The sequence below is a fragment of the Diabrotica virgifera genome, chromosome 1 (genome assembly GCF_917563875.1).
Source record: "Diabrotica virgifera virgifera chromosome 1, PGI_DIABVI_V3a".
Lineage (NCBI taxonomy): Eukaryota > Metazoa > Arthropoda > Insecta > Coleoptera > Chrysomelidae > Diabrotica > Diabrotica virgifera.
In genome coordinates, this window is record NC_065443.1 from 291,772,291 (window position 1) to 291,839,001 (window position 66,711).

The 66,711-nt window shown below is 33.0% G+C and overlaps 1 protein-coding gene across 2 annotated transcripts; it reads left to right on the forward strand.

Moving 5' to 3' along the window:
• The first annotated feature begins 780 nt into the window (after nt 1-780).
• On the forward strand, nt 781-39,230 carry LOC126879141 (zinc finger protein 271-like). 2 transcript variants are annotated; one of them, XM_050642133.1, is made up of 2 exons: nt 781-1,340; nt 37,935-39,230. In XM_050642133.1, the coding sequence occupies exons 1-2, from the start codon at nt 881-883 to the stop codon at nt 39,182-39,184; spliced, it is 1,710 nt and encodes a 569-aa protein (XP_050498090.1). In that variant the 5' UTR covers nt 781-880; the 3' UTR covers nt 39,185-39,230. The 2 variants fall into 2 exon arrangements, with proteins under 2 accessions (XP_050498090.1, XP_050498089.1); XM_050642132.1 differs by lacking the exon at nt 37,935-39,230 and adding an exon at nt 13,797-17,102.
• Nucleotides 39,231-66,711: the final 27,481 nt, after the last annotated feature.

Consider the following 66,711-nt stretch of genomic DNA (forward strand, 5'->3'; position numbering starts at 1 on the left):
CCCATTGGGACGTACTTTGAGCTCTATATGCTTAACACCATTCCCCAAAGACCTTCCAGTAGTTGTAACCCCCCCCTTAGGATCATCCTGGTTATGCCGTTGCCCTTCGAACGCCTTAGTATCGATTTTAATAAAGGACACCAGTGCCTTCGAATACCAATAATCGTTATATTCTTACGGTAGTAGATGAGTATTCCAGATTCCCATTTGCTTTTCCATGTAGTGAGATTAGTACCAAAACGGTAATAAAAAATTTAAATAACTTATTCATGATGTTTGGCCACGCTCCCATTTCCTTGCCCCTCTCAAATCGTCAGGCTTTATAAATACACACTGTTTTGCATGTACTTAACGTACCTTATCTTAATCTGACGATGTCGAGCTTTTTAAAAGAATAGATTCCCCTCCCCCTTCACGAACTCCCCTGTATTAAGAGCCAATATATGGTAGAGGTACATTTACATGGTACAAGGTTTTTCCCCATTTGATAATCTGACGCGCTCGACTAACTGCAAAAATCCCCGCTTGGGCTCCCCTACCATTATGTGATTAATATGTATTTGATTTAAAATGAATTCGGGAATTTTTGTATTTGACAACATTATCAATTTCGATCTCTGACGCAGTAATGACGTACAACGATATTTATACTGTACCAACCATACATGTGCTGTGTTTTAAATTGTCAATAAGTCATTTGTCATTGTCATTTGACATGTCTACAACCAAGACAAGGAAAGAGAGAATGAGAGAAGCTCTTTTTTCCTTGTCTTACTACAACAAATAAAAATACAGTAAAAGGTTAAACTGTAAAATTATTTTCAGTTTACTTTAGAATATAATTTCTGCATATTGGAAACAGTAATTGAATTTAATTGAAATGGAGTTAAGTGAAGATTCTATAGAGTTAAAACAAAATATTTTAATATGTGACAAAGATGGAGATGGAGATTCTCTAGTGCACCATGTTAATGTACAAATCAAATCAGAACTGGAAGAATGCACGATTGAAAGTAATAATTATTACACAGAAGATTCTTTATCAGACTCATATTCGAATAATATTAAAATAGAAGAACATATGTTACAATATGATATAAGTAACCCATTCCCTGTCATTACCAAGCAAGAAGTTAAGACAGAAATCAAAGAAGAACTGGATGAACATAACTTACAAGTAAATCATGGGTGTAACACTCTATTTAACAGTACAGATACTGAAAAATTAGACTCAGAGAGAGATGTTAAATTGCAGATAGGAGCTTCAACTGAGATAGATGATGAAAAACGTTGCAGAAGTATGAAAACAGAAAAGTTATTGCCTAGCATTGAAAAAAAAGGTAAGTTTTAGTCTATAGGTTTGTTCCAACTGCCCCTTTTGTATGGTTTTAAAACGATCACGATCCAGTACAGAGGCTGTGGCGAAGATGGGATGTGTTGGTTGGAATGGATTTTGACACTATACTAAGTACTGGTTATTTGTTTGAAGGTTTGAATTCTGGCAATTTGTTTAAAATAGTCCAACAAATAAATAAAGAACAACAATTGGTTTCTTGTCATTTGTCTGTTTGCCACTTTGTTTCCTCTTTCTGTATTTTAATCAGAAATAGTGATTTATTTTTCTTAATTAATTTGAAAAATGTATATTAGTTACCTAGTTGAAACATTGTGCATGAGAATATGTCATACCTATTTATATTTATGAGAATATGTAATTGTTTATCCATCCATGCCAGAACCATCAACCATCTTCACAAAGCACAAACAGTTCGATTATAAATGGAATGAAAACGATACCAAATTATTCTTAGATTTATATGTGTATATAAAATATAAATAATGCAAACTTGGTACTTTAAAAATCAAAAATACCAAAGTACAGATGCTAAAAATACCCCAATATTTAAATGATAATAAAACAGAACAAAGAAATTCCATGTATATAAACACGAAATACACCTGTCAAATTAGAATTATAATTATAGAATATTAAGTATAATGAACGATGGACCAAGAATGAGAAATTCTTAAAAAAAAACAAACAACAAATTAAAAGAAGAATCAATTAAATTGAAGCAAAAATAATCTAATAATTGAAAAAAGTTAATAATTTAATAATAATAAAATGTTAACAATAAATAATATAAATGTACGGCTGAAAGCATGTAACTTTACTTTGAATACTTTGAAATAAAAATAAAACGACCACCTGAACCTGAACTAAAATGAGAATTTTTGGAGGTACTGCATAATGCGCAGGTCAGTCCAAACGGTAATAGCTTTTGACCAGGTACTGAAATACTGATTCAGAAACCGTACGTCGAATGATCCCAAGTTGAGTTGGAACGACAAAGGGACGGTACAATGAACGGTCCATTTTAAGTTGGAACACATTTTATCTATTGCTCAGAAGCGTTACCGTACATTGTACGGTTCTCGACGAGTTGGAACAAACCTTATGTATAATGTATAGAGTTAATGAGTGACTCTAAAACGTACATCAATTTTGCTTCAGTTACTGATTATTGTTTTTATATGGTTTGCATTTGAAAGAGATTACTTTACAAATGGATTACTTTGAATTGGTAAACTTCTTGCCAGTAGTTAAAAAAACGTTTATACTGAATTTGCTCAGCCGAGATTCATTTTGACACATTCAGAATAGGAAACATACAACACAAAAATTCCTACCTCACAGTATTAAGGTGATACAGTAGCGATCAACAGGTAGCAAAAACGCATTCCAAGATTGCGGCTGTAATTTTGAATATTTTTTCGAGATATTTGGCACACGTATTCGTAATATAATAAAGAATGGCGGTACAGAGCCCAATTTGAAAAATATATTAATATGTGGAAATTACTCTGTAATTAAATACAATATTAAAAAAACGAGCCTGTACCACCGTTAAGAAGAACAAAAAAATACACTTTCTTCAAATAAACTTTTTTATCTGATGCCTAGATTTTGTGTCATTTTGGAACTACTAATGAAATAAAAAATTTTAGTAGTTCCAAAATGACACAAAATCTAGGCATTGGATAAAAAAGTTTATTTGAAGAAAGTGAATTTTTTTGTTCTTCTTAATGGCGGTACAGGCTCGTTTTTTTTAATATTATATTTAATTACAGAGTAATTTCCACATATTAATATACAGGGTGAGTCATGAGGAACTGTACATACTCCTACCTCGTATAGAGGCCCCTATGAGGAATAACAAATGACCATTAAAAAGTATCTGCTCCCATTGTTTAATAATATACAGGAAGAGTTTCGCATTTTGACAGAAATCTATATTTGTCATAATTTTTGAACGGTCAGATTGATGTGTCTCTTATTTTGGTCAATCGTTACACTATTACCACCTAATCAACTGATTTATTCAAAAAATCAGGTCCGGCTTTAAAAAATTAGTTCATTTGGGTCTTAGAAAAAATTTCACTCTGTATACTCTTTTTGAAAACTCTAGTATTAATTTTACAAATTAGACAAATAGGCAATTAAAATGACATATTTATTTTTTCCCACGCGATTACTTAATTTTTTATTAAAAAATCAAATTTGTCAAAATCACAATTTTACCATAAAAATAAAAAAATTAAACAACGTTTTTCTTAAAATTAAAAGTTTTACCATTTTTTTTTTTCTATAACATGTCTAGATCTAAAACTCCCCATAACACTTCTCTTTGGACTCTATAGTTTAACATAGACGTGATCAAATAGATAAATTTTAAATTTTTTCACTTAATTTTTGCGATTTAACTTTGCAATTCACGAATCTGCACCTTTTATTTTTAAAAATTCATAACTTTTACGAGAAGAAGACTGAAAGTCTACAACAATTGTTATAGTCTTCACAATGGTAAGAGATATGTGCTGTAAAAATTTCAGAAAAAAAAATTTAAATGGAACGTTGTGGCGAGTTAAACCGTGATTTCAGTTTTTTCTTTGTTCATTTTTAGGTTAAAATTCCCATTTTGACAAATTTGATCTTTTAATAAAAAATTAAGTAATCGTGTGGGGAAAAAATAAATATGCCATTTTAATTGCCTATTTGTCTAATTTGTAAAATTCATATTAGAGTTTTCAAAAAGCGTATACAGGGTGAAATTTTTTCTAAGACCAAAACGAAATAATTTTTTAAATCCGGGCCTGATTTTTTTCTAGTTGGAATAAATCAGTTGATTAATTAAATTTTTGTTAAAAAAAAATTAATTTTTGTAATAAAAGTAAATTTTTTTAAATCTATTGTTCACTTTACCAAACTTTTAATTATTATTCATAGTCAAATTTGATTTTTTTATAAAAAATTAAGTAATCATGTGGGGAAAAAAATAAATATGCCATTTTAATTGCCTATTTGTCTGATTTGTAAAATTGATATTAGAGTTTTCAAAAAGCGTATACAGGGTGAATTTTTTTAAGACCCAAACGAACTAATTTTTGTTAAAAAAAATTAATTTTTGTAATAAAAGTAAATTTTTTTAAATCTATGGTTCACTTTACCAAACTTTTAATTATTATTCATAGTCAAATTTGAATTTTTTATAAAAAATTAAGTAATCATGTGGGGAAAAAATAAATATGCCATTTTAATTGCCTATTTGTCTAATTTGTAAAATTGATATTAGAGTTTTCAAAAAGCGTATACAGGGTGAATTTTTTTTAAGACCCAAACGAACTAATTTTTTAAAGCCGGACCTGATTTTTTTCTAGTTTGAATAAATCAGTTGATTGGGTGGTAACATAAATCAAATATTTGTTAAAAAATTAATTTTTGTAATAAAAGTTAATTTTTTTAAATCTATGGTTTACTTTACCAAACTTTTAATTCATAGTCAAATTTGATTTTTTTATAAAAAAATTAAGTAATCGTGTGGGGAAAAATAAATATGCCATTTTAATTGCCTATTTGTCTAATTTGTAAAATTCATATTAGAGTCTTCAAAAAGCTTATACAGGGTGAAGTTTTTTCTAAGACCCAAACGAACTAATTTTTTAAAGCCAGGCCTGATTTTTTTCTAGTTTGAATAAATCAGTTGATTAGGTGGTAATAGTGTAACGATTGACCAAAATAAGAGATACATTGATCTGACCGTTCAAAAATTATGACAAATATAAATTTCTGTCAAAATGCGAAACTCGCCCTGTATATTATTAAACAAGGGGAGCAGACACTTTTTAATGGTCATTTGTTATTCCCCATAGGAGCCTCTATACAAGGTAGGAGTATGTACAGTTCCTCATGACTCAGCCTGTATTTTTCAAATTGGTTTCTGTACCGCCATTCTTTATTATATTACGAATAAGTGTGCCAAATATCTCGAAAAAATATTCAAAATTACAGCCACAATCTTGGAACGCGTTTTTGCTACCTGTTAATCACTACTGTTTCCTCTTAAGTAACTGCTCAAAGCAACTTAATCTTTCATTAAAAAAAGAAGATGTATTGGAAATAGTGAGTGGAGTATACTAAACTCATAAAATTTTGTGGAATTTATTTCTACAAAATATTTTTATTTTGTACAATAAATAATTTTCTCATTTGTTATCAATACAGTACAATGGTGTAAATACATAATTATTGAGAGGCGTTAGGTTTATGATATTTATGTCTGTTTACTATTAATAATATTGGTTATGAGCAGGTATGTTTGGTTGTGTAGTAATTTCCAGTCACATCTAGCAACCTTACTTCCCAAAAAAAATACTAACGTCACTAGACAGTTGTGGCTCAGATTAGCGAATCGACTCCTGTTTTAAGTATATATTAGGTTAAAAAAAGAGTGTGTACGTTGTATGTAAGTAAGCAGTTTTCTTCTTTGTCACTATTTAAATAGATTTTAAAAATTTATTCAAAGCCACCTATTAAATCATAATTCTGTACCTCTTAACTAGTAGACGGACAGTGCGTCAAATGTATAAGCCAGTGTTGTGACACTATATGTATTTTGCAAAGTAGAAAAGGGAAAATGCAATGTCTATAGACGTTGTGTCACATTACACCAATCAAAATTAGATGTCTACAGATGTTCTGTCCGTCAAAGCAAAGAATACTCCATCCAACAAGAAGCGAAAGCATCAACTATTTCACAATCCAAATTTCTTTGCGCATGTAGGATCCGCCATGTTTCATGTATTATTTCTTATTTCTCAACCTAACCCCTAACAACTGTTTGTTGAACCTAACAAATAATGTGAATGTATTAAATTTGTAAAATTATTGTGTTGTTTAGTCTTTTCTAATTGTAGAAAAAAAGATAATACTATTAAACATATTTATCTATTGTTAAAATAAACTCTCATTGTGATGGCTCCACGCAAATGTGGATTTTCTTGTGTCGTTTGTACTGGGATGCCCCACTAGATCATGAACAAATAATTCTCTTTTCAGTACTGAGAAATCGTAGCAGGTAAACGATCGTAGGGCAATGAGAGAAGTTCCTTTTAAACATTTATGTGATTCATTTTCAAACATTTAGATGATTCCATATACGTACCTATCTATTAAAATTATTCATTCCCCGATTTTTAATAAAGAATAAAAACAATTTAAACATAGCTACAGTAGGAAAAATGAAAGAATACCCATGAACAAACATATAAAACACGCTGTATTTTCCTGTCACCGTGTCACACAAAAATTGGCCAGCGCAAGTACATGTAATAATTATTGTTACATGTACTTGCACTGGACAATTTTCTTTGTGACACGGTGACAGGAAAATACAGCGTGTTTTATATGTTCGTTCATGGGTATTCTTTCATTTTTCCGTCTGTATTTAGTGTTTTATTTAATTTGCAATAGTATTATTTTATTTCCAGTAAACAAACATTTGCTTAATTTTGTTTAGATCATTAAGTATTTGTCTTAGCACCCTATTCAAAATATGTTTTCGTTATAGTACATTTGAAATCTAACAAAATTTAGTGTATGGTTCTAGAAATAAAAGTTATTTTGAATTTATGCAAGGCAGGTCCATAACATCAATTTTTATTTTATGACAGCTGAGGAAAAAACTTATGAGTGGAAGAGAAAGCCTTGCACATAGTGTTTATTAATCTTGAGAAGGTATATCGCAAAGTTACCAGAAACCTATTGGTACTAAGTAGGAAAGGAGTGCCAGCTGAATATGTGAGATTGGCACAAGAGATGTATCAGACAGTAACAATTAGAGAGAGCGAATACAGCTGAAACTGGAAAATTTTGTGTGAAAGTAGAGCTTCATTAGGGTTAGGTTAAGTTCTGTAGTAAACCCGTAGTTATCAATAACTAGAACTAGCGAATAACTAGAAAAGATAATGTTAGGAATGAGTATATACGAAAAAATTGGGTGTGGATCCCATTGGAAACAAAAGAAGCAACAGGTTAAGGTGGCTAGATGCTAGACCTGATGTCTTCTTTCTTTTATATAGGCAGTACTGCCTGTTTTTCTTCAACGGTGCATTTCATTCTGTCCCTAAATTGTCATTCCAGCTTTTCCTTGGGCGTCCTATACTTATTCTGCCTAACGGTGACTTGTCCCTGGCTATGCTTACTATCCTTGATTCAAACATCCTGCTTATATGTTGATTACACTCTTCTTTTTTGTTCTTTACCCAGGTATTTATATTGTCTACCCCACATATGCGTCTGATTTTCTCACTTCTTACCCTGTCCTGTAGTCCTTTTCCAGCAATCCTTCTTAAGATCTTCATTTCGTTGGTCTCCAGATGTTTTTGTGATTTGCTTGTATCTGGTCTTGTTTCAGCCGTATAAGTCATAACTGGCCTAATAACTGACTTATATATTCGGGCCTTTGTTTGCACTCTTACGTGTTTGTTTTTCCAAATTGTGTCGTTTAGGCATCCGGCCGTTCTGCTGGCTTTAATTATTTGTTCTTTTGCCTCTTCTTCGATATTGTTGTCAGCTGGTAGATTAATTCCCAGGTATTAGATGCTACATGTGATGGGATAATTGTTATAATATATCCAGGCGAATTGAATTAAAAACGTTTGTTATAGAAAAAGACAGCAAATACAAAATAAGTGATTGATATGATCGGTCATAGGTAATCTTTCATTTTTCCGACTAAGCATTAAAAATCCATCACGTTTACATAGTTTAAAAAACTTAGTCAAAATCAATATTTTTAACTTAAAACCTTTTTACTTATCAGTACAAAATTTATATATGGGTTATATTAAATTTTACAGAAAAAAATACAATTCGTATTAAATAGATCAACTTAAAAACACTATAGTTTTAATTATTACTGTGTTTTTCAGTGTAACTCAAATTCCCTACTGTTTTGAACGAATTCCTCATTACTTTTCTTAGTGTAGTGTGAAGTATTAAGCCTACCATTCTCCGACCGATATGTCTCTCCCCTGAATATCAAAGTACTTACTCCATAAAAAGACGTGGCTACATGTGAAGCGTGTCCGTGAATATGTTAACAAAAAATTGAACTGCCAACTATGGTGTCCTGGTTTAAAACAGGAGGAGTAATTCAAATTTACTGCGCTGTAATTCTATTTTGTAATTGGTCCAATCTCAGGCAAGTTTACTCCACTGTTATGAAATTTTGACACTAATGACATTTATGGAATTTTGACACTACTGACATTTCAAAGGTTAATGAAATGATTGATATCATTTTCAAAAATGATTGATATTGCTAATTTTCTTTATATCAAGTACAGGGTGAGTCAAAACGCAAGTACTTACATTATTTTCTCAGTAGTTTTATATGGAACATCCTGTATTTTATATCACTATTGAAAAGTACCTTTACCGTACTTTAATTTTTATTATAACATTCCCTATGTCTAAATTTATTAGTTTTCGAGATATTTTCAATAACCAGTAGCGTGGCTACACAGATCACCAGAATTTAATAAACTGGACTCTTTTGAGTTTACGTTGAATGAAGTTTATAAAATGCCTCTGACAACAAGGTATGAGATGAAAATAGAATACAATGTGTATGTAATTCGAAGTGTTAATTTACAAATTCTTCGTACTTCGTAGGGTAAGTAACTCATTCAATGACCGTTTTAGGTGTGCATAAATGTGTTAGGTCATTTTAAGCATCTTATGTAATTAAATATTTAAAATATTTTATTAAAAGATCCGAACAACCTCCATCCTACATATGTGATGACCACTTACCAATCACATCAGATGAAGTGGAAAGGGCAATATCACAACTAAAAGATGGCAAAGCTCCTGGACCTGACAATGCATATGCTGAACTCATAAAACTGTTTAACACCGACGGTACTCAACGCCTAACCAAAATATTTAACGACATATATTTAAGCGGAGTAATACCAAAAACATGGTTGAAGTCGATGTTTGTTGCTTTACCAAAGAAAACAAAGTCCGTATCCTGCAGTGATTTCCGAACCATCAGCTTAATGAGCCATATTTTAAAACTATTTCTAAAAATTATACACCAAAGAATATATAGACTGTGCGAAGAAAAAATCAGCCGAACACAGTTTGGTTTTCGAAATCAGTGGGTACAAGAGAGGCTCTATTTAGTATACAAGTGCTATTTCAACGATGTAGAGGCGTAAATTGCGATATTTATGCATGTTTCATTGATTACCATAAAGCGTTCGATACAGTAAAGCACGACAAGCTGATGGAGATATTAACCAATATTGGAATTAACACCTGTGATTTAAGGATTATCAGCAATCTGTACTGGAATCAAACATCCTCTATCCGGACAGAGACAGGAGAATCCGACGATATCAAAATCAAACGGGGGGTCCGTCAGGGATGTATACTATCCCCTTGCTGTTTAACTCTGCTATCTACTCTGAGAAAATCTTTCAAGAAGCAGTGGATGATGTTGAAGCCGGAATTCGAATTAACGGAGAATGTATCAATAACATAAGATACGCAGACGACACTGTGGTATTCACTGACAGTTCTGAAGCCCTACAGGAGTTAATGAACAGAATCGCGGAGGTCAGTCAGAGATACGGACTTTCACTAAACACTAAAAATGTATGATTATCTCTAAGAACAAACAGCAATTTGGACGACTCAGTGCAAATGGTCAACAAATAGAAAGAGTAAAGACATATGGTACCTTGGTACGAACGTCAATGAAAATTGGGACCATTCTATAGAAATCAAATGTAGGATAGAGAAAGCAAGATCTGCATTTCAAAAAATGGCAAAGTTGTTCAAATGTCATGATTTGTCGATACCCATAAAAGTCAGATTACTACGATGTTATATCTTCCCTATACTGTTGTACGGAGTTAAGTCGTGGACTCTCACAGACGCCACCTGCAAGAAAATTGAGGCTTTTGAGATGTGGCTTTATCGTCGAATCCTGAAGATATCTTATACCGACCACATTACTAATGAGAGTGTTTTGCTGAGAATGCAAAAAGAAAAAGAGCTGTTAATCAAAATAAAAACAGCCAAAATCGAATACCTCGGTCTCATCATGAGGAACAGTGAAAGATATGGACTGCTGCAACTGGTCTTACAGGGAAAAGTAGAGGGAAAGCGAGGACCAGGAAGGCGAAGGATTTCGTGGCTGAAAAATCTATGTACGTGGTTCAACACGACCACTACAAATCTTTTCAGAGCAGCAGTTTGCAAAGTACAGATTGCCATGATGGTCGCCAACATCAGAAACGGATAGGCACTACAAGAAGAAGAAGAAGCTTTTAATTTTTTCAAAAATGTTTTATTTTGTGTTCATATTTTTTTTGTAAAATTTATTACTCATAAATTATTTCTCGTTCTTTATTTGTTACATTGTTACATTTACATACAAAAGTAGTTTTTAATTGTTTTCACAAAATGTTGTATTTTGTGTTGGTGTTTTTTTTTTTTAAATTTGTTACTAATAAATTATTTTCTTTCTGTATTTGCTACATTGATTACCGGATTGATAATCAGTAATCGTAAATAATTGTCGGTTTTTCTAGATTGTCTGAGAATTTTTTATATTTACAAAAACCGAAATAAAAATAATTATAGTTTAAAAAAATATGTATATTGTTTTCAATTCACTTATATTTATTCACCTATATATTTTTTGTATCCCAAACGTTATTATTCTTGAAGCCCAAACACCTATTTGCCGCTCCGCTCATGAAATGCTTTTTTGTTTTGGCCGTCCGGGGAATCACACGATTATAGATAAAATCACCGAAAATCTAGTAACTGTTTTCACAGTGTCAGTATTTATTGTTTTGATGCTATATTAACGTGCAAATATTTAGAATGGTGTTCATTTAAGCAGAGAAGAACAAGTTGAGGGAACTAAGTTTATAGATAATTTAGCAACTTTAAAATATGGTGATGACTTGGCTGAAATAATGGCAGATTTGGCACTTTATCGGCCTGAGGGATTTTTTCGAAAACCATACGTTGTAAAATCAATTAAAAAACTAAGACCCAATCATATGGTGGAAAGGTACATGTTTCGGAGCAAAATTAACTAAAATAGCAGTTAATAATATATTAAGCACGCCTTTATCCAGTGTTGCAACTGAAAGAAGTTTCGGTACTTATGGTTTTTTATCAAATCCTCTAAAAGAAACCAGCTTACTGCTGAACGGGCTGGTAAGGTAACTTTTATTGCTCACAATTGAAAATTGTTAGACGTAGATCAATCCATAACTGAGCAGGCGACTAGTGAAAAACAAAATCCCACAACTTCTCATCAGTACATTGAAATGCAGAATGTAGATGACCAGGATGAGCTAATGATAGAAATAGATTCTGAATATAAGGCCTCATCTTTTTCAGATTAGAAAAATTTATTTTTTTAAAAATATACATATATGTATTTTGTTTTCTGTTGTTTTTGTATTTTTTTTTAAATATAAAGAACACTGTTGTTTCGTCTTATAATTTTTTATATAATTTCATGATTTGTAATACACTATTTCATCTTTAACAATATCTCTAAACGCGTCATAGGCATTCTCTGAAAATTCTCCACGTCGAGAATATTCTTGAGAATAGTCTCGAGAATATTCTCGGATTTTTCATTCTCAAAATTTTTCCAACACTACCTGTATAGAAAATTGTACTGGCTCATTGAAAGACATTCCAAGCTGTCAGTACATAATAAGCTCATGATATATAAACAAGTACTGAAGCTGATTGGATGGACATGTGCTAAGTACTAAAGAAGTACCTACTATAGAAAACAAGCAGGAATCAGCTCAGAGTTGTCATAATTTTTATTTATTTATTTATTGATTTGAAACTTTACAAACACTATAAACTAATAGTAATTACATGTAAAGTAAAGTACTAACTAAGAATATAAACATAAAACTAATAAAATAAGTAACTGAAAAAAAGGAAGAGAGTATTTGTGTTTTATGAAATCCCTTAAACCTAGCGCTGATGTGCAAGCAATGTCCTAAGGTCCCTGATTTTTACATTAAATATGTCTATATCAGTCAGTCTATTGAATACTTCATTACAGATTTTTAACATATTATTTACTGGTGACATGTTTCTATAATAATTTGTAAAAAAAAGATTTCTTAAGTACTCTAATGTAAATAAACTCAATTAAATCACAGTCTGTGTACTTAATATGTACTGTTAACAATTAAGTATATAAACATAATGGCCTGACTGTTTCTTCAAGTGGCAAGTGACTGCAACTGAAATGAATCCAACATTACCCTGTAAGAGAGCATATATGGATATTCCTTGTTTTTCCTTAAGTATAAAAATCTTAAAAATTGTTTTTGAACTTTTTCAATCCTTTCTGAGTTTGAAAATGCAATTGGAGACCAGATGCTTGAAGCATATTCCATATGTGGTCTCACCAGGGCATTATAGAGTTTTATAATTGTGTTTATTCTGAAGTTATTGCTATTTCTAATAACAAAACCCAAGGCACGATAGGCTCTGTTAGTTATTTCACAAAAGTGTGTATTATTGGACTTCATGTTTGTTTAAGATGTAACTCCAAGGTCCTCCATAACACTCACTCTCTCCACTCGATCACCATTAATACAATAATCTTCAATAATGCTATTAAATTTTCGAGTAACTACTGCGCACTTTTTAACGTTAAGAGTCATTTTCGAATTGTTCCAAGTGGAACCATTGAGTAACTGACCTTAAATCATCCTGCAATTTAACTACATCTTTCTCATTAGAGATTGTTTTAAAAAGTTTAAAATCATCGGCATACATTTAACTGTTACAATATTTAATACAGTCTGGCAAGTCATTAATAAATAAAATGAAGAGCAATGGTCCAAGTTTGCCCCTCTGTGGAACTCCCGAGGATGACACAAATTGGTGGGAAAAGCAATTACTTACTTTTATTGTGTTCTTCCTATCTGACAAATAAGATTTTATTGAATTAAAAGATTTTCTTCAGAATCCAAACTGTACCAGTTTATTTAAAAGAATGCAGTGATTGACCTTATCAAATGCTTTTTCGCAATCAGTATAGAGAACGTCCAACTGCTCCCTTGCCTCAATAGCCTTAGTAATATGTTCAGAAAAAACACAGAGATTTGTTACAGTGATAATGATCACAAAAAACGAACGATACAACAAACCCAAATACAATATGACAGTGTATACTAATACATGGGAACAAACATAATTTGGATGACAAAATACTAACAGACGAAGATACAGCATTCTCTAAAAAATTATATAGTAATCATCATCAGCTGAGCTTTTGTCATAGTTTGGTTTTTACCTTGTTTATTTATTCTAGAGTTTTTACATTATGGTAATGATCTGCCGTTTCTGCATGCAAAGTTTTATAGTTTGATTTTTATTTTAGGTGTACGTCAGAACGAGATTAACACGAAATGTGAAGGATCTTTGATAACACCAACACGAGAAAGTTCGTACAAGTGTGAAATATGTTTGAAGGAATTTACTGTGTTAAGATATTTAAAGAAGCATTTGCAAATACACACTGGGGACAAACCTTACAAGTGCAAAATTTGTTCTAAGCAATTTAGTAGAAATGAAAATTTGAAAGTGCATGTAAGGCTACACACCGGCGAAAAGCCTTATAAGTGTGAAATTTGTTTTAAGCAATTTAATAAATCAGATAGTTTGAAAACGCATTTAATAAAACACACTGGCGAAAAACCTTACAAGTGTGAAATTTGTTTGAAACAATTTGGTGAAGCAAAAACTTTGAAGAATCATTTAAGGATACACACAGGAGAAAAGCCTTATAAGTGCGAAATTTGCTTTAAGAAATTTATTCAAGCAGGAAATTGGAAAAAGCATTTAAGAATACACACTGGAGAAAAGCCTTATAAGTGCAAAATTTGTTTTAAACAATTTAGTGAAGCAGTAACTTTGAAGAATCATTTAAGGATACACGCAGGAGAAAAGCCTTATAAGTGCGAAATTTGCTTTAAGAAATTTATTCAAGCAGGAACTTGGAAAAAGCATTTAAAAATACACGCTGGAGAAAAGCCTTATAAGTGCGAAATTTGTTTTAAACAATTTAGTGAATCAGGAATTTTGAAAAGGCATTTAAGAGTGCACACTGGCGAAAAGCCTTACAAGTGTGAAATTTGTTATAAGCAATTTAGTAGAAATGAAAATTTGAAAGTGCATGTAAGGCTACACACCAGCGAAAAGCCTTATAAGTGTGAAATTTGTTTTAAGCAATTTAATAGATCAGATAGTTTGAAAACGCATTTAATAGAACACACTGGCGAAAAACCTTACAAGTGTGAAATTTGTTTTAAACAATTTAGTGAAGCACTAACTTTGAAGAATCATTTAAGGATACACACAGGAGAAATGCCTTATAAGTGCGAAATTTGCTTTAAGAAATTTAGTGAAGCAGGAAATTGGAAAAAGCATTTAAGAATACACACTGGAGAAAAGCCTTATAAGTGCGAAATTTGTTTTAAACAATTTTGTGAATCAGGAATTTTGAAAAAGCATTTAAGAGTGCACACTGGCGAAAAGCCTTACAAGTGTGAAATTTGTTATAAGCAATTTAGTCAAGATGACAATTTGAAAAGGCATTTAAAGATACACACTGACAAAAAGCCTTATCAGTGCGAAATTTGCCTTAAGCAATTTATGGAAGTAAGTTATTTAAAAATTCATTTAAGAGTACACACTGGAGAGAAGCCTTATAATTGTGACATTTGTTCTAAGCAATTTAGTCAAGATTGCAGTTTGAGAAAGCATTTAAGAATACACACTGGAGAAAAACCTTATAAGTGCGAAATTTGTTTTAAACAATTTAGTGAATCAGGAATTTTGAAAAGGCATTTAAGAGTGCACACTGGCGAAAAGCCTTACAAGTGTGAAATTTGTTATAAGCAATTTAGTCAAGATGTCAATTTGAGAATGCATTTAAGAATACACACTGGAGAAAAGCCTTATCAAGTGCGAAATTTGTTTTCAACAATTTAGTAAATCGGGAATTTTGAAAAAGCATTTAAGAGTGCACACTGGCGAAAAGCCTTACAAGTGTGAAATTTGTTATAGGTAATTTAGTCAAGATGACCATTTGAAAAGGCATTTAAAGATACACACTGACAAAAAGCTTTATCAGTGCGAAATTTGCCTTAAGCAATTTATGGAAGCAAGTTGAAAATTCATTTAAGAGGACACACTGGAGAGAAGCCTTATAATTGTGACATTTGTTCTAAGCAATTTAGTCAAGATGGCAGTTTGAGAAAGCATTTAAGAATACACAGTGCCGAAAAGTCGTATAAGTCAAATTTGTTTTCAGCAGTTTAGTTTTCGCGGTGTGCAAGTACTTGGAGGGAATACGAGAAACGATCGTGCGCGAATAGCGGAGAAATCTTGCAACTTTCTTAAATAATTCATTGTCAAATTGACGTATATTTCATGCCCGCTGTCACTGAAGAAGAAAAATTATATATTGCTTCACAATATTGATATGTGCAATTATTATATAAAGGTAAATTTAAATAATTGTATTTTGCTTGCAGTACTGCATTTTAATAACTAATTTTATTTACTACATACAATTGTTTACGTTTTAATAACATAACCTGAATATTATTTTTTTGGACTATGACCTTGACAATTATATAGCAACTAGGACCATATGATTGGCCAATATAATTAAAAGTGCGAATAAAGTTGCAGAGCGTAGAAACCATGTGTCGCTTTTCCAAACTTGCACGGTCCCAATAGCATGTATTCTAAAAATGCATATGAGAGTGCACGTTGGGGAAAACCTTCACACAAGTAATTTAAAAACTGATTTGAGATTTGGTTGCACACTAAGGAAAATTTTTACAAGTGTGAAATTTGTAAAGTAATTCTAAGCTAAATAATGTGTACACTTATTTATGAAATTGGCGATCCCGTGATTGATCAATAATAAAACAATGCAAAAAAATATAAGTTTATTAATTTCCACATTTCCACAAAATATGGACAACGTGACATATCTGCTGTAGAAACAGTTTCCTAAAAGCCGATTTCTCATCACTAAGTTAATCTACAGTTCAACTGAATGAGGTTCTTCCTTGAACTTCGATTATGTTGGAAAATGCAATTCTCATTGAGTCGCGGAGCATTGACAGTTCACGTTCTACGTCTTAATGTTTGTTGGCAATGCAAAAATCCCTAGATTCTAGTAGCTTTCGAGAAATGCCAATAGATGGCAAAAGGTAAAACTCGCCATTGTGTATGGACTTTTTTATGCTGTCTTTGAATAACGTTAAAAAGTACAGTCGGAAAAATGAAAGAATACCCATGAACGAATATATAAAACACGCTGTATTTTCCTGTCACCGTGTCACAGGGAAAATTGCCCAGTGCAAGTGCATTTAACAATAATTATTACATGTACTTGCGCTGGCCAATTTTTTGTGTGACACGGTGACAGGAAAATACAGCGTGTTTTATATGTTCGTTCATGGGTATTCTTTCATTTTTCCTACTGATTTAGAGCCAATAAGTAATTTTCAGTAATAATTGCACAAGAGCTCTAAAATTCTATATTAATTTTAGAGATCGAGTGCAATTTGTTGCGATTATTTCATGAATAAAACTGTTCAAAACCAAAATTTTATTGTAATTTATTTATGTAAGTACAAATTAGAACAATTAAACACACAGTTGTTATAAATATTTTACGGTTGAAAATCATCACTTTTATAATTTTTAAAACATAAATTGTCATTAATGTCACTGAATGTATTTTTTCGTAGCAACGAAGGGCATTCTGACGCAGTGGCGTAGCGATGTGGGAGCGGCAGGGGCGGTCCGCCCCGGGCGGCACTTTTTAGGGGGCGGCAAAATTTAACAATACATAAATATTAAAAAATATTTTATACATATTGGAACCATTTTATATTTTTATCGCAACTACAAATTCAGACCGATTAAAAGGAGCACGGAATTTTTCATTACTTATTTTGTGAAGAATTTAGTCCAGGAACCGAAACTTTTCACCCCGCAATTTTTACAGAATGGCTCGATTTGCTTGAAAATTTGAGAATAAGTAGTGGATAGTCCAAGGATCAAAATTTATATGATGCCGAAAGGCGCTTTTATTATGGGGGTGGTTGCCACCCCATCTCGGGGGTGGAAATTTTTTATTATATTTTGACAGCAAAAGTTGATAAAAACATTCATTATAAGCAAAAAATGTTGTATACATTTTTATGATAAAACTAATAGTTTTCGATTTATTCGCTATCGAAAGTGTTAGTTTTGTATGGAAAAAATCAATGTTCTTCTATAGTATACTCATTTACTATTCACTCAATTTTTGTCGTAGAAAAAAATTTTTTACACCAAGTTCTTAAGAATTAAATAACCTACAATATCATTTTTAAACATTTCTTCTTATCTTTGATGCTAATCTTTCTATTCTGAAGAAAATGGCATTTTTTACAAAACTAAAAAAGTTATTTATTCGCTTTTAACTACAGTTTTTTAAAAACTAATCATTTTAAGCCAGACAAACTTCTAGAATATATTAATAATACACAAATAAAGAAGAATGAATAAGGCCAACGCCTAAAAACACCGCTAACTTGCATTATTATGCTTACAATTGGATTTCTCCTTTTTTTCTCAAAAAAATATGTTGAGTTTTTAACCGTAACTTTTCTATTTTGTATCTTAGAAAGTTTGATATAAAAGAATTTTGTAGGTTTTTACAAGATCTACAAGTTTATTAATATTAGATATTATTAAAATGCTTAGTCACAAAAAGAGGTGACGTTGAAAGGGTTGGTAACGGTGGTTTTTGCATGCTATTACAAGTTTTAATTGTCAATAGCTCACTTAATTTTTGTCATAGAAAAATTTTTTTCATACCAAATTCTTGGGAATTAAATTAGCTATAATTTAATATTTAAACATTTTTTCACATCTCTGATGCTAATCTTTCTATTCGACAATGAGTACTCTAAGACTAACTAATTTGGCTATTTTGTCTATTGAGCAAGATGTGTGTGATGCGATAGAGATTGACGGTGCAATAAAATACTTTGCTCTTAAAAAAAGTAGACGTATAAATTTTTAATTGAACACGGAAATTTTCGGGTATAATATCACAAGAGAGTGAGAATAAATTGAAGATAATGCGACAGTTTTTCGAAAATTTGTTTTCTGGCAATAGACACGAGAGCCCGCAGGGCTCGAGTGGCTATTGCCCAATGACAACAAATTTGAGTAAAAATGAAGCATTATTTTCTTATTTATTCTTACTGTCGTGTGATATTCGTAAGATTATTTTTTCAATACGTATATTATGGATATTTTCTTAAATGTGACAGTTGTCAAAACTAGAAAACTGGTTGCCATTAAACAGAAACAATCTACTTAAAAAATTCTATCGGTAATTTTCTACAGTAGATAATTATTCTCAGTATAATTTTAATCTGATTGGACAGAATTAAACACGTGATCAAATATCTTACTATACGATTGGAAGCTAAAATCATTAAAAAATAATCATTTTAATTCTAACAAATACCCATATTACTTTTCAATAAAAATAAAAATATAACATTATAGTATCGTTTTAGTTCTAATTAAAAATGGATTTTATTTGTCGATCGTCAAGGTGTACCTAATCTTAAGTGATAGGTACCTACCTATGTTATATCAATGTATCTAATTGGTTAAAGTAAAAGAATTTTTGTATTGATAAACGTGATTGTAAAACTCAGATAAACTTTTTTCTCTGTAATTAATGTATGTAATATATAGTATACATTAAATTAAAATACCTAAATAAGTGGGCGGCAAAATTGTCTTCCGCCCCGGGCGGCCGACACTCACGCTACGCCACTGTTCTGACGTAATATACTTGACGACGGGAAATTATCAAAAATTATCAGGTTAATTTAGATTTCTGTAGCTTTCTATTGGTCAGAATCTCCTATGAATGAAATAATAATTATAATTATTATAAATAAATCTAACAAAAATACAAATAATGTTATCGTTATACTTAATATCGTTTAAAATTAAAGTGTGAAATAATTTTTTTTTATTGCCAACCGTCACTAAAGTCATTCATTATTGTACTCATTTGACGCCATTTGCGGCAGTAAAGTAACACTTTATTGTACTGAAAGAAGAATTTTACTTTACCTGCATGCCGCGATTAATCAAAATAAACTGAGATTGAATGTAAGTGGTCGATAGCAGTAATCGATTATTTATTTGAGTGAACTTAAAATTTATTTACTTTAATTATTAAAAATATTGTACAAAATTTACGTTATTGTTAATTAAATTTATGTCAGAAATTGAAATTCTGTAGTATTTTGCAATTATGTATATTCATAAAACATAAATCAAAACTTTACAGATTTAGTAATTAGGTACTTATTCAATATTGATAACAACTATCGATTAAACGTCGATATCGGCCATCATGCAAAAGCTTTCTGTCATCGTCATTACTGTCACACGAAATTTTTATTTCGTCTAAAATTAATAAAATTCTTAAATACAGTGGAACCTCGATAACTCGGATTAATCGGGACCGCGACCGATCCGGGTTATCGAAAATCCGAGATAGCCGGAGAATATGGTAAAAATTAATAAAATACGGTATACTTACAGATAAACTCCGTTAGAATTGAAATAACATGAAATATATTTATAAATATGCACAGTTCACAGTACCTACTCATTAAAATTACTAAAAAAAACACCAAACCCAAACGTAAGCAAATGGAAGCGAACAATACAAGACACACAATACTAAAGACCATTGTTTATAAAATAATTTTTTAAATAGTCTTTCCTAAACAATGCTGACAGTTTGAAATAAAAAGGAATAGATACTACAGACAGGTGGCTGTTGTTTCTGCGGCGTGTGCTGAGTCATTTTTAATATCGTATCGTTCAAATTACACACATAAGTACACATTATCTCTCAAATATTATATTACATACATTTTTATTGTTGAAAGGTTTGTCTGATAATTAACTATTTTGATTGGAAATAAGCCACAATTAAATTGAAAAATACAAAATATTGAAAATCAAAATGTTTATCTGATGAAAATCGGTCCGGGTTAGCCGGACTTCCGGGTTATCGGGGGCCGACTTATCGGGGTTCCACTGTATTTATGTTTTGTATTAATGCAAATACAAATTGTATATTATGAAATGGTGTTTTTGTTAATCGGATTATATGTATATAGGACGGTGACAGATATTAATGATAATTTGTTAGCAAATATATTTATTTAGATTTTCTACTATCCATCATATAAATGGTATAATCGGATAATTTAATATTAGGTCTAAATCCCGCGTATGAAAAAAGTTGATTAATAGCAAGCTGAAAATTTGGTTATAGCTTAAGGGTGTCTAGTCGGGCAAACTTTGATATATAGGAACACTGAAATAGGGGAAGTTTTAATTGTGGAACAACCTAAAAATTTGGAACGGTCAGACCACGAAAACGTCACATGTATTTTGTCCGACATAACTTCCAATTGATTTGTTACCCTTTCATTAAACTCTCATTCAAAAATCAGGCTGCTATTTATCGCCAAATGGGAATTATAATGAGTGGAACACGTAGAATATGTCAAATGACAGGAATTATGACAGGTAAATAATTGTAAATCATGATTTGCAAAGGTTATACATTGTAAATCATATTCGGCAGTAGGCACTACTCCTACTCCTCGTAACATTCAACGTGTCTTAGTTTGTTTATTTCTAGTGCATCTTTATTGTGACTTTAGTATAGTTTTAGGCATTTTTAGTATAAAAATAATGAAGGTATTCCTAATTCTCACTACAGAAAGTCCTATTCTCACTACAGTATAATCATATTCAATGAGACCTGGTTGACATGTAACTATGCCGATGAAGAGTTGCAGTTGTTTGACCTCAACATATATAGAACTGATCGCTCCAGTGAAACAAGTGCATTCTCAAGAGGTGGTGGAGTCCTTATTGCAGTTCATAAGAGCTTAAGCAGTAGATCTTTAACAGTTAACAGGACAATCGAACAACTTTTTGTCTTGGTGACTGAAGGCGCTAATCAGTTTATTATAGAAACAGCATATTTTCCACCGAAGTCTACATTTGACAAATATTCCATATTTACTGAAACCTTGGAAAAAATAGCTGAAGATTATCGATCTGCACACTATTATCTGGCTGCTGACTTCAATTAACCAAACTGCGAATGGTTTTCAAATGATATGTGCTCTACAACAATTCCTCTACCAGATGCCACAGCTTCTGAAGTTGAAGCCCTGCAGGTTGTGTCTGATATGTGTGCATACCACAATTTGTTTCTGTCCAACACTATTGTGAATGCAACTGGTAATATTCTGGACTTGGGTGTTGGTCGATGATGCTGATGTAACTGTGTCCAGAGCTGATGAAGCTCTTCTGAGGGAGGGTATGCATCACCCACCCCTGGAATTTGAGATAAAGATGACCAAAAGGCACTCCAATGACAGTGGTTTGGTTAGTGACGGTTTCTATCGGGACTTCAAGTCGGCTGACTATGTGAAAATAACTGATTTTTTATCACAGTTCCGTTGGGATAATTTATTTTTAGGAAAAACACTGAATCAAATTGTAAATATTTTTTATGATATAGTTTACTTAGCTATAAAATTATTCATCCCCCTAAAAAGGTATTCAAAACATAGATTCCCTCCTTGGTTCTCTTTAGAGTTAAAGAACCTGATACTTGAGAAAAAGAAAGCTCACAAAAAATATATTTTATCTAAATCAGTTCTGGATTATCAGACTTTTTCTCAGCTGAGGGCTAATTGTAAATTGCTAAAAGCTGAAAGCTACAGAAATCATATTTACCTAACAGAATTATCACTAAGAAATAATTTGAAGGGATTTTGGTCGTTTGTGAATTCACGGAGGGGAAAGCCCTCATTACCCACTGTGTTGAGGTATGGTGCTGTTGAATCCAGTCACGGACTATATATTGTAAATCTTTTTGCAGAATATTTTTCTACAGTAGGTATATTCCACTCAAATATGTGTCATACCCAGTGACTCACCTACATTTGGTCTTACTAACCTGACTGGTTTCAACATAACTATATCTGATATTTGTCTAAAATTATCAGAACTGGATGCGAATAAGGGTCCTGGTCCTGATGGATTGCCTCCCAGCTTTCTCAAAAACTGTTGTTTTATATTATCCAGACCTCTTTTTCACATCTTTAATCTATCCTTAAATAAAAGGGTGAATTTCCAGAATGTTGGAAAAATAGTTTTTTAACACCTATTTATAAATTGTGAATTGGTGAATAATTACAGGCCCATTAGTATAATTAGTGTAATACCAAAGATATTTGAATGTTTTGTATGTGAGTATCTTAAAGCTTGACTTGAAAAACAGCTAGTAGACCAACAATTTGGATTTCGGAATAGCAGATCAACCGAATGTAACATACTAGTGTTTGTGGACTTCCTGAGGAAGGCCTTGGAGAGGGGCTGTAGGGTACATGCGCTATACACCGATTTCTCGAAGGCCTTTGATCGGGTCAACCATAATATTTTAATATTTAAACTTAATCAAATGGGTGTTAATGGTCCACATCTTGAGTGGCTGAGAACATACTTGACTGGCCGAGTTCAGATGGTGCGTATTAGGGATTTTGTTTCCAGTGAGATTAAGGTTCATTCAGGAGTACCTCAGGGTTCGCATTTGGGGCCCCTGTTATTTAACATATTCATCAATGATATACACCACTGCTTCCGGCACAGTTCACCTCTTCTTTTTGCAGATGATCTAAAGTTCTACACAATTATCAACGATTGTATTAATCTTCAACATGATCTTGATCGGTTGAGTGAGTGGTGTATGTTGAATGCCATGGCCCTGAATGCATCCAAGTGTCATGCTATTTCTTTTGGACGATCGAGAGACCCAATAGAATATAATTATAATATACAGAATATTCCTGTTGACTGGGTTACTGAAATTCGTGATTTGGGAATTAATTTGGACTGTAAACTTTTATTTGAATCACATTATATGTAAAAAATTTCAAAATCTTTACAAATGCTTGGTTTTATAAAAAGATGCACTAGAGACTTTCAGAATATTGAAGCAATTAAACTACTATATTGTTCTTTAGTTAGACCTCATCTAGAGTATTGTTCTTGTGTATGGTCTCCATCTTATAATATTTACATATCAAAAATCGAGACAGTCCAACACAAGTTCTTAAGGTACGTAGCATATAAACTGGGTATACCTTTTGAATTAAATCATGTAAATTATCATCAAATTGAAACTCAATTGGGTATTCTCTCATTGCGTGACCGACGAGTAATTAAAGATGCAAGGATGCTTTATGGCATAATTAATTCAACAGTTTTGTGTCCTCGGCTACTTGAGCAGGTTGGTCTCCATGTACCTCTCCGTAGAACTCGATTGAACCAAACATTCTATGTTCCTATCCATAGAACCAACTATGCTTATAACACCTTTTTATCTCGAGCACTAAGATGGGCAAATATTCACCCTGATCTGGATTTCTTTGCACCGAAGTCTGAATTCATTTCAGGCCTCAGGCGTATGCTTGAGTAGTTGTGGAATAGGTAGTCATTATTGTGATATGTAAATCTGTCTGTGATATTTATATTTTATTGTATTATTATAACTATTTTATTAAATTTTAACAATTATTGACACACATACCTAAGTATATTGAAATATTGTGATATATAAATCTGAATTATGTAATTAAGTTTGTGATATTTTATTGTATTATTGTTTGACTATTACTATTTTATTGTATTTTAATTATTGACACACGTATTATGTATATTGGAATATATTATAAACTTGTAATCTTATTGGGCTGCAGCCCGTTGAAAATAAATAAATAAAAGGTAATGTTCAAAACAATGTTTCTTTTGTACTTGGCAGTGGTATAGGATCGCCGGCCGTGTGAATTAAATAGCGATACTTCCATGTAAATTCCAATTACGTCACTGACTCTTATGTCCAAAAGGCTCTTGGAAATATTCTCAAAAGTTCTCGGAAATATTATGGAAAGTTCTCGGAAATATTCTCGAGAATTTTCCTTAGAAAGTTTCCGGGAATATTCGCGGTCAGGAGAATATTTCCATTTTTTATAGGCGAATATTCTCGGAAACTTTCCAATGTTCGCGAATATTTGCTTGGAAATATTCTAGACTCACATCACTACGCATGCGTAATTTTTGAAATCATCAACGCTTGAATTTCAGCGTGTAGTGTGTGTGAATTGAACGCAGTTTAAACGGTTGAACGGGAATTGAGAAAAACGATTTTGACTTTTAACTGATGTTCACTAAAACTTGAGTTGAACTCGATATGAGAAATTTATCCTTATAGTCCAGAAAGCCACTGCGCATCCGCTAGGAAAAATATTCTAATTCGGATTTTTTGCACAATCTTACTCAAAAAGGACTCCTTTTAACAAATTTGCATGTTGCCAGGGCCAAAAGGTGGTCAAAAATTTTTTAAACGTTTTTTTTTTTGTTTTTTTCCTAAAATTATTTTTTTTTGCATGGAACAAAGTTTTTTTAGATTTTTGGATCATTCCAAACAGAAAAGGTCTAGTGACTTTTCCCAAAAAATGATAGTTTTTGACATATAAGCGATTAAAAATTGAAAAATTGCAAAATCGGCCATTTTTAACCCTCAAAACTATGTGAAAAAGTTAAAATTTGAATGTTGCCAAAGTAAGTCGATATTCTTTAAACATCGATTCATGAAATCCCGAAGAGTTTTTTGCAATACAATATTCAAAACTCCTTTGTTTTTTAATTGATAATCAAGCGTGCGCGACACTATTTTCCACCGACAGTATGGTGCAAATAAAAGGAATAAATTCGTTATTTCGTAAACCGGCGACTTTAAGGAAAAATCCCGAAAAAGGTCGATTTGTATTTTTAGTTACGATATTATGGCATATATGATATACTAGTGACGCCATCCATCTGGCCGTGATGACGTAATCGATGATTTTTTTAAATGAGAATAGGGGTCATGTGCTAGCTCATTTGAAAGGTTCTTCAATTCTCTATTTAGTAATATAAACATTTATATAATTATTTATACAGGGTGTCCTTCTAATTCTTTTTTGTCAAATAATTTAATTTAATAAAAATTTTTTGGACACCCTGTATAAATAATTATGTAAATGTTTACATTACTGAATAGAGAATTGAAGAACCTTTCAAATGAGCTACCACACGACCCCTATTCTGATTTAAAAAAATAATCGATTACGTCATCACGCCCAGACGGATGACGTCACTAGTATACCATACATGCCACAATATATAACTTAAAAATAAAAATCGACCTGTTCGGGTTTTTTTCTTAAAGTAGCCGGTTTACGAAATAGCGAATTTATTCCTTTCATTTGCACCATACTGTATACACATGCAACGGTGGAAAATAGTGTCGCGCACGCGTGATTAGAAATTAAAAACAAAGGAGTTTTGAATATTATATTTCAAAAAATTCTTCGGGATTTCATCAATCGATGTTTAAAGAATATCTACCTACCTTGGCAACATTCAAATTTTCAGTTTTTTACATAGTTTTTGAAGGTTTAAGAATGGCCGATTTCGCAATTTTTCAATTTTTAATCGCTTATATGTCAAAAACTATCATTTTTAGAGAAAAATCACTAAAGATCTTTTCTGTTTGGAATGATCCAAAAAACCTAAAAAACTTTGATCCATGCAAAAAAAAATAATTTTAGGAAAAAAACAAAAAAAAACGTTTAAAAAATTTTTGACCACCTTTTGGTCCTGGCAACATGCAAATTTGTTAAAGGGAGTCCTTTTTGAGTAAGATTGTGCAAAAAATCCGAATTAGAATATTTTTCCTAGCGGATGCGCAGTGGCTTTCTGGACTATTAGAGGATAATTGTAATGTAGCTCTTTAATCATGATAGTCCACATACTAATATATCTTTTTTCGTCAGTGCATCTTATCGTTTTGTCTAATTTTTCCACATTGTTTGCAAATGCTCCAATTGTGCAGATAAACTTGCTGATCAGTCCGTCAAGTATGATAACCTCCACGTTTCTGTGCACTAGTGCTGTTGTTATTCAGAAAAAACTTTAGTACATTTCTGCAGCGGTTGCCGTTTATCTTTTAAAAGTATCTAAACTTATTCGGAAAATTAGAGCTATTTTCTTGTGGCATCTTAATAAAACCTGAGAGTATTATATATCTTAATAGTTTAATTTTTTAAGGGTGGTTTTGTCGTAGTGTTGTTTTTTCTTTGTTTATTTACTGTAGTGTTGCTACATTTTGTTCATGATCTGCCGTTTCCGCAAAGTTTTATAGTTTGGTTTTTGTTTTAGGTTTACGTCAGAACAAGATTAAAACGAAATCCGAAAGATCTTTATTAACACACACACCAGAAAATTCGTACAAGTGTGAAATTTGTTTAAAGCAATTTAGTCGAGCAAGTGTTTTGAAAGAACATGTGAGAGTGCACACTGGAGAAAAACCGTACACGTGTGAAATTTGTTTTAAACAATTCAGTCAAGATGGAAGTTTAAAAAATCATTTAAGAATACACACTGGAGAAAAGCCTTACAAGTGCGAAATATGCTGCAAGCAATTTAGTAGAAATGAAACTTTGAAAAATCATTTAAGAATTCACACTGGAGAAAAACCTTACAAGTGTGAAATTTGTTCTAAGCAATTTAGTCAAGCAGGTATTTTGAGAGTACATTTGAGAGTGCACACTAGCGAAAAGCCTTACAAGTGTGAAATTTGTTTTAAACAATTCAGTCAAGATGGAAGTTTAAAAAATCATTTAAGAATACACACTGGAGAAAGGCCTTACAAGTGTGAAATATGTTTTAAGCAATTTAGTGAAGCAGGAACTTTGAAAAAGCATTTAAGAAAACACACTGGCGAAAAGCCTTACAGGTGTGAAATTTGTTTTAAGCAATTTAGACGGGATGAAATTTTGAAAAATCATTTAAGGATACACACTGGAGAAAAGCCTTACAAGTGTGAAATATGTTTTAAGCAATTTATTGAAGCAGGAACTTTGAAAAAGCATTTAAGAAAGCACACTGGCGAAAAGCCTTACAAGTGTGAAATTTGTTTTAAGCAATTTTGTGAAGCAGGAACTTTGAAAAAGCATTTAAGGATACACACTGGCGAAAAGCCTTACAATTGTCAAATTTGTTCTAAGCAATTTAGTCAGGAAGGTAGTTTGAAAGGACATTTGAGAGTACACACTGGTGAAAAGCCTTACAAGTGCAAAATGTGTTTTAAGCAATTTAGTCAAGATGGCAATTTGAGAAAGCATTTAAAAATACACAGTGCCGAATAGGCGTATGTGTCAAATTTGTTTTAAGCAGTTTAGTATAGCATGTAATCTAAAAATTCATACGAGAGTGCACATTGGGGAAAAAGCTTAACACAAGTAATTTGAAAACTCACTTGAGATTTGATTGCACACAAATCAAAATTTTTACAAGTGCGAAATTTCTAAAGTACCTACTTCTAAGATAAATAATGTGTACACTTATTTATGAAATTGGTTGTCCCTTGATTGATCAATAATAAATGCATAAAAAATATAAGTTTATTAATTTCCACATAATATGGGCAACTTAACATGTCTAGGCGGTGTTTATACTCGGGCGATAAAAGATATACTATAGGCGATACGCACAAACAAATACTTAAAATCTAAGTAAAGACGATAAAAAAGATTTATAGTGCAGCCGATATGTGAAACAATTGTGCATTTAATGATAGAAGTATATAATTTGGACCACATATACCACACATATATAAGTTCAAACATAGATACGAGGCCATCTCAGATTTTGCCTTTTATAAAAATGGCGGGCATTCAAAATGGCGTCTATACATAATATGTGACTAATAGCACGATAACTTTTGAACGAGATGACAGATTTCAACCAAATTTGGTATATAGATTCCTTTTTTGATGTATAAGATCGAGGTCTTGAATGGGAAGAATCGGTTTACCAAAAGTTGTGTTTTTCCTGGTTTTTATGTAAAAATATATTGTTTTTTTTTTCAATTGATTCACCCTTTATCTATTAATTTTGAATACCGCCATTGAAAAGAGCGTAAAAATATTTTTAGGAAATATTTTGAACTTTTTAGTTGTGTTTATTACCATTTAATAAATGCATAATGTATCTTCACATGTACCTATGTGCGGCAGATTCGAGCAAATATTATAAGAATTATTGTGCATTTAATGGTAGAAGCATTTAATTTGGGCAACATATGCTACACATATAAAGGTTCAAATTTAGATATGAGACCATCTCAGTTTTGTTCCTTTTACAAAAATGGCGGGCATTCAAAATGGCAACTATAATATGACTAATAGCACGATAACTTTTGAACGAAACGTCCGATTTCAGCCAAATTTGGCATCAAGGTTCTTTTTTTGATAAATAAGATCGAAGTCTTAAACCGGAAGAATCGGTCTACCAAAAGTTGTGTTTTTACTGTTTTTTATGTAAAAATATGTTGTTTCTTTTTCAATTCTTTCACCCTGTATGTATTAATTTTTCAAAAAGGTAATACCGCCATTGAAAAGAGAGTAAAAATATGTTTTACGAAATATTTTGACTTTTTAGTTATGTTATTAAGTTTTAATCTTTGTATGTGTAGTATGTGTGGTCCAAATTATATGCTTCTACCATTAAATGCACAATAATTCTTATATTATTATTTGCACCAATCTGCCGCACATAGGTACCTACATGTGAAGATACGTTATGCATTTATTAAATGGTAATTAATATAACTAAAGAGTTCAAAATATTTCCTAAAAAATATTTTTACGTTCTTTTCAGTGCCGGTATTACCTTTTTGAAAAATTAATATATACAGGGTGAAAAAATTTAACAAATAAACAACATATTTTTACATAAAAAATCAAGAAAAACATAACTTGTTGTAAGCCGATTCTTCCGGTTTAAGATCTTAATCTTATACATAAAAAAAGAACCTATATACAAAATTTGGTTGAAATCGGACTTTTCGTTCAAAAGTTATCATGCTATTCTGCCGTGCTAAGCCCGAAGGCGGTAACTGATTTTTTATCGAAAATGAGATTGTTGTATTTCTACGTAGATTATAGGTATTTAGAATATTTTTACCAAGTCCTTAGAGTTGTAGAACTATTATAATGGGTATCTAGAATATATTTACAAAGTCTTTGGAGTTGTAGAAGCATTATAATATAATGAAACCTACCTAGAAATACAAAAATGTCATTTTCGATAAAAAATCAGTTACCGCCTTTGGGCTTAGCACGGCAGTATTAGTCACATATGTATAGTCGCCATTTTGGTAAAAGGCGAAATCTGAGATGGCCTCATATCTAAATTTGAATCTTTGTATGTGTAGTACATATATGTGGTTCTAATTATATGCTTTTACCATTAAGTGCACAATAATTCTTATAAAATTTTTCACGAATGTGCCGCACATAGGTACATGTGAAGATAAGTTATGCATTTATTACAAGCTAATTAGCATAACTAAATAGTTCAAAATATTTCCTAAAAACTATTTTTACGCTCTTTTCAATGCCGGTATTACCTTTTTGAAAAATTCATAAATACAGGGAGAAATAATTTAAAAAAAAAACAACATATTTTTACATAAAAAAACAGGAAAATTGCAACTTCTGGTAAACCGATTCTTCCGGTTCAGGAGCTCGATCTTATACATCAAAAAAATAATCCATATTCCAAATTTGGTTGAAGTCGGACTTTTTGTTTAAAAGTTATCGTGCTATTAGTCACATATGTATTGTCGCCATTTTGAATGCCCACCATTTTTGTAAAAGGTAAAATCTGAGATGGCCTCATATCTAATTTTGAACCTGTACATGTGTAGTGTATGTGGTCCAAATTATATGTTTCTATCAATAAATACACAATTCTTATAATATTTGCACGAATCTTCCGCACTATTAGCCACTTTACACGATGCAAGTAATTGCGAAATTTCTTGCAGCAATAGAAATTGCATCGTGTCATACGCGAATTGCACAGAAAAGCTGCAACTTCTTGCAGCAATTTCTTGCTGCAAGTAGTTGCAGCTAAATAGAACATGTCCTTTTTTTCTGCAATTTGGTTATATTTTTAGTAACTTTTAAGGCTACACTGTTTGTTTTGGCATTCTGTCATCCTAAATTTCAAACTAAACAATTTTTGACAAAACTAGAGGAACTTTTTACCAATTTCACGCTTCACAGATAACATTATTCTGGTGGATAACTTTAATTATGCAATATAGGGATTAAAGAAACTATTTTCTATTTCTTTGTATTTAACAACTTGTTTCCTTTTTTAAATGAATAATGTCGTATTATAGGTATACTTGCATTAGGTATTAATTGATTTTGTTATACATAATACATATTATAATTTTCTCAAATTATAATCTAACATTTTTAATTTAATATATCTGATAACTCTACTCAAAAAATTACATTTTTAATTTATAAAAACAACATAACCTAAAATTTATGGTATGTCAAAGTTTCTGTCCATTTCATGTCAGTTTATGCAATTACTTGCACCGTGTAATCACTTTATTGCAGAAAGCTAGTTGCAACTTATTGCAGAAGTTCTTGCTGCAAGAACTTGTGCAATAAATTTCGCAATTACTTGCATCGTGTAAAGTGGCTATATCACTTCCGCGCGATTGCACAACATATCGCAACAGATATATCGTTCGAAGTGCTACATGTCGGTCGCCCTCATACGATATTTCAGACTGTTAACATGTCGGTAAAAAAAGAAGACAGTTCTGTGATTCTTTTCATTAATTTAGTGAAAGCTCAGCAAGCATCTGGACCTATTCGGTTCCTGCTTACACTAAGACAGATGTGACGAGCACTGCATGAAGGGAAATTTCATCAGAAATAAAATATACAGGTCCGTAAACTTGAATAATTCCTGTTAATACAGCTCTTTGGAAACAACAGCTGAGCTATGGTGCATGTTGATAAGATTATAAGGATGTACCCATTATTTTCATTTTCTTCTCATTTTACACCTAAACCAATAAGGCTGTGGTCTCCAATTCACGCTGAACGCAGCCTATGCCCTATTCCACGAACATACGCCTGTTTGGGATTACTTCGACAACCAATATTTTACTGTGCAAAATAAGAAGAACGAAAGTAAATTGCAAATTACATTGTTGTTTATTGGAATAATTATTAGCGCCGTTTACTTTCGTACTTCTTATGTTGCACAGTAAAATATTCGTTGTCGAAGTAATCCAAAACAGGCGTATGTTCGTGGAATGGCCCATACAGCGTCTGGATTGGATATTGGATACGACCAGCTAAGTCTGTGGTCACTTCAATATACCCTCTAATTTGAATTTGTTTTAGAACTGGAAAAGACTGTAAGACTTGTCCACACTTCTAAGTAGGTCAAAACGGCAAACAAGTGTATGCTCACTATCAAATATTTAATTACTGTCAATGTCAACTTTGATTTAGTTGCTGAAATCATAATTATTTATTACAATTATGAAATTACTTAATCAATTATGTTAATAATTGTTATGTTAATTGATTAACTAATCTCATAATTATAATCAATTATGTTTTCAGCAACCCAATAAAAGTTAACATTGACGGTTGGTGACAGTAATTAAATATTTGATAGTGATCATTGTTGATTAGCGTTCGAACAACCGGTTGTTCGAACGCTAATCAACAATGATCACTATCAAATATTTAATTACTGTCAGAAAAACTGTCAATGTCAACTTTTATTGGGTTGCTAAAAACATAATTGATTAAAATTATGAGATTAGTTAATCAATTAACATAACAATTATTAACATAATTGATTAAGTAATTTCATAATTGTAATCAATTATGTTTTCAGCAACCCAAACAAAGTTGACATTGACAGTTGGTGACAGTAATTAAATATTTGATAATGATCATTGTTGATTAGCGTTCGAACAACCGGCCCTAAATTTTTAATCTAAAGTACTTATATTGAATTAATAAAGATTGTAGATTTCTTGTCCGACAAATTCATAGCAGCGTTTCGTTAGTCCGACAACGTAAATATGTTAATGATGCGGGAACGCGTTCAACCTGCACTCTGAAATTTTTCAGAAAGTGGTAGTACCATTTTTTAAGTTAAAAGTTAAGACTTTTTAATCATCTTCCAAAATGGACGATGGACTGTGGACTAATACAAATATGTGAAAACATGGGTTTCGTGACGTACAGTTACGATCACTGAATAGTTTACACCTTACTTTGCATATAGTCCATTCTTTCATGGTTTTTGCTCTAAATTTTAAAGAACCGCTTGGATTGACATGAAATTTTTCATACGCATAGCTTACATGTCAAAGAAAAAAAGTGATATTGTGCCGATGTGTGCTTTTGCCCTGGGGGTGACTTTCACCCCCTCTTGGAGGTAAAAAAATTTATGTCCAAAATAAGTCCGGAAATGGATAAACTGACCAATTTTAAGTTGTTCTGTAGAGCTATTTTGCCAAGTCAACACTTTTCGAGTTATTTTCGAGTGAATATATTCATTTTTCAAAATAATAACTACATTTTTTGACGGTTTTTCGCAAATTACTCAAAAAGTAAGTATTTTGTCGAGAAAAACGTTCTTAGCAAAAATATAGCCTGCAAAAAAGTAAAAAAATGGTGCACGAGTTAGGTCTCTGGACCTCGTAAAACCAGAGTTATAGCCAATGAAAAATAGATTCATATTCACCAAATTTCAAATAGAATACTTCGAAGTGAAATATCCAAAAAGTTAAGCACTTTTTGGGGAAAACCCATTATAACTTTTTTAAAGCGTTTAAAAAGCTTTATTTTTGTTTTTATAAAAAGTTTCTAGCATTAAATTTAAGCAAGTTACGCTCAAAATAAAGTTGGTCGCTTTTGTTTTGGCAAAAAAATCGGGAAGACCACCCCCTAATTAGCAACTTAAATGAAATTAATCGTTACCGCTCTACAAATTATTTTACTTATGTTGTGTTTTTATGATCTGTAAGTTTCATCGATTGAAAGTGCTTATTTTGGAAAGAATTTGGTTTTAAAGTAAAAATTTTTAAAATTTTAATTTTGAAAAATATGCTTTTTTCAAAATAACTTAAAAATTGTTAGAGATACCAAAAATCTCGAAAAACAAAAAAAAATCAGCATTGCTTTTCTGAATATCATGTATTTTTTTGTTTTTCTGTTAGACAAAAATTGATTTATATTTGATGTTTCTAAATTTGCATACATTCGTGATGAGTGACTCGTTCAACCCCTTTTAACTACAGCCCTTTTAAAAATAAGGACTTTGAACCCATGAAACTTACAGATCATATAAACAATACATACACGGGTCAAGAAACTTGTGAAGTCGTAACGATTAAGTTCATTTGAGATACTAATTAGGGGGTGATTTTCCCGATTTTTTACCAAAAAAAAGGGACTAATTTTAATTTGAGCGTAACTTGTTTACTTTTGATGCTAGAAATTTTTTTTATAAAACAAAAATGAAGCTTTTTTAAATACTTTAAATAAGTTGTAATGAGTTTTCCCCGAAATGTGCTTCATTTTTGGTTATTTCACGTTAAAGTATTCCATTTGGAATTTGACGAATATGGACCTATTTTAAATTAGCTATAACTCTGCTTCTACTAGGTATAGAAACCTGATATATACACCATTTTGTTTAATTTTTTACAGGCTATATTTTTGCTATGAATGTTTTTTCGACAAAATACTTACTATTTGAGTTATTTGCAAAAAACCGTCTAAAAGTGTGGTTATTTTGTTGAAAAAATCAACATATTCACTGGCAAATAACTCGAAAAGTATTGACTTAGTGAAAAAGCTCTATAGAACAAAAGTTACTTAAAATTAGTCAGTTTATCAATTTCCGGACTTACTTTGGACGAATACTTTTTCACCCCCAAGAGGGGGTGAAAATTTTTTTTGTCAAAGTCAAAAAATTTCAAAAAGTCAATGCTTGTCAAAACTTTCGCGAGTGTTCAAAAATAAAATAAAAGTATATCAGACTCCTCCAAAATGGTTAGAATACATTTGAATGATGCGCAAAAAGCAAGAGCAATTGCCAAACTCGAAGAAGGTTTGTCACTAAGGCAAGTTGCTGCTGATTTGAACGTGAGCCGTATGTGCTTATGGAAGATCAAACAAATATGGGATAATTTTCACTCTATAGCACGTTTGGGCGGTTCAAGAGGGCAGAAGATCTCCACACATCAACAGGATGAGATGTTAGTAGATTATTTGAGAGAATATCCTTTTGCCACAGCTCAAAAAGCAAGAGAAGAGACAGCGTTTTCAGGCAGTATTTGCACTGCACGTAAAAGAATTAAAGCAAGTGGACTGCTAAATTGTGGTGCAGAATATGCATATTTTAAAACCAGACTTCTTTATTTTCGTTATGAAGACCATAATCAATTTTATTCAAAAAACTTCTTTCTATGCTTTCCATTTTGTTAAATTTTTTAAAATTAGATTTTTTAATTAACCTACTCTAGCTAGGTACACCACTGGCAACGTCACTTTGACGTAAAAGGTGCGTTTAAACCATAGAGGTATATATATTAACATAGAGGGAGTCCGCGCTTCCTGACGACAAGATCCCATGGACTGGTTTGCTGCATCTCTTTCTAACACATTGTATCGAAAATCTATGATGACATTCAGTGTGAAGATAGGCACGGAAGAGGAGGACAACTGTAGCAGTTTTACTATGCGTAAGAGTGAAACAGCACTAATCCAAATAAAAAAGATGGTGTCGTCACTTCGCTCTGAATGACACTCTCTCTATGCTAATATATAACTCTATGGTTTAAACGAGGTAAAAATTTAAAAAAGCGGCTCCTAGATACGTAAGCCTGTAAACTATTCAATGACCGTAACTGTACCTAGTATCAAATCATTTGGCCGAAAAAATACTAACAGGCGAAGATAAACTTTTTGAGGTAAAATGCACATACCGCTACAGTGTGGTGCAGAATACTCTATAAAATTTAATACGACTTTTCAACGCTTCTCATTTGTTTCGAGCCTCTGTCATATTATGTTGTATAATCCGTGTATAATATTAATATACGGCGTATGACATGCTCGAAACAAATGAGAAGCGTTGAAAAGCCCTAATCATCATCACCTGAGCTGTTGTAATAGTGTGATTTTTATTTATTCTAGAGTTGTTTAGGGGTCGGCAAGACAAGAATTCTTGTTTTGACAACAACTTTTTGTCTTGTTTTGAGAAAAAATCAAGAAATTTAAAATAATCTTGTCGTGACGTTTTCTTGACATCTTATATCTTGTCTCCACTCTTGTCAAGATCTTGAAATTTCTTGATTACCCGGTCTGGTGATTCTCCGGCGACCTTTTTATTGCGTTTCGTGCTAACACGGCCTCCACTGCTTCCGGGACGAGTCCCAGATCTTAATTTGTTTCATGATTAACGCAAAATTTATGTGTAGTTGCATGCTTAAAATAAGCATTTTGTATATTTCACACATATTCTAAACTTAGCTGTCCAGGATTTCATAAAAATTGTTGAACCAAATCGAAACAGTTTTTAGACATCAAAAAGGATATTGATTTTTTATTGGAGGATGAGATCGAAGAAGAAAATGATATAAATAATACTGCTTTAAAATTCAACTCTCCTCTTATTAAAATTAAATACCTTGTCAAAAAAGGGCAAATGCAACTTACACTTAACAGGGCTTGCGAGGCCATAAATCGTAAGATGACTGCCAAAATTAGATGTGCCTACAAGATGGTATTCAACTTTCGAGATGCTAACATAAGGTTTAAGTGTAAAAAATTCTTTAACTATATTTTGCTACAACGCTATCGAAAATCTAAATAATTGCAAAATATTAGATAAGGAATGGGTTCTGATCAGTAAATTTTGTTGAAAATTTGGTAATTTTTTTTTTGTAAATTTTGTACCTATCTGAGAAGCTTTAAAACACTTTCTTCAATACTTTTAGACAAACTGTAAATGATAATAATAATCATGAACTTGATAATAAAATTGATAGATGCGACACATATAAGCAATTAATTTACTGCATTCAAGCTGCGAGATTTAAAATACTGAAACACTAACAAAACTAATTGGATGTACTGTATAATTCTTATTTTGGATCCTTCTCATATTTTCCGAGGATCCATTTTCATTATTAGTCAGGATATTTCAAGATTTCTTGTTTTCTTGACAAAAAAAAAAAGAATGTGTGTGTACTTTGTACGCACGTAAGAAGTTATACTTCTACTACATATTATGTGATTTTTAAGACAATACCAAAAATTTAAAAAAATAAAAGAATAAAACGCACACAAACACATTGAAAAATGCCACAAAGAAAAAATGATTTCTGAACGATAATAATTGTTGGCAAAAATTTTAAATACGCATTTTCTGAAAAAAAAAATTATATAACAAATATACTTAGAATCATGAAATGCATAAAAAAATAAAAACTTGCATCGGGAATCGAACCCGTGAATTTCTCGGCGCTTTGATTCGTAATCGAAGCGTAGACTCACTCATCCAATTCCACATTATTTGTCATGTGGAAAAATAGGGTAACTGAACGTTTTACTGTTTGAGAGTTGTTTTGAATATAATTAAATTATGTAGTTTAAATTTTGTGGAAAAAAATATTAAAATATAACAAAACAGTAAGAAAACAATATATTAGATGAAGATTGGTAGAACTTTTGTTGGTAATCAAATTAAGTATGCAAATTAGAGCATTACATATCTACTAGATAAATAAATCTACGCCAAAAAATCATAATTTAAAAATAAAAATCGAACCTAATTTGTGATTTCTCCCCATTCTTGAGAAAATAAATGTACATATTTCAACCTAATCCAAATGTATAATTACAATATGATTATAATAAAAACTAGTCCAAAATACTTTCCTTGTCCAAAATAGTCCAAAAGTCCAAAAATATAGGTATATGAAAACTATTTAAAAAGGCAGTAGGTATAACTATTAACTAACTTTTGTTTGTTGTTTCTATTCACACAAATTTTAAAACGCAACAACCATAAATAATCTAACTACAGCTGTGTCACAGCCGCCATATTGAATAATTTTTGATATGTCATTTGAACATCCAATCAGAACAAAGTTATAATGCACATGCGCCGGGATCGTAGGTTTTAACATATAAAAATTCACCCTCATATCGCCGGTAAAGAAGTATAACTTCAAAAACTTGGTATTTTCATACAATTTCTTATCTTATCTTGAAATCTAAAATTACCTCTTGTCTGGATCTTGTCTTCAAATCGAGACAAGATCTTGAAATTTTCAAGAAGTTGGCGACCCCTAGAGTTGTTACATTTTGTTTATGATCTGCCGTTTCCGCAAAGATTTATAGTTTGGTTTTTGTTTCAGGTTTACGTCAGAACGAGATTAAAACGAAATCCGAAAGATCGGCGGTAGGACACACTGAAGAAAAGTCTTATAAATGTGAAATATGTTTGAAGCAATTTACTGTCCCGAGATTTTTAAAAAGGCATTTGCGAATACACACTGAGAACAAACCTTATTATAAGTGCAAAATTTGTTCAAAGCAATTCAGTAGAAATGAAAATTTGAAAGTACATGTAAGGCTACACACTGCAGAAAAACCTTACAAGTGTGAAATTTGTTTTAAGCAATTTAATAACGCAAGTAATTTGAAAACACATTTAAAAGTGCACACTGGAAGAAAGCCTTACAAGTGCAAAATGTGTTTTAAGCAATATCGTCAAGCAGGATCTTTAAAAACTCATCTAAGAGTGCACACTGGCGAAAAACCTTATAAGTGTGAAATATGTTGCAAGCAATTTGGTCGAAATGAAATTTTGAAAAAGCATTTAAGGATACACACTGGCGAAAAGCCTTACAATTGTCAAATTTGTTCTAAGCAATTTAGTCAGGAAGGTAGTTTGAAAGGACATTTGAGAGTACACACTGGAGAAAAACCTTACAAGTGCAAAATTTGTTTTAAGCAATTTAGTCAAGTTGGAACTTTGAAAACACATCTAGGAGTGCACACTATCGAAAAGCCTTACAAGTGTGAAATTTGCAGTGAGCAATTTAGTCTAGATAAAATTTTGAAAAATCATTTAAGAATACACACTGGAGAAGAGCCTGTCAAGTGCGAAATCTGTTTTACGCAAGTGAGTGACGAAAGAACTTTCAAAACTCATTTAAAAATGCACACTGATGAAAATCCTTACAAGTGTGAAATTTGTTTTAAGCAATTTAATCGAGATAGTAATTTGAAAAAACATTTGAGAATACACACTGGAGAAAAGCCTTATAAGTGCGAAATTTGTTATAAACAATTTAGTCAAGAAGGAAATTTGAAAACTCATTTAAGAATACACACTGGGGAAAAGCCTTACAAGTGTGAAATTTGTTTTAAGCAATGTAGTGAAGCAGGAGCTTTGAAAAAACATTTAAGGGTACACACTGGTGAAAAGCGTTACAAGTGTGAAATTTGTTTTAAGCAATTTGGCGAAGGAGGAACTTTAAAAAAGCATTTAAGAGTGCACACTGGCGAAAAGCCTTACACGTGTGAAATCTGCTTTAAGCAATTTAATCGAGATGATATTTTGAAAAAGCATTTAAGGATACACACTGGCCAAAAGCCTTAAAGGTGTGAAATTTGTTCTAAGCAATTTAATCAAGATGCAATTTTCTACGAAACTCTACGAAAAACCATATATATATATATATATATATATATATATATATATATATATATATATATATATATATATATATATATATATATATATATATGTATATATATATATATATATATATATATATATATAAAGGGTTGTCTACAGCTAATGCCGTTTCCCTTCCGTCAGCCAGGACTTCCATTTTTTTTCGATCTTCCCAGTCTCCGTCTTCCAATCCTTTCTTAGACATGGCTTCGTCGACTTCATTTTTCCAAGATCTTCTAGGTCGTCCTCTTCTTCTCGTTCCTCTTGGGCTCCATTCTGCAACCTTGTTTATCCAAGTGTTTTCTGCTCTGCGTACGTGGCCGTACCATTTCAGTCTTCTCTCGTCTATATATTGCAGGGCATCTTTTTCCACTTGCATTCTTCTCCTTATCTCCTCATTTGTTATTCTGTCACTTCTGGTGAGACCACAGCATCTTCTCCAGTATTCCATTTCGGTTGCCAGAATGCTTTTTTGGGTTTTTTTGTTTATGACCCAAATTTCTGCGGCATATGTCATGATGCTTCTTACTATTGTTTGGTATATCATTCTTTTTGTTTTTCCCTTGATGTTTTTATTCCAGATTACATTATGGAGTTGTCTGATGCAAGATCTTGTTTGTCCCAATCTACTTTTTATTTCTGCTTCTGTTGATCCGCTTTTCGACATTATAAAGCCCAAATATAAAAAATTATTCGTTCCTTTTATTTCAACTTGTTCTTCTACTTCTAAGTTTTTTACGTCTTCTTCCGATATTAATAAGTATTCCGTTTTCTTCATATTTATTTCCAGGCCCACCTTTTTGTATTCCTCTTTTAGTTTTCTTACCATGTAACTGATATCCTCTTCATCTTGAGCCATCACCACCTGATCGTCTGCGAAACACAATGTGTAGAGATAATCGTCCCTTATCGGTATTCCCATACCCCTACACTTTGTCTTCCAAGTTGTTAGTGCGTGTTCTAAAAATATTTTAAATAGAGTCGGTGACGTTGGGCATCCCTGTAGTAATCCTTTTGTTGTTTTGAAGTTAGCAACTACCTTGTTTCCGATTTTTATATTTACTTCATTTCCATTGTACATGTTTTTGATTGCTTGTGTTAGGTTAGGTGGTATCCCTATTTTAGTCATTGCTTTGTACAGTTCTTTCCTTGGCACGGTGTCGTATGCCTTCCTAAGGTCTATAAACGCCATGTGTACATCTTCGTTCTTAGCTCTTTTTTTCTCTATTGTCTGTTGTATTGTATGGATATGATCTAGACATGATTTCCCTGCTGTAAAACCTGCTTGTTCTTCTCCGATTTTACCTTCTATATTTTTCTCTATTTTGTTCCTGAGGATCCTGCCATACAGTCTTCCCATTGTAGCGATGACGCTTATCCCCCTGTAATTTTCGCAATCTTTTCTGTTACCTTTTTTGTATATCGATGTTATGTAGGCTTCCTGCCATTGTTTAGGGATGTCCTCTCCATTTATTGCTCTTTCCATGATTCGGCATATCATTCTTCTTAATTTCTGTGTTCCGTATTTGATTAGTTCCGCCACAATTCTTCCTGGTCCTCCAGCTTTACAGGAACGAAAAACCAACAATCAAAATAAAACATCCACACCAAACCAATAAAAATAGAGGAATTAGGCAAGGGGAGGCAATATCCCCAAAATTATTTACACAAGCACTAGAAGATAATATATCCAAAAAACTTAAATAGCACAACAAAAAGAATTAACATCAATGGACAACTGATGAATAACCTGAGATATGCGGATGGCATAGCGGTGATATCAGACACAGTGGCGGCTCGTGGTAATTTAAAATGGGTGTTCAATTAAGCAATGTAATTATAGAAATTTTTTGTGTAAAGGACACCGCACACATATGGAATATATAATGTCACTCAAATTCAATAAAACATCCATGAATAGATTCGTCTCAATTTAACGGTCATTTCGTATCATTGCGTCAACTCTTAGTTTTAGTTATGATTAATTACGGCGCAAATTGCAATAATTAAAGTTTATCAGAATCATATTTTCGAATTCCCGAAGACGGGATAAAATGTAACGATTTTTTTTAACTTGGTCGTTCAACTCTTTTATTGATTTCTTATACCCAGAATCTAATAAAAGGCGAACATCATTATTGCCAATTGGGAAGATCCGTGTTTTTTAATTTTTGTCGATAAATTAGATAAATCCCGAACGCCCGTTTTTGTCCACTATGAAGAAATAGTTTCATTTTTCGAAATTACTAAACATGGAAAACAAAACAAGAATGCAGTTTATCTGTTTATCACATCCGCACAACCACGAAGTTTTTTTATATTGTTCAACTTTAAAGCAACGTTTAAACTTTTTGTTTTTTATAGCACATTATTGTACCAAGTTTATCTCCGGCTAAGGTGGACCATTATTTTTTATAAAATGTCGATTTTCAAAACTATTTTCTTTTATAAAATCCACTGAATAAGGCTCCATAATAAAACTATTCGGAGTACGGTCCTGACAATGATAATATACATCACGTTGTAAACCGCTGCGATATTTATCAGTTTTTAAATGATAAAAACACAGTTTAAAATTATTTTGTTAGTTCCTCCACATTGTTATAGTGGAAACACCATGTAAACCCCGCAAACCTGACGTGAGTACCAAAAACCACATCTATTATATTTATATTAATAATAATATAACCTATAAAATATCCAAGAAATATAAATAGGACCAGTTTTGGGCCAAGATCCACACCGGTTTCTGAACCGGCGACAGGGCCGGCCTTGCAACGTCTCCAAAATTAATCAAACATGACTTCGAATAACACCATGAACACTACACAAACTACATCTCACATCTCATATTCCAGTGTTGTTAACACGTTTAAACAACCAACAAAAGACGAAGCCATAGTTCTTTCTAGTATTGAAGGAACCAAAGTTCAAGAGTACATCATAGCCGTCGGTTCAATAGTTGGTCCACGTAACGTATCTTTCGCTTCCAGAATAGCCAATAATAGAATATGTATATATCTCTCTTCTAAAAATATGGTTGATTCATTGCTGCATTCCCACAAATACGTCAATATAAAAGAAACTCAAGTAGAAATAAGAAGACTTATCACTCCAGCTCAAAGACTGATAATATCAAACGCTGGTCCTTCTGTTCCAACCACGTTAATTGAACAAGAACTACGTAAAATGGGTATAAGCGCCGTCTCTAAAATGACTTTTCTTAGGGTAGGAATGCCTGAAAGCGAATACAGCCATGTCTTGAGTTTTAGAAGGCAAACATTTATCACACCTTTAGAAAATATTTCCATTCCCGATTCTTTCATGATCTCTCATGATAATACCACTTACAGACTATACCTTTCTATAGAAGGATTCAACTGTTCAAAATGCAAGACTATTGGTCACCAGGAAACAGAATGTCCTGACAATGCTAATACAATCACTTCTAATGCAACCACTTCTAATACAACCAATCTTGACTCAACCAATTCTAATCCACCCACTTCTAATACAACAAATCCTGACCCAACCAATTCTAATCCAACCACTTCTAAAGCTCTTCCAGAAACCTCCCAAAACACACAATATATAACAAATCTACCTTATAACCAAACAGAACAAAAACCTTCTGACAAAGCCTTAATATCCACCTCTAACGATCACCCAGCATCTTCCCAAAATATATTAGATCAGATCCCAGACGTACAGGTCCCTAATAACCAATTAGCATCTACCATAGAAACTGACGACATGTCAAGACCTACAAATAATACAAATGAAACAAACACTTTAAAAATAACAACATCATCAACTTCCAACAAGATCAGCAATCTTACTCCATTAGAAATAACACAACCTAAAATTATTCCAAACGTCACAAAACATCCAAAAAGGCTCATCTCATCGTCTCCAGAAATCAACGAAAATACCACACAGACCGATTCTCATATCTTCACTTCTCCAGTAACAAGGAAATCAAAGAAAAAAACAAAAACGTCTAAAAGAAATTCTCGAGATGAACTTTTACTTTCCCTAGAGACAATTAAAGACAAAATCGCAAACAGATCACCACCATTTGTCCTTAACTTCGACGAAATATGTGACTTTCTCGAAAACACATTAAACGCAAAACATCCCGAAATAACCTCAAAAAACTATTCGAACGAAACAGCCGAATTAATTCAGATCCTTAATTTTGTTCACGCTTATACCCACAATTCAAAATTAAAAAATAATATAACTCGATTAAGAAAGAAACTAAGCCCCAATAATTTCTCTTCCACAGAAGAGACCGATGAAACACATTCTCAGTCAGAACTCGAAAAAGTCTAATCTAACCCCTATATATTACAGTGGAATATCAATGGGTTCTACACCCATTTAGAACAATTAAAACTTCTAATAAACGAAACATGCCCTAATATCTTATGTCTTCAAGAAACCCATTTTAAGCAATACAATATTAATCTTCAAAACTACCAATGTTTTCCAAAAAATAGAATAGCACAACAGGCAAGTGGCGGAGTAGCCATACTTGTAAGAACAGACCTAGAAGCTAAGCCAATCACATTAAGAGTGTCCTCAATTTCAAAAAGAAAGAAGATCCCATAGAATCACAGACGATGACCTCAAGACAATCCTCACCAAAAAAGTTTCATCAGTGTTAACATATTTAAAAGACATCAAATTGTATAATATTAAATTAAATTGTATTATATATTTAATGTAATACTTTGTATTGTCATATCCACTAATAACCCTGCGCGGTTGATGTGGTTTTGTGTTTTAAATAAAAAAAAAAAAAAATAAAACTATTAATATTGTATTTAAGATTTAACCGTATTTAACTAAAACCCACAACAGAAAATTCCAAACTGTGAACCGAAACGCTACACTTAGTCCACTGAAATATTCTCAACTGCTCAAAATTGGCAAAGAAGACGAAAACCTTTTGCAAATATGTTTTCGACCCTCAGGAATCCGAATCTGAAATTAGTTTTGCGAGAAAATGCCGGGAAATCCGGAAAAATCGTAAAAGAGAGCTTTTCTGCGGTTTTCTTGAAAACTACAATAGCTAGCGGAAAAATAATCAAACCATCGTGTTTATTGGACGATTTTACATAAAAATAGATGTGCTTTTTTGCGAGAAAATGCCGGGAAATCCGGAAAAATCGTAAAATAGGGATTTTTCGGCAATTTTCTCGGCAACTACAGTAGCTAGCGGAAAAATAATGAAACCATCGTGTTTATTGGACGATTTTACATAAAAATAGATGTGCTTTTTTGCGAGAAAATGCAAGGAAATCTAGAAAATTGTTAAATAGGAGATTTTACGCAATTTTCTCGAAAACTAAAATAGCTAGCGGAAAAATAATTAAACCATCGTGTTTATTGGATGATTTTACATAAGAATAGATGTTTACTAAAAAATAAAAGTAATCCCAACGATAAGGAATTAAATTCTTGTGTAAAGTGATAAAAACTTGTGTGATATCGAATGTAAACAAAGCAGGTTTTACAGTAGGTGGAAACAAAACAATATAATATTATTGTGAATGGTGTATTTCTGCAGGAAAATAAAGCATATTAATAAACAGAATCAGCTGAAAGTAGAAAACTTTATTATAATATAACTAATGTTATTATAAACAGATAACCAGGGCCGGATTTTGATTTTTACCTAGGAATAAAAGTGCTGGAAAATTAGTAACGGCCAGCGCGGGCGCGAGTGGGAATTTGAACTGTGAGTAGAGTTCTCCACGAAACTTTACCCGTGACGTATTGACTAATAACTCTAGCACGAAAAATAACTAGGAATTAAGAACAATGAGTTCAGATAGCGAATTAGCTGATGAAATGAAAAGGAGAAGGGAAGAGGAGGAACATGATGAAAATGATGAGAGAATTAGCAATGGATATAAAAGACATAAAAAAAGAACAATATAGATCTGGAGACGAAATCACATAACTAAAGAATGAAATTAAAGAACTGAAAGATCAACAAAGCGGCTACAAAGATGAAATAAAAAAGCTGCGAGAAACAAACGAAAAAGCTATAAAACAAATAGGTCGATTAGAAAAAGAAATTAGTAAAGCAAATGAAAAAATAGAGAAATTGGAAAATGAAAGAAAGAGGAAAAAAGTAATAATCGTCATCATCAGTGGTGCTACAGCCCTATGAAAGAGCCTCGACCTTCCCAAGTCTATTACGCCAGTCAGCCTATCCATTGCCAACCGTTGCCAGTTTGCTGCGCCTATTTTTCTCCCATCCTCATCTACGCCATCTTTCCATCTAAGTTTTGGCCTACCCCTATTTCTACTTCCCACCGGTTGTGACATAAGGATTCTTCTAGGAGGGTTGTTATGCTGTGATCTTGCTAGATGTCCTGCACATCTTAGTCTTCCTATTCTTATAAGAGGTACTACGTCTTAAAAAATGTAATAATACAAGGAATAAAAATTGATACAAATGATCAGAAAGTTTTACGAGGGGCTATGGAGAATTTTATAGAAATAGAGCTACAAGTTTCAGTAGATGTAAATGGAGCAAGGAAAATAGGAGAAAATACTGTCATAGTGGAACTTAACAGCGTGAAAAACAAAATAGGAATAATGAAAAATAAAGGTAAATTTAAAACCAAAAAGGACGAAAGAATCTATATTAATGATGATATGTCAAAAGAAGAAAGAATTATCCAGAAAGAAATTAGAAGCAAAGCAAGAATGCAGAAAAAATGTAAAAATAGGATACCAGAAGCTAATCATTAATGGTGAAATATGGACATGGAATAGCAGTCAACAACAACTCATAAAAGAGAAAAATATAAAACCAAAAAACTAGCAATACAACTAAAGCAGACTGAAATAACGGAGACGACATGGCAAAGTAAAGCTACACGAAATAGACAAAATGTACAGATTATTAATGAAAAGAAGCCCGTAAACGAACATATATTAGTAGGAACATGGAAGGTAAGAGGAACATACGAAGAAGGAAAACTGAAACACCTAGTAGATGAATGCAAAAAATATAAATTCGAAATAGTAGCACTACAAGAAACGAAACAACTAGGCCAAAACTCAATGGAAATAAATGACTATTTATTTTTTAATAGCGGAGGGGAAAACATAATGTTAGGCACAGGATTTGTAGTAAACAAAAAGTTGAAAGATCTAATCGTTGATTTTAAACCAATTTCAGAGAGAATATGCATACTAAGAATGAGGAAAATACCAAAAAATAACATTTTTAAACATACATGCACCGATGTGGGGTGTAAGAATGTGTTATAGAGGTAGCACCTTTTATTGAAACGACCACATGAAACGTCATCGACGGGAGATTGTTTTTGATAACTGGTCCTCATAAGGCACTCAACCTCTCACCACTTATAGCTTCACGTGCCACATCTCGGGCAACTGCATTGGTCTGCAGGCTAAACTAAGTGAGGGTAGCCAGACATGGTGATAGGTTGGACAGTGGCAGCTGGTTGTTACAAAACTGACCATGCGGCGAGAATCATAGCCACAGAAACGGCACATATACAGGGTTGCAGAATTCAAAGGGAAACCAATGCACTATTTTCCCAAGAGAATTTCTTCCCATAACGATGACAATTTCAGTAAGTGAAGATGGAATATGTAGCGATCCGACTCACGCCATCTCGGTTCCGGGTCGGATGGTGTGAAATTTGCTACCGGCTGCCAAGGTGTGAGGGACCAGGCAGCTGGCAGAAATTGTGAGACTGAATCCAAATTTTCATTTAATTTAAGAAAATGTCAGCGAATTGATACATGGAACGTCCAGGGACTGATCCAAAAACCAGGAAAATTACACATAATTGAAAAAGAAATGGCAGACCACACTCTTTCGGTACTGGGACTCTCTGAAACTCACTGGAGAGGTAAAGGGCATTTTAAAACAACTGCTGGCAACGTCGTCTATTTTTCAGGCCCAGATAACAAAAGTACAAATGGAGTCGCAATAATTGTACCCTCTAAACTTAAAGACTGCGTAATTGGATATAATACTATTGATGGCAGGATAATATCCCTTAAAATGAGAATATCCACCAATAACCTACACCTTGTCTAGGTATACGCTCCTACAACAGCTGCACAAGAAGAAGACATCAACAGGTTCTATGGTCGTCTAGAAGAAACTGTTCGCGCTATTCCGAAACGTGAACTCATCATAATTTTAGGAGATTTTAACGCCAAAGTGGGGTCATCTAATGAAAATATTGAAGGAGTGCTGGGCAAAATTGGCTGGGACAGAGAAATGAGAATGGCGACCGTCTAGTGGAGTTCTGTGTAGAACAACATCTTGTAGATCAACATCATAGACCTAGAATGTAGAAACAACAAGGAATCAAATAGACTATATCCTAATAAGATCAAGATGGTAGTCGTCGGCCATCAACTGTAAAACATATCCTGGCGCAGACTGTGAAAGCGATCATCAACTACTCCTGGTATTGAACGTTCGACTTCGTATTTAAAGTTCCCAAAAGAAGACCCCAGAGAAAAGTCATGTCTCTAAATCCATCAAAAGTCAATGACTTCCAACACAACCTAGAAGAAGCTCTCTCTTTAGACCAAGTAGATAGTGACCCTGAAAGCACTTGGATTTATTTCAAAGATAAGGTAATCGACGCTGCAAAAGACTGTGAGACAGCGGTTTCCACTGACCGTAAGCCATGGATATCCGATAATACGTGGACTGTTATTCAACGCAGAAAATAACACAAAGCTAGACACGGAACAAACGATGAATACAGAGATTTATCGAAAGAAATCAAAAAACAATGCCGCAAAGACAAAGCTGATTACATCTCTCAAATATGCAGAGAGATAGAGGAACATGGCTGTCGAAATGAACTGAGGGATTTATTCCAGAAGATCACACTCCTTACCAGAGAATTTAAACGTCAAACGTGGTCTGTAATAGATAAGGAAGGTAATCTAAAGACCGATACTGACGAAATATTGGAAAAATGGCGAAACTACTGTGACGAGCTATATAAAAATAACGAGGTATCAGCAGAAAATCAGTGGCCCTCTAACTACCCTAGAGAACCTACTGTCTTATTCGCTAAAGTCAAAGATACAATTAAATCACTAAAGAGAAATAAATCCCCAGGCATTGATTCAATACCATGTGAAATACTACAGTTACTAGGTGACAAAGGACTACATATCATCCATTCTATCTGTGTCGCTGTTTGGAATTCAGGAAAATGGCCATCTGATCGGTGCACCTCAATTTATATCCCGCTACACAAAAAGGAACTACTACCAGATGTGAAAACTACCGCACACTGTCACTAATAACACATGCTAGTAAAATCTTGTTGCAATCATCAAAAACAGATTAAAAACCTATCTACATTACCAAATACCTCAGGAACAAGCGGGATTTGTAAAGGGTAAAGGTACAAGGGAACAAATCCTGAACCTGAGACAACTTATTGAAAAGTCTAGAGAATTTCAAGTACCTATGATTATATGCTTCGTTGACTACCAAAAGGCATTTGATTGTGTAAGCTGGATAAATATGTGGTCAATTTTAATAGAAATGGGCGCACCAATGCACCTGGTGACACTTATTAAAAAGCTGTACCAGTTTAATATTATAGCGACATTACGACTAGATCAGAAGTTCTCAAACCAATTCAAGACCGAAAGAGGTGTTAGACAAGGATGCGTGTTGTCACCTGACTTATTTAACATTTATGGTGAACATGTCATGAGGATGGTTTTAGAAGGATGGGCCTTTAGAAGGATAGGAAAATCTCCAACTTGAGATTTGCTGATAACACTACACTTATAGCAGCAAATGAGCAAGAAATGTTTGATCTTCTGCGAAGAGTTGAGCACGAAAGCAATAAAGTTGGTCTGAAAATCAATAAAGCTAAGACAAAAATAATGGTGGTCGACAGATTCGACACTATTCAACTGACTAACATGTTACAGGAATACCAGATAGTAAACACCTTTGTCTATCTCGGGTCTAGTATAACTAACGATGGCAACTGTGAAGCAGAAGTTCGGAGACGTATTGGTATGGCAAAAAATGCGATGAGTCGCCTAACTAAAGTTTGGAAAGACAGATCTATCTCTCAAAATATCAAGATGAGACTGGTGAATGCCCTTGTATTCTCAATATTTCTATACGGAGCAGAGACTTGGACTCTTTTCGCATGCGAGCACCAAAAAATTGATGCCTTTGAGATGTGGTGCTTGAGAAGAATGCTGCGCATACCATAGACAGCTCATAGAACAAACGTTTCCATTCTAAACCAACTCAATATTAAAAAAAGGCTGTACACAATATGTCTGCAACGAATTCTGCAATTCTTTGGTCACGTGGTTCGCAGAGGTGACGACAGTTTGGAGAGATTAATAGTCTCTGGAAACGTTCCGGGGAGAAGATCAAGAGGACGCTTACCAACTAGATGATCCGATCAAATAAAGAATTCAGCTGGAAACTCATTCTGTGAAGCTCTTAGAGTAGCTGAAAATAGAGACCAATGGAGAAAGATTGTTAGGAATATTGGAAGAAATCACGATCCTCAGTAATGGGGAAACGACAAGAGGGAGAGAGACAGATGCACCGACTGAAGAGAAAAACTAAACGTAGAGATAAAGGAAGACTTCTACAGTCAAATAGATACAGTATTCGAAAATATTCCCAAATACGATATAAAAATAGTACTAGGTGATGCTAATGCCAAAATAGGAAAAGAAGAAATATATACACCCACCATAGGAAAATAAAGTCTGGATGAAACAACGAATGAAAATGGTCACCTCTTAATAGATTTTGCAAAAGAAAGAAACATGATCGTTATGAGCACGTACTTTCAACACAAAAGAATGTACCAAGGAACATGGAGATCACCACATGGGAAAACCATAAACCAAATAGATCATGTGCTCGTCGAAAAAGACATGGAAAAATGTATAAAGAACATAAGAACATATAGAGGACCAGATGCAGACACAGATCACTTTATAGTCGGAATACAACTGAAACAGGTTATACCAGTTCTTCGAAACCAACAGAAAAAATGGTACAAAATAACTAAACCTATTAGACTACTGTACATATACTGTATATACATATGTATATATATATATATATATATATATATATATATATATATATAATGGATTTCTACGGCTGTCGCCGCCTCTCCATACCCAGCTTCCAATTTTTTCTATCGTAACACATATCTTTATCTAATTGCCTCGAATCCATTGCCTCCTGAATATTGTCCCTCCAGCTTCTCCGTGGTCGTCCTCTTCTTCTTCTCTCCGGTGGGACCTAGTCTAATATTTTTCTCGGCCAGCGAGTCTCATTCATTCTTTTAACGTGACCGAACCATGTCTCTTTTCAATATCGTCTATTATAGTTTTTCCACCTTCATACGTTCTCTAATTGTTTCATTTCTTACATGTCCTAATCTCGAAACCTGAAAACTTCTCCTTAAAAAGTCCTTTTCTGTACTAAGTAGCTTATTTTTATTTCTTGCACTTATGTCCCAAACTTCTACACCGTAGATTGTAGCAATCTTCATTATACTTTCATATATTCTTCTCTTTGTTTCCTTCCTGATATCTTTGTCCCATAAAATTGAATTGATCTAGTGATGCTTCTACCTTTATTGATCCTGTGTTGTATTTCATCTTCACTATTTCCTCGTTTGTTAAATATAGCTCCCAAATATTTGCATTGTTTTACACCAACAATATGTCCTTGTTCCAATGGTAGGTTTTCAATGTCTTTGTTTCCCACTATGAAGTATTCTGACTTATCCATATTTATTACTAATCCTCATTGTTTCATGCAGACCTTATTTTCCTATGGTGGGTGTGTATATTTCTTCTTTTCCTATTTTGGCATTAGCATCACCTAGTACTATTTTTATATCGTATTTAGGAATATTTTCGAATAAGTACTGTATCTATTTGACTGTAGAAGTCTTCCTTTATCTCTTATGTTTTTCTCTTCAGTCGGTGCATGTATGTTTATAAATGTTATTTTTTTGGTATTTTCCTCTTATTCTTAGTATGCATATTCTCTCTGAAATTGGTTTAAAGTCAACGATTAGATCTTTCAGCTTTTTGTTTACTACAAATCCTGTGCCTAACATTCTATGTTCCCCTCCGCTATTGAAAAATAAATAGTCATTTATTTCCATTGAGTTTTGGCCTAGTTGTTTCGTTTCCTGTAGTGCTACTATTTCGAATTTATATTTTTTGCATTCATCTACTAGGTGTTTCAGTTTTCCTTCTTCGTATGTTCCTCTTAGATTCCATGTTCCTACTAATATATGTTCGTTTACGGGCTTCTTTTTATTAATAATCTGTACACTTTGTCTATTCCGTGTACCTTTACTTTTCCATGTCGTCTCTGTTATTTCAGTCTGCTTTAGTTGTATTACTAGTTTTTTGGTTGTATATTTTTCTCTTTTATGAGTTGTTGTTGACTGCTATTCCATGTCCATATTTCACTATTAATGCTTAGCTTCTGGTATCCTATTTTTACATTTTTTCCATTATGCCTCTCTACCATAGCCTTGCTTCTAATTTCTTTCTGGATAATTCTTTCTTCTTTTCACATATTTCATTACTTCTATTTTGTCTTTCACGCTGTTAAGTTCCACTATGACAGTATTTTCTCCTATTTTCCTTGCTATATTTACATCTACTGAAACTTGTAGCTCTTTTTCTATAAAATTCTCCATAGCCCCTCGTAAAATTTTCTGATCATTTGTATCAATTTTTATTCATTGTATTAGTATATTTTTTAAGACGTAGGGCCGGTTGTTCGAACGCTAATAAAAAATGATCACTATCAAATATTTAATTACTCTCACCAATTGTCAATGTCAACTTTGATTGGGTTGCTGAAAACATAATTGATTATAATTATGAGATTAGTTAATCAATTAACATAACAATTATTAACATAATTGATTAACTAATTTTATAATTGTAATCCATAATTATGTTTTCAGCAACCCAAACAAAGTTGACATTGACAGTTGGTGACAGTAATTAAATATTTGATAATGATCATTTTTGATTAGCGTTCGAACAACCGGCCCGTAGTATCTCTTATAAGAATAGGAAGACTAAGATGGGCAGGACATCTAGCAAGATCACAGCATAACAACCCTCCTAGAAGAACCCTTATGTCACAACCGGTGGGAAGTAGAAATAGCGGTAGGCCAAAACTTAGATGAAAAGATGGCGTAGATGAGGATATGAGAAAAATAGGCGCAGCAAACTGGCAACGGTTGGCAGGTCCATGTCACCAGCCCCCCCTTTTTCGATTTGAGGGTAAAAAAAAAGCTCATTCGTTTGTATTGCGTTAGTACTGGATTGTATCACCCTTCATTCGTTTGTACTGCCCCCACCCTTTTAAATCTGCCTGGAGGGGCTGGTGACATGCCATCCCCCCCTTTTTCGATTTGAGGGTCAAAAAAAAGCTCATTCGTTTGTATTGCGTTAGTACTGGATTGTATCACCCTTCATTCGTTTGTACTGCCCTCACCCTTTTAAATCTGCCTGGAGGGGCTGGTGACATGCCATCCCCCCTTTTTCGATCTGGGGGTGCGGGATGGGTATGTTCGTTTGTACTGCGTTAGTATCGGATTGTATCGCCCTTATTTTGTTTGTACTGCCCCCACCCGTCTAGATTGGCCTGGGGGGGCCAGTGACATGCTACCCTCTACTCTGCACTGTTTGCCTTCTGAATGTCGAAAATAGGCTATTTCGTTTGTACTGCGTTAGTACTGGATTGTATCACCCTTCATTCGTTTGTACTGCCTCCACCCTTTTAAATCTGCCTGGAGGGGCTGGTGACATGCCATCTCCCCCTTTTTCGATATGGGGGTCCGAAATGGGTATGTTCGTTTGTACTACGTTAGTATCGGATTGTATCGCCCTTATTTTGTTTGTACCGCCCCCACCCGTCTAGATTGGCCTGGGGGGCCAGTGACATGCTACCCCTCTACTATGCATTCTTTGCCATCTGAATGTCAAAAATAGGCTATTTCGTTTGTACTGCGTTAGTACTGGATTGTACCGCCCTTATTTTGTTTGTACTACCCCTACCGTTCTACATTTAAAACAGAGAAGGATTAGTGCTAGGAGTAAGGACACAAAATCAGCCAAACCTTGCGCATAGTAACACCGCGGGTGTAAAATTTGGTAAATTCGTCAAAAATGAAACGAATTAAATTTTGAAACTAAAAAACAGGCTTGCAAGCCACTCTCCACTCTCCATGGGGAATGGAAATTTACCCCCTCAGATGGATCTCGGAGTAGTAGCGATTTGAAAAATGGTACATGTATTTGTTTGAGATATTTTGAACACCATTTTCAATCAGAAATCAGAGCAGCGACCTTGCCTTTTCCTACTAGGAAGAAATTTATCCATCCCCTCAATAAATTTTACAGTTTTATACGCTATCGATATGAAAATCAAAGATCTCATGCGGCGCATTCCGAAATGCACTCTTCGATGTACAATTTCAACCTCTCTGGATAACTGATTAACTGAAACATACATACGGCAGAATTCATTGGAATCGAAAATTATTAAAAGTATTTGGAACATTAAATGAAAAATTCCCACAATCAATATCTTTCCTACCATCTAATGCGAGAGACCAGATAACAATAATTGCCGTTGCTATGTTATGATAATTTGTTTTCTAGAAAGGTTTGTATTGTTCATTTATGACTGCAATGAGATTCAGAATTTCCGTATTCCATTTGCAAAATAAATATAGTGTCAAAAACTTGCTTATACATTTGGCGCACTATCCGTCAACGTGTTAATTGACTCTACAGATTCAGTGCCAAAACGAGACATTTTTATAGAAAAATATTTGCAAGTTTATTAAATTCCAAACTGACCTATTAAATAAACAATGACATTGCAATTTTCGATTTCTACTATGGAATTATCGCTGTATAGACCAGGGCGGATCTGTTTTGAGGTGGATGTGAGAGGTGGCATTCCGATTTTTGCAGATAAAATTAGGTGAAAACTTCAGTAATTATAATGGACTTATGCTCCTTCTCAAATATGTTTGGAACATTATTAAAAAAATTTAAGTTTTTAAAAATTTCGAAAAACATCGATTTTTTCAAATTTCATTGCTTCTAACTTAAAAACGATTCATTTTGGAACTAAGTCATAGGGAAATAAAATAAAGATAATTGAATTTTGTATGATATACGACACGACTGGTATAAAATATCTTAAATGATTATCCTTTCTGACAAATAGCAATAAATACAAAATAAGAGGGCAAGATAAGCCTCTTTTTATTCAATGTTTTTCAACCACTTTGGTTGCACATAGAACCTTCGTATTTTACTTAGAAAATTCTTACAACATACTCAATCCGTCCACCAAATTTCATTAAAATCGACATAATAGATTTTTCATAATAATTTTGCAATCTAAATTTTTTTAGAAAAAGTTCAAATTTTTTAAAAATTTCTGAACAAAAAGTAGACCTGTTAGAAGTTTGCTAATTTTTTTACTTATCGAGAGGTACTTTACCAATCCAATACACTTTACAAAATTAAAATCGGATTATTTAAGCGGTTTCAGCAGTGTTTTAAGGATATAAACAATTTTTTTTGCTTATAAACAAATATAGTGAGGACGTTTGAGTTGGAATAAATTCATTTTCTCGAGAATGGGTAACTCTGGAGATAAATTCCTAAACAGGTCGATTTTTATATTTAAATTATAATTTTTCTGGGATATCTATCATACTACTAACGTAATCCATCTGGGTGTGATGACGTAATCGATGATTTTTTTAAAAGAAAATGTGGGTCGTGTGCTAGCTTATTTGAAAGATTATTCAATTCTCTATTTATTACATACTTATTTATACAGGGTGCCCAAATTTTTTTTTAATTAATTGAGACAAACAGAAGAAAGAATTTACTTTAGTTAATTCGAGATACATTTAACTGTTGTCCTAAAACAGAAAAAAATGTTTATGTGATAAATAACAGAAAAATGAATTTATTCGTATTTATTACCTCAAACGTCCTCATTGTATTTGTTTATAAGCCAAAAAATTTTGTATAACTGTAAAACATTGCTGAGGCCGATTAAATAAACCAACTTAAGTTCTGTAAACTGTATTAGATAGGTAGGACGTGTCTTTATATGTAAAAAAATTAGCAAACTTCTAAATAATGGTCTACTTTTTGTTCAGAAAGTTTATAAAAAATTTTAACTTTTTTAAAAAAATTTAGATTGCAAAATTATTATGCAAAATCTATTAAGTGTATTTTATAGTCTTATATCATAAAAAATTCAATTATCTTTATGTTATTTCCCTACGATTTTGTTCCAAAATGAATCGTTTTAAAAACGATTGAAAATTTGAAAAAAATCGATGTTTTTCGAAATTTTTAAATATTTGAATGTTTTTATTAATGTTCCGGACATATTTGAGAAGGACCATAAGCCAATTATAATTACTGAAGTTGTCACCTAATTTTATCTGCAAAAATCAAAATGCCACCTCTCACATCCACTTCAAAACAGATCCGGTCTGGTCTATACAGCGATAATTCCATAGTAAAAAATCGAAAATTGCACCGTCATTGTTTCTTTAATAGGTCAGTTTGGCATTTCATATATTTGCAAATATTTTTCTATAAAAATGTCTCGTTTTGGCACTGAATCTGTAGAGTCAGTTAACACGTTGACCGACAGTGCGTCAAATGTATAAGCAAGTTTTTGACACTATATTTATTTTGCAAATGGAATACGGAAATTCTGAATCTCATTGCAGTCATAAATGAACAATACAAACCTTTCTAGAAAACAAATTATCATAACATAGCAACGGCAATTATTGTTATCTGGTCTCTCGCATTAGATGGTAGGAAAGATATTGATTGTGGGAATTTTTCATTTAGGGCCGGTTGTTCGAACGCTAATCAACAATGATCATTATCAAATAATTAATTACTGTCAATGTCAATTGTTAAAACATAATTAATTACAATTCTGAGACTATAATCAATTAATATAACAATAATTATTAACATAATTAATAATAAATCTCATAATTGCAATTCATTATATTTTCAGCAACCCAAACAAAGTTGACATTGACAGTTTTGGTGACAGTAATTAAATATTTAATAATGATCATTGTTGATTAGCGTTCGAACAACCGGCCCTTTAATGTTCCAAATACTTTTAATAATTTTCGATTCCAATGAATTCTGCCGTATGTATGTTTCAGTTAATCAGTTATCCAGAGAGGTTGAAATTGTACATCGAAGAGTGCATTTCGGAATGCGCCGCATGAGATCTTTGATTTTCATATCGATAGCGTGTAAAACTGTAAAATTTATTGAGGGGATGGATAAATTTCTTCCTAGTAGGAAAAGGCAAGGTCGCTGCTCTGATTTCTGATTGAAAATGGTGTTCAAAATATCTCCAACAAATACATGTACCATTTTTCAAATCGCTACTACTCCGAGATCCATCTGAGAGGGTAAATTTCCATTCCCCATGGAGAGTGGAGAGTGGCTTGCAAGCCTGTTTTTTAGTTTCAAAATTTAATTCGTTTCATTTTTGACGAATTTACCAAATTTTACACCCGCGGTGTTACTATGCGCAAGGTTTGGCTGATTTTGTGTCCTTACTCCTAGCACTAATCCTTCTCTGTTTTAAATGTAGAACGGTAGGGGTAGTACAAACAAAATAAGGGCGGTACAATCCAGTACTAACGCAGTACAAACGAAATAGCCTATTTTTGACATTCAGATGGCAAAGAATGCATAGTAGAGGGGTAGCATGTCACTGGCCCCCCAGGCCAATCTAGACGGGTGGGGGCGGTACAAACAAAATAAGGGCGATACAATCCGATACTAACGTAGTACAAACGAACATACCCATTTCGGACCCCCATATCGAAAAAGGGGGGATGGCATGTCACCAGCCCCTCCAGGCAGATTTAAAAGGGTGGAGGCAGTACAAACGAATGAAGGGTGATACAATCCAGTACTAACGCAGTACAAACGAAATAGCCTATTTTCGACATTCAGAAGGCAAACAGTGCAGAGTAGAGGGTAGCATGTCACTGGCCCCCCCAGGCCAATCTAGACGGGTGGGGGCAGTACAAACAAAATAAGGGCGATACAATCCGATACTAACGCAGTACAAACGAACATACCCATCCCGCACCCCCAGATCGAAAAAGGGGGGGATGGCATGTCACCAGCCCCTCCAGGCAGATTTAAAAGGGTGGGGGCAGTACAAACGAATGAAGGGTGATACAATCCAGTACTAACGCAATACAAACGAATGAGCTTTTTCTTGACCCTCAAATTGAAAAAGGGGGGGCTGGTGACATGGACCTACGGTTGGCAATGGATAGGACTGCTGGCGTAATAGACTTGGGAAGGTCGAGGCTCTTTCATAGGGCTGTAGCACCATTGATGATGATGATTATTATATTTTTCCTCTTTCTTTCATTTTCCAATTTCTCTATTTTTTCATTTGCTTTATTAATTTCTTTTTCTAATTGACCTATTTGTTTTATAGCTTTTTCGTTTGTTTCTCGCAGCTTTTTTATTTCATCTTTGTAGCCGCTTTGTTGATCTTTCAGTTCTTTAATTTCATTCTTTAGTTGTGTGATTTCGTCTCCAGATCTATATTGTTCTTCTTTTATGTCTTTTATATCCATTGCTAATTCTCTCATCATTTTCATCATTTGTTCCATTTCGCTTATGTTTTCTTCACCTGTTTTTTGTAATGATATAGCTGTTCTTTTTGATTTTTTGCTGGGATGTTCCTCCTCTTCCCTTCTCCTTTTCATTTCATCAGCTAATTCGCTATCTGAACTCATTGTTCTTAATTCCTAGTTATTTTTCGTGCTAGAGTTATTAGTCAATGCGTCACGGGTGAAGTTTCGTGGAGAACTCTACTCACAGTTCAAATTCCCACCCGCGCCCGCGCTGGCCGTTACTAATTTTCCAGCACTTTTATTCCTAGGTAAAAATCAAAATCCGGCCCTGGTTATCTGTTTATAATAACATTAATTATATTATAATAAAGTTTTCTACTTTCAGCTGATTCTGTTTTATATGAATATGCTTTATTTTCCTGTAGAAATACACCATTCACACTAATATTATATTGTTTTGTTTCCACCTACTGTAAAACCTGCTTTGTTTATTTCCGATATCACACAAGTTTTTATCACTTTACACAAGAATTTAATTACTTATCGTTGGGATTACTATTATTTTTCAGTAAACATCTATTCTTATGTAAAATCGTCCAATAAACACGATGGTTTAACTATTTTTCCGCTAGCTACTGTAGTTTTCGAGAAAATTGCGTAAAATCTCCTATTTTACAATTTTCCGGATTTCCTTGCAGTTTCTCGCAAAAAGCACATCTATTTTTATGTAAAATCGTCCAATAAACACGATGGTTTGATTATTTTTCCGCTAGCTATTGTAGTTTTCAAGAAAACTGCAGAAAAGCTCTATTTTACGATTTTTCCGGATTTCCCGGCAATTTCGCGCAAAACTAATTTCAGATTCGGATTCCTGAGGGTCGAAAACATATTTGCAAAAGGTTTTCGTGTTCTTTGCCAATTTTGAGCAGTTGAGAATATTTCAGTGGACTACACTGGTCTCTGGGTGTACTGCACAAATCCCCACTTAGACTGTGAAATATTATACAGAAGTTCAGCCACGATTTTCTAAGTCCTGCCTTTTGCAATACTGGAAGGGTAGACGATGTACCTACTTACAATCTGTGGAAACATCCACAAATTTCCTGTGACATTTTCCTGTAAAAATGAGATTTTCCCAAAAAATAAAAATAGGGTTTTGCGATGAATTTCTAAGTCCTGCCATATCCGTAGATAGACAGGATACTATCGATTTTATGAAGAAAATTTTTAGGGTAGGAGGGTTGCAAACGGGGTAACGGAGTATATATGTATACAAACATGTAAGGAAAATAATGAAATTTTCATGATTTTCTAGGTCCTGCAAAGTAAATAAACTAAACATATTTATTTCAAAATGCTCAAAAAAAATATTGGCATGACGTCTCCTAATGTTTAAGTATACTTGTCCCTTGGAAAATTCTGCGGAAAATTTTCACCCTGATTTCGTGATTTTCTTAGTCCTGCCTTTAAAAAGTTATAATACTTAAATACAATCAATACCTTTTCGGTACTCGGCAGGAAGGTTAAATGGTTCTTGTAAGACGGCAGGAGTCCTAGATTTGTAAGAAAATTCGTGAAAAAGTCAACGATTTTCTGAGTCATGCCATTTTGCACATGTTTCAAGAATCTTAATATAAGTCTATTTACAAAGAGGCAGGATGGTGTTATGGTTATTTTGTATACAGGGTGGGGCATTAGTGTGACAAAGTCCAATTACTCGTTTGTCGTAAGATATACGAAAAAAATTATTTAGGTAAAACATGGGCCACAGATAGGACTATGATTTAACAGTATTTTCTAATATACATGCTACCCGTTTTGACAGGGTGACACAAATTTATGTTTTTTTTTAATGGAATACCCTGTATATTTTTACGTTTTTGGATTCTACTCGATGTTCTCTTTAATAAAATATAGTGTTTGGAAATATTATACGAGGTAGTTTAAAATATAATTACGTTTTTTGTTAATTTTGTAGGAACATTCACATCCGCCTATACATATTGTTAGTGATTTGATATCCAAACTTCTATTAATTTATGTTTAAACGATTTTTAATATAGTCTACTATTGTCAGTTATTAATAGTATACCAAAATGTTTAATTTTAGTATACGGGGTTGGTTGAAACTCGGAATGAGTATACTCATTCCGAGTTTCAATTTTCTGAGTTTTCTTAAATAGGACACCCTGTATTTTCGTATTATAATAAAATGATATTTTATGGTACCTTTTTATTTGTTAAGCATTTTGGGTATACCATATTTATATACTAATTTCAGCAGTAAATTGATACAGATAGCTTACTCAGGTGGTTTTTGGGGTTTCTGAACAAGAATGTCACATTAGAACAGATCTTTAAGTAGTGCTCGAGGTGACTGATATACACGCCATATTCTTAAATTTCGAGGCTTTCAGACACTAAAGTGGTGCAAGTAGATTACTCGAGGTGTTTTGTGGTTGCTGAAGATGAATACGCCATCAGAATCGACCTCCAAAAACCCTCTAAATTCGAGATCAGTCACCCTGGGCACCAGGTGCTCCGAGGGTCGGTTGTAATGTCATATTCGTGTTTGGTCATCCCAAAAACCCTCGAATAATCTGTTGCTTTAATTTATTGCCGATATCCCACGAAACTCCAGATGACGTGCCTTAGCAGCAACTCTGGGCACTAGGTGATTCGGAGGTCGGTTCTGCTTGCGTATTCGTAACTCCATAAACCCCCCAAATAACAAAATTTTGCCCTTAATACAGTGGTTTTGACAGATTTATGCACTTTTTGATGCATGTTATGCACTAGAATGCAATTTCCACCTATTTTTATATTGTACACCTTTTCCTGATGTTATCCTGAACACAATGCAAAAAGTTGCAAGTAGATAGTTGCTGTATTTAAAAATCGATTTATTCTGGTGTTGTTAGTGTTAGGACATTTTGCTATTAAATATAGGAAACAATATCAGGACAATATCTACAATCCTATAATATCAAGAAAACCAGTTGAGTGCGGCAACTTAGCGCCTGTTACATGCGTGTGTATATTGTGGGAAGTAAGAAGGCGGGATAAAATTGCTATGCAACAAAAATATATTGATAACAAAAAACAACGTTTCATGAAAATAAAACACGGCTAAACAAATCTTAAAGTCCGCCTACCAATGAAACGAGTGTGATTCATGCTCATAAAACATTTTTATTTTCGGAGAGTCGCATAAATGGCCGGACGTCTATTTGTTTAGCAGTGTTTTATTTCCATGAAACGTGATTTACGTTTCATGTTTCTTTGATGTGCGGCCTGCCTAAGGGAGCTAAAGCTCTTTACAGATGGCGCGTTGTAATTAGTTTTTTATATCTCCAGAATGCTTCCATTTCGAAAGACAAAAACTGGTCCGCCTTTTTTTTCCAGAGATAAATCGATTCCATCAATTGCGAATCTCTAGTACCAGTCATAGGAATCTTTTTTGTCTTTCCCTTTTAGGTATTTTTGACACTAGATTATTAAATTGTGAGGTATTCTAGTACTAAAAGGTACTCCGGTGCTTTAAGTCAGTAGGATGCACGGTTTTCTGGAAAAATCCATTTTAAAATTTTTCGTTTGTTGAATTTGAAAAAAATTAAAAAAAAAACGATGTATTTGCCGACTCAAAGCAAGAGTAACTTTTAGTACTAGAATACCTCATAATTTAATACTCTACTCTCAAAAATGTCTAAAAATTTAAAGACCAATAAGTTATGAGATAAAATATCCCTTGATCTACCCAAGACGGATGCCTATGACCAGTACTAGAAATTCACAATTGATAAAATCGATTCATCTCTGGAAGAGAAATAAACGTAGCAGTTTTCGTTTTCCTAAATAGAATTTTTCTAAATTCTTTTAAACTCGAAAAACCAAAAAACGAAAAATTTTTCAAATCGATTTTTCTAGAAAACTGCTTTTTCTTCTGAGTTAAAGCAAAAATACCTTTTAGTACAAAACTATCCCAGAATTTAATAATACAGTGTCAGAAATGCTTAAAAGTTAGACAGAAAAGTATTCGATAAAATATCCGTTTCCGTACCCAAAACGGACCCCTATGACCGGTACTAAAAATTGACAATTGATAATTGACATTTGACATTGACCTCTGGAAGATCAATAAGTGTACCAGTTTTCGTTTTTCCAAATAAAAGCATTCTGGAGCTATTTTAAAGAAACTAATTACAAGACTTCGATATGCTTCTTCTAGACGAAGCATATCGAAGTAGAGGTCGTCCGCCAACCAGATGGTCTGATGACATCAAACGGATCGACAGAAACTTGATGCAGACAGCACAGGACAGAAATGCATAGAGAAGACTGGGGGAGACCTATCCAGCAGTGGATAGATCCGGGTTGAATTATGACGATGATGAATTACAAGACGCCATCTTTAAAGAGCTCTAGCTTTCCACGGAAGCATTTTTGAACTAGGTGAATTGAGTTAAATTTTCTTAAAATTATCTGAGGAATCTCCGGTTTTCGTTTGTTATGAGAGTTTCTGGACACCCTGTATAATATAATGGGTAGGTAAATTTCCTACTATAACCAATAAATTGTAAAAATTGTTTATTTACTTTTATTGCGTTTACTTAGATAAAAATATGATCTAATCACTTAAAATAAAGATGTTACAGTTTGCTATTAGATTTGAAAAGTGTAAAAATTCCGAGACATTAAAGGCCCCGTCTCACCATCAAATAATTGACAGTTATTTGATCAAACTTGACTAGTGACACAAACTATACATACTAACTGTCACTTTGTGTCACTAAAGGCCGCGTCTCACCATCAAATAATTTGAGCAAACTTGACGTACTTGAGGAAGTACGTCAAAGTGACGTCACAATTGCAGTTTTTTTGAAATTCTAATAATCTGTGCTCTCACTATCAGTCTAGTTTGATCAAATTTTTTGTATTGAGTTGTCTAACTTGTTTGTACTTTATTTAAAATTAAAATTTTTCATTATTATCCACAATGAACACTCAGGATGTGACGTCACTAACTGTCACTTTGTGTCACTAACTGTCAAGTTTGATCAAATAACTGTCAATTATTTGATGGTGAGACGGGGCCTTAACTGTCAAGTTTGATCAAATAACTGTCAATTATTTGATGGTGAGACGGGGCCTTAAGACAGCTGCGGTTAAAACTCGCCCTGGGCCCTGATTCTAAATCAAATTTCGACACTAAACAAGTCGCTTTCAATATGGCGACGGTTGAAATGCGATTGTGCGAGCCTTGTGGATTTTAGTTGAACTAACGAAGTGACGTCATGAAATAGCGACTATCGAAATTAATAGCGACTTTAAAAAGGGTGTTGATATTATAATTTCGACTGTCGAAATTATTTGACACGGAGATGAATGATTGGCCAAAAGCGAGGTTAGGTTTAGTTTAGATGTGTTTTGTTCATAGATTTATAATACTCTAGATTGCGCCTTACGATCTTAAAATGGGTGACGGTTGCGACAGAGATAAATGAGCCTATTTGGTCGGTAGTCTCTTTTTAATTTAAGGGGAATATCGACGACGTGACTATCCCACTTTATCGAGTATTATGTATTGACAGTTCGAGCGGGTGGTGACGAGAAATGGTCTTTGGTCTTCGGACATGGATAATCGTGGTTCGAATCCCATACCAACTTTACCTTTTTTATTTTTAATTTAATCAATATTGCGTTTATTAGATATTTTTACATCTGAAAAATGGACCTAAGTAAATCTAGCAGATAATAAATGTATGTATAGTAAGTTAATATTGGAATACATAATTATTTGTAAAATAAGTCATTCGTTATTAATATAAATTCGGCCTTATTCGAATGACGTGAATAATGTTTGTATTGCTTCTACCTTTTTAAAAAATTGTAATAATAGTTTCATAAATAAAAATAATGTCTAATTACTTATAATTGAATCGGTCATTTCAAAAACAGCAAAGTCCACAATTTTCCGAAACTAACTTTTTGAGAGGAATAGACTCCTTTAAGATAAACATTGTGTGCAAAAACGACACCAGTCCAGTAAAAACATTAGGAACAAAACTACAATATTTATAACTCTGAATTTTGATGTCATCCATTTCATCCATCTTTCGACTATATAGGTAGTTTTCTTTGCTCTTCTGTAAAATTAGGAATATGTGACTCGTGTCTCGTGTTGTTTTTGAAATGACCGATTCAATTAATAAATCGATGATGGTACATTATGTTGATATTAATTATTGGTAATTTGTACGAATATTTTTAACAATTACTTTATACTATTGTACCATTAACTTATTAAAAAAATAATATTGGCTTTTATATTTTTAAAAATCTATAGGTACCTACACAGTTTTTCTTATTTGTTATATATTTCTTTGCTTAGATTTATTTTAGAGATATAATAATATCTAATAAACGCAATATTGATTAAATAAAAAATAAAAAAAGTAAAGATTGGTATGGGATTCGAACCAGGATTATCCACGTCCGAAGACAAACGACCAGTTCTCGTCGCCATCCGCTCGAACTGTCAAATCATCTAAAATACTCGCCGATAGAGTAGGATAGTGACGTCATCGATACTCCCCTTGAATTAGAAAGAGACTACCGACCAAATAGGCTCATTTATCTCTGTCGCAACCGTCACCCATTTTAAGATCGTAAGGCGCAATCTAGAGTATAATATATCTATGGTTTTGTTTATTTCTTGCAAGGAAAACTAAAGCAAAAGGTATTATAATATAGCTGGGTTTAATTGAAATTTGCTTGTTTTGAGGAATTAGATAGAATAGTATTAAATTAGAAATATAATAATTGAGAATGTCCACAACATGAATCATCAACTCAATGAAAGATGTAAGGTAATAATCTGGGAAAATTAGTAAAAAACAAGAAAAATTAATTACCAGCTATTTTATTGCTGGACATGCTGAAATCAAATCTTAAGACTTCCTATATTAGTAATATAGCTGTGCAAAGTCCACAGAAAGTGTGCTATTTTGTTTATAAACAAATTAGTGCTCCGAAATCTTTTTTTATTATTGCTCTATAACTCCGAAAATTTTAACTTTAAACCAAAACACTCACATAAAAATTGACAGTAATTCTGCACATTGATAATTTATTCCAATTTCCTTCGACGGAAATTTTCCTCGGAAAATTCGGGTTTTCCAAACAAAATCTTTAATTTTCAACTAAAATTTGAGGGAAGTAATTATTTATCAATAATTAAATAATTTGGTGACAGTGACATAAATCTTTTTTGTTATAAGTGTCTTGAAGATATGAAAATTTGGATGTACAAAGAGGACCGGAATTAAAAGGTATCTAATGGTTCAAAGATTAAAATCCTGTTGTTTATAACTCTGTCGCAAATGCCGGTCAAATTTGACCGGTTATACCTGGAATCACTCCTCGCAATTCAATTTGTTTTTCTTCGTAAAGGACACAGAAGCCGTGCCCTTTTCAACAGTGTTAACTTAATTTAATTAAATCTAATATTTTCTGAGGGGTTCTATTTGTTTATAAGCCAAAAAATTGTTTCTTTATAACATTCCTGAGACTGCTCAAATGGTCCAATTTTGATGTTTTGCAGAATTGCGTGGATGTTAATTAAACACTGAAGTACTTCTAGTCAGTTTTATTTTAAAAGAAAACTCAATAATTCTACAAATAACTTAAACATCAAAATCAACATTTATTTTTCCTTGACACTTATTTTTGCTTACGGTTGACATGTGACACTTATATAACATTGTTTCCAACTACATCATACAATAACAAAAATCCCCTAGATTTGCCGTTGCTTATTTTTACTGGGTATTCAACACCCCCCCTCAACGGTAAATCTCCTAGATCTAAATTAATTTTTTATTCTAAACCTAGCAACTCTCTAAATTTTTTAAACAGAGTTAAACCTAATGGTTTTGTACATATGTCAGCCTGTTGGTCACTTGTATTAAGATATTTTAATACAACAATATTTTCCTTAATTTTATCTCGTACAAAATGAAATCTAATATCAACATGTTTTAGTCTCTTATGAAATTCCGGATTTCTACTAACCCTTATAGCGCTTTGATTGTCTGCATGAATTAGAACCGCTACATAATCAGGTTTTATTTTTAAATCATACATTAAGTATCTTAGCCAACATGCTTCACTCACACATACACTTAGTGCAACATATTCAGCTTCAGTAGAGGACAAACTGACTGTAGACTGTTTCCGTGATGCCCATGACACCGTGCAATTAAAAACTTTGAATACATATCCTGATGTAGATTTTCTATCAGTACGGTCACCTGCTCAATCTGAATCTGAGTACCCTACTATCAAATTTTCCTGTATATATTTATGTTTATAGTATATCAAACTCATAGTAACTGTGCTTTGAATATATCTCAATACTCTTTTTATTGCTACCCACAAATCGTTACTTGGACATGTTTGATACCTGCTTAATATACCTATAGCTATACACAAATCTGGTCTTGAGCATAACATTGCATACATCAAACATCCTATAGCAACTCTACATTTCTTTTCTATCTCTATGCTCTCAGATTTTTTTCGTTTGAGAAAATCGTGGTGAAAATTATTATCCATTGGTGTTGTTGATGGTTTGCAGCTTGACATGTCAAATTTCTTCAAAACATTTTTTAAGTAAACAGTTTGATTAAT

Excerpts from the sequence above, each read along its gene's own strand:
- LOC126879141 (XM_050642132.1), top strand. The coding sequence starts at position 881 with ATGGAGTTAAGTGAAGATTCTATAGAGTTAAAACAAAATATTTTAATA. Across the intron at positions 1,341-13,796 it reads GCCTAGCATTGAAAAAAAAG|GTGTACGTCAGAACGAGATT; the intron begins GTAAGTTTTAGT and ends TTTTTATTTTAG.